The sequence below is a fragment of the Dufourea novaeangliae genome, unplaced genomic scaffold, assembly GCF_001272555.1.
Source record: "Dufourea novaeangliae isolate 0120121106 unplaced genomic scaffold, ASM127255v1 scaffold1, whole genome shotgun sequence".
NCBI classification, from domain to species: domain Eukaryota; kingdom Metazoa; phylum Arthropoda; class Insecta; order Hymenoptera; family Halictidae; genus Dufourea; species Dufourea novaeangliae.
In genome coordinates, this window is record NW_015373885.1 from 670798 (window position 1) to 741945 (window position 71148).

At 38.7% G+C, this 71148-nt stretch overlaps 7 protein-coding genes and 1 long non-coding RNA gene across 9 annotated transcripts; 5 read left to right on the forward strand and 3 right to left on the reverse strand.

The window, feature by feature from the left end:
* The first annotated feature begins 2690 nt into the window (after positions 1–2690).
* Positions 2691–3415, forward strand: LOC107193845. The gene is made up of 3 exons (XR_001516333.1): positions 2691–2792; positions 2869–2997; positions 3362–3415. It is a non-coding gene; the product is annotated as an uncharacterized LOC107193845 (long non-coding RNA).
* A 2030-nt stretch (positions 3416–5445) lies between these two features.
* Positions 5446–10107, forward strand: LOC107192374 (glycine receptor subunit alpha-3). Its single transcript, XM_015581638.1, has 9 exons — positions 5446–5450; positions 5670–5740; positions 7591–7690; positions 7887–8041; positions 8474–8629; positions 8783–8923; positions 8994–9223; positions 9465–9605; positions 9853–10107. The coding sequence occupies exons 1-9, from the start codon at positions 5446–5448 to the stop codon at positions 10105–10107; spliced, it is 1254 nt and encodes a 417-aa protein (XP_015437124.1).
* Positions 10108–10514: 407 nt separating this feature from the next.
* On the reverse strand, positions 10515–14828 carry LOC107193663 (periodic tryptophan protein 2 homolog). The gene is made up of 15 exons (XM_015583155.1): positions 14811–14828; positions 14418–14530; positions 14244–14338; positions 14040–14168; positions 13691–13961; positions 13434–13618; positions 12999–13239; positions 12389–12893; positions 11978–12315; positions 11728–11875; positions 11414–11591; positions 11185–11328; positions 11032–11106; positions 10739–10958; positions 10515–10662 (listed from the first exon to the last, which is right to left on the reverse strand). Exons 1-15 carry the CDS (start codon positions 14826–14828, stop codon positions 10515–10517), a joined length of 2808 nt encoding a protein of 935 aa, XP_015438641.1.
* Positions 14829–15783: 955 nt separating this feature from the next.
* On the forward strand, positions 15784–19454 carry LOC107193929 (V-type proton ATPase 16 kDa proteolipid subunit). Its single transcript, XM_015583472.1, has 3 exons — positions 15784–16091; positions 18573–18762; positions 19223–19454. Exons 1-3 carry the CDS (start codon positions 16010–16012, stop codon positions 19425–19427), a joined length of 477 nt encoding a protein of 158 aa, XP_015438958.1. The 5' UTR covers positions 15784–16009; the 3' UTR covers positions 19428–19454.
* Positions 19455–29264: 9810 nt separating this feature from the next.
* On the forward strand, positions 29265–31816 carry LOC107192452. Its single transcript, XM_015581750.1, has 4 exons — positions 29265–29650; positions 30043–30405; positions 30507–30796; positions 31149–31816. Exons 1-4 carry the CDS (start codon positions 29265–29267, stop codon positions 31814–31816), a joined length of 1707 nt encoding a protein of 568 aa, XP_015437236.1.
* Positions 31817–33453: 1637 nt separating this feature from the next.
* On the reverse strand, positions 33454–38139 carry LOC107194077 (eukaryotic translation initiation factor 4 gamma 2). 2 transcript variants are annotated; one of them, XM_015583652.1, is made up of 7 exons: positions 38057–38139; positions 37707–37923; positions 36679–37621; positions 36422–36559; positions 35320–36209; positions 34720–35022; positions 33454–34262 (listed from the first exon to the last, which is right to left on the reverse strand). In XM_015583652.1, exons 3-7 carry the CDS (start codon positions 37580–37582, stop codon positions 34155–34157), a joined length of 2343 nt encoding a protein of 780 aa, XP_015439138.1. In that variant the 5' UTR covers positions 37583–37621; positions 37707–37923; positions 38057–38139; the 3' UTR covers positions 33454–34154. The 2 variants fall into 2 exon arrangements, with proteins under 2 accessions (XP_015439138.1, XP_015439131.1); XM_015583645.1 differs by lacking the exon at positions 38057–38139 and having other exon boundaries at positions 35320–36197; positions 37707–37930.
* Positions 38140–45290: 7151 nt separating this feature from the next.
* LOC107193684 (syntaxin-12) lies at positions 45291–48600 on the forward strand. The gene is made up of 6 exons (XM_015583178.1): positions 45291–45381; positions 46584–46787; positions 46874–47039; positions 47284–47408; positions 47829–47962; positions 48141–48600. The coding sequence occupies exons 2-6, from the start codon at positions 46585–46587 to the stop codon at positions 48314–48316; spliced, it is 804 nt and encodes a 267-aa protein (XP_015438664.1). The 5' UTR covers positions 45291–45381; position 46584; the 3' UTR covers positions 48317–48600.
* A 3349-nt stretch (positions 48601–51949) lies between these two features.
* Positions 51950–63063, reverse strand: LOC107193641 (ankyrin repeat and BTB/POZ domain-containing protein BTBD11). The gene is made up of 13 exons (XM_015583133.1): positions 62369–63063; positions 58070–58274; positions 57386–57631; positions 56323–56802; positions 55444–55774; positions 54975–55213; positions 54682–54884; positions 53680–54414; positions 53333–53601; positions 53040–53245; positions 52655–52948; positions 52379–52561; positions 51950–52156 (listed from the first exon to the last, which is right to left on the reverse strand). The coding sequence occupies exons 1-13, from the start codon at positions 63061–63063 to the stop codon at positions 51950–51952; spliced, it is 4293 nt and encodes a 1430-aa protein (XP_015438619.1).
* Positions 63064–71148: the final 8085 nt, after the last annotated feature.

A 71148-nucleotide genomic window follows, 5' to 3' on the forward strand; every position in this document is an offset into this window, starting at 1 on the left:
TGCAGCCACGCCGAGGATCCACAACGAGATTTTCGCCATTTTTACGGCTGGACACGATTGAATTTCAAAGTTACATGTACTTCGTATCGGCTCCTTATTCGCATTTACAGAATCTATAAAAATTCGTTTACAGATTTACGTAATAACTAACAAAAGACTTCCACCTGATTATTCGAAGGTTAATTAAACCAGAAAATATATTAATGAATTATACGAATCTATAATTAAATTAACATCTTTTTTCCAGTAAAAGAGAAGTTCAATTTTCTGTTTTTTTTTTTTTGCTTTATATCAAAAATGTGTTGGAGTTGCTGTACTCGTAGGTAAAAGAAATCTCGAAGTGCAAAGGGATAAAATGTACACCTCGTCGATAAGTTCCGCGAGAAGCAAGCGTCGAAACATTCGCCACCGTAGCCGTCTGGTCGCAGCCTGGCGAGTTTCACTGATTTTCACGATCGCGTCGTTTCTTGCCGAGGTGTGCGATGTGCACCGAGAAAAGCCCCGAGTCGCGCCACTTTTTACGAGGCACTATAATTAACGGTATACATATACACATAGGTAGGCCAGCTGTGCGTAAGAAAACCGAGATCGGTGTCCTGAAAACCGATCCGTTCCACCACGGAACGTATATTGTCGTTGAGGTAACTTCGAATCGAGTTTTGCCTGTGCTCTTTTATTCATAAAAATATTTACAATTGCGATAATTTTACCATTTACATACAGCGACGTTACTGATCTTCTGACTCTGACTGTCTCATCCCCTACTTGGGAGCAGTATTTAAAGTGATTCCGATTGGAGGGGTGGACGCTAAGGTAGAGCGAATGGGTTAAAGAACTTGGGACAGTGCTATCTGAGAAATCGAGATGTATCGTGGAAAGCTATGGTCGACGTCACTCGGAATTTGGGTGAAAGTTTCCCAGCGAACGATCGAATTCTCGAGGCGATTCATTATCGCCGGACCAACACATGGGAAACCAGTTCGAGTATCGGAGGGTTGGTTGGCGTCTACTAATATAAACGGGTTCGATTCGACTCGTGGTATTCGTAACAATTATTCCAGTAAATCGAATGTGGTTATGATTTCATTATCTCGAGTGAATCTTTGATAGTGAAAGTAAACTAAGGGTTACAAATAGATCCCAAGATTGAATTCGTTTTTCCACCTTAGAGAATGTTTCAGGAATTATGTACATATTTTGTACGGGATCTGGATTTTCTTGAAAAGATTTCGTTTCAAGTTTCGTAAGTTATTCTATGGATATTGATTCGACCGAATCACGAAGTTACATCGCTGGTTATGTTCGTTTCCATTGATATCTTCGTGCTGTAATTACGTTCTTACGAACGCGTTACGCAAGTGAAAATACGCCTTCGAGTATGACTTCCGGTCGGCAGGGCCGAATTACGAAGCGAAGACCGATGTTATTGAAATGTACACATTTGCACAGCACCAGAAATCAGCACTGACTGTTACATTACGAAGAAAGTTCGTTAATGACACCGTTACTTGCTTTTCCCCGCGTCCAGTGGCATGTGAATATCGTAACCTTAAGCCGCGTTCCCACATATACAACTCGTGTCACTTAGAAGACAGAAATCACTTCTCCATAAAATATACTTCGTAGAATACACATCTATTTATATGTCAAACTACAATAGCACGAAAACATATTATAATTAGAAATTAAGTTCAATTCTTCCATTACAGTACAGTGAATCATCGATGAATGTTCGAAGGCTTCCCGACACTCAGTGTTCAGACGTCATCCCCACCACTGGACGCTGAACTGGTTCCACAGGGGACACCACCTGGTGGGTATTCTTCGAACACTCATCGATAATTTACTTTATCACATGGAATTAACCCTCACCTTCCATTTACAGAAAATAACAATAACCAATATTCAATTATTACCTGCTTAAGTTCTTACGAAATCCTGTTGAAACAAAAATAAAATCCGAACATAAAGTGATCAAGCAACTTCGTAAAGACGATCCAGGCACGTGGGAACGCGGCTTAACGTCTCCCTCAGCCGGACGGTTTCCCTTATCGATGAAGCAGTATTATAGCCTGTCGAACATTGTAGAAACCGCAGCACGATGTCGCTGAAAAACAAACTCGCCAGGAACGCCGTGGTAACAAAGTGGCCACGGAACCTCCGGGTGGATTGCAACCGGCAAGAAATTCTTGCGGAGGAACCGATTTCACCGTGTTACCGATAAACCAATAACATTTCCGGTTTCTACGCGTCACACTAAAAGTCTGGATACTACCAGCCAGCGGCGTTATTTCCATAAGGCAAAAAAAAAAAAAAAAAGAGGCGTGTGCACGTTCAAACCACTCGCCTTTTACGTCCGCCGCGGGAAGAGGTTAAATAGGACAGACCGAGGCGGCTACATACAGGTGACTTTCTATCCGTCAGCCGAGCTTTTTTCGTTGAACCGGTCGAGTACGGTTTATTCTTCCACCTACGCGATCGCGTAAATGTTACGGTGTTAGTAGCCGATTTTACTATTGCTCGCAGGATTAGACCGTTAGTCTCTGCGTTATTTTGTCGGCTTGGCCGTCACGGAGTGTGAAACTGTTGCCATTTAGGATGTTCCATTTACGATGTAATGTTTACACATTCCATTTAGGATGGACAAGATGTGTGATGATAATCATGGTAGAACCGAACGTGGAGACTACGAAAAATACACATTATACGTGCAAAAATCAGAAGCGTAGAATGGATAATATATCGATGTAGTCGAGCCACCGTTTGTACTAGCGTATATGTAGGAATTCATAGTAATTATGTTTTCATAGTAACTACAAAAGTAGAAACTTCAGAATTCTGTAACCTCAATTTTGTTTCACGAAACAGGTTAACTGCTGGTTCAAATTATTTTTGGTAAAAATTTATTAATCGGTACTTGCACGATGATTTGACTGAAAGCATCGAGTAAACGACACCACTCACCAATCATAATCACCATCACGAACGTCACAACACGTAAGTATCAATCACTATTTTCGAATTGATAAAAATTCCCAAGTATCCATTAAACTTGGCTTCGCCGCAAATCATCTTAACGAGATCGACGGGGAATCGGCTGTTAGAGGCGTGCTAACAATTTCCTAGCTTGTGCCAATTTGAGAAACATAGAATCTCACCTGACATTACGCACCATTATGATATTCATTGGATCGAAACGGACTTTTACAATCGTCGAATGTCTAACTGAAACATATGAACCTACAAATAGATCTTTCAATTTCGACAACAGCTGGACTCCTTGTGGGTTTTTATGGATTCCATCGAACGTTCACACGTTTGTTCGCGCGTCTGTCTGTGTGTGACCGTGACCGATTTGCAGCCATCTCGCCTAAGAGGACACAAATGGAACGTGGTACGGGAGAAGGACTCATCGAGGTCGCCGATCGGGGTCAACTTTTAGACTAGTGTGACGTCTAATCGCGGTGCATGTCAGTGATGCTGGTACCGTTGTCCTCTCATAAGGGTCAAATCATGGGGAAGGGGCACGAAGCAGAAAAGCGTATCTGCATATACAGAGTGTCACAAAGTGAAACGATCAAATTGTAATAGAAGAAAAAGAAAACAATACTGTGAAACATGGCCGTAGAAAGAAGGATTAATATTAACAGCCTTCGGCGACAATGAGTTAGTTTTAATATTTAAACCCCATACCTCGTTAGTTGTCGTGATTCGATCCTGGACCAACGACATTTAGCGAGGTAATACCGTAATTGGTCAAAATTGGACCAAATGTCACCCTTATATCTTCCTTTATTGAGGAATGTATTTAGAATTAAGCATTTCTGACTCGATACTTATTGCTATTCCAAGCCTGCGACAACTAACGAGGTAACCCTGCAATTAATCTATATTTTCAATAACAGTGATTAAATTTCAAAGTTAAAGCCCATATGCTTCAAATTTCCCTCTCATACCTTCGAACCGAAGACAAGGTTTGAATACTCGACTTTTCCAAGAAATAAAGGCTACGTTTAAGAAACTATTTGTCTATGAAAACAACAGTTGTCTTGTGTAAACACGATGCCTGCATGTCAAGCTCAGAATCTGAGACTCACGGTCGGGTACAACTGCTTAGAGACGCTTCTTCCAGCCGAGAAGGATAAGGCCCTCACTCTCTCTCTCTAATTTTTCTCTTCCTCCTTTCGATACTTAGTCACTGTTACATGACATTAACCGGAAGAACGGTGTCGTTATCGAGTCCAAGAATCTTTCGATGAATGAATCGACTCCGTTTCGATCCGTTTCTCCTCTCACGATCTAGGAAAACAGACATTCTTGTTTTTACATTATTTTACACTGATAGACTCAATCACTTACAAAGTATGCACGTAAAAAGGCATTTTCCTTTTCTACATTATTAACGATGTTCGCATATGTATTAAGTTGAGTAGAAACTTTCCTAATTCTCTTCTTCTTACATATAATTCCACGTTTACAGAAATTTAATCGTTTATTTGGTATTCTATTCTTCATTTCAGGATCCTATCGATCCCTTTATTAGAAAGGTTTTGTTACTTAAACTTGAAATGCGATTGTCCAAACCAATATGGAGACTTCTGGTCGGATAATTGATCCAGGAGAGTCAAAGTTTCATGTATATTATAACATTTTTTTACAAATTCTTCTCTTCTATGATTTTTCACGTTTCTCTTGGTCGAAATTCCAAAAAAGTTTCGCTCGTCACGGTGCACCTTCGACCGTCAGAATTATCCACGCAACAACCGGGCCCGAAGATATTCGACGATATTTGCAATTGAAATAGATTGCGTGTAACTGCCACGTAATAGATTAATTGGCACCGGCCGAACCCGGCAGTAAGGTTGCACCGAACGGATCGTGCAGTTGTCGAAATCTTGATGATGAAGAACGCGATCCCGGTGGCGCTTTGTTACTCGTTGCTAAACCTTTTCACCGGTGTGCGTTCCAACGCGAGGTAAACCTTTACGATTGCTCCAACCACTTGATACTTTAAATTAACGTTGATCATCTGTACGTGCTTACTAAAACAAATATAACGACTTTTTTTTATTGCTAGCGCCAGTCACCAATAGTGCCTTCCGATTCTGAAAGTTGGCATAGAGTCGTTTATTTACCAAAGTGATTAACTCCGCTAAAAGTATCAAGTTAATAGCAAAAGAGATAGAAGGGAACCTAATTTTAAAAACTAACTGTACTTTCTTGAATGTTTTTTAATTATAGCGGTAGAGCACTTGATTGGTGCGTAACTCTTCGTATTTAAAATGCATGCGTTGTTGTGCGAATCGTGTGCTTTAGCGTTGTAATTTGAAAAACATTCAGAAAATGGAGTTAGTCACTTTGGCCTGTGAATGGCTAAAAGTAAGTTCCCTTCTATTTTCCAGACAAATACAGATTCTCTGATATTTCTGAGAAATCATTTGAAAGATGAAGTAATTTCTTTAGGCAATTCTAAAATATAACAGAAGGTAGTCATTATAAGTACAGTTTCGAAAGAAACGTAATATTCGACATGATACTGGGGAGGGACAATACCGAATTGATTCGCGTAGAGTTTATCGCCTACTTATAATACATTTCGGATTATCGAATATTTACTCGAACAAAAGATCGCGGAAGATTTTATCTGGATCCTTTCTGTCTTCTTGCAGTTCGTTGCACGATGATGCGAAGAATTCCACGATAAAGACCGGGATTGTCCTGCCGGAACATTACGTGAAAGGTTTGTACAATCTGATCCAACGAAATTCTTAACCTTCATCCGGATAGAAGAGCCTTTGAGGCTCCTTTATTACTTCATAATGAATAATATAATAATATCTACAAACAATATGTATTATAATCAATAATAAAAAAATTAATGTCAATGTATTTACTAAGTAAATAAACTAAATTAAAAGAAGTCAAATATTTTAGAATTATTAATTTTAGCTGTTCTGTACTGAGAGTCTCTGAGGCTCTTCTCCATTCTATCCTGATGAAGGTTAAACCCTATTATGTAATACCTTCAAGGGAATAAACTGCATTTTCTATTGCACATACAAGACAGTAGTTATCAATTGTAACAGTGTAAGAGGTGGGATCGACGGTATCGGGATTAACTTGTGAGGATTAAGATTAAGACGTGAAGTTGATTGATAATGTGGCTGATCTATCTACTTGCACAGCAGGTTCGCTGATCAGGGGATCTCTAAACGCCCGATTTTCCTCGTTTGCGACTTCTATCGCTCCACGAGGTAATCATTATTTGCAGATCACGGATTTCATGCCTGTGTAGATATTCTTATCTTAATTCGAACTTAATACAACCTATGATCAATTAAACGAACAAACAACCACGGTCTGATTATTCGACGTGTTGATATCTGATCGGCCATTTTGTATGAATTTAATGCACCGCTCAAAACGGAGTGAACAGGCAAAATATAATTAACATTAATAGTGTTAATCTTGTACAGAAACGATATCTATTTAGCAAACGTATACATTCCAGTTCACAAGTATTAGGACACTTATTGAATATGCAGTAAATCTTATCAGGCATTATGAAATTGCTGAGAGTCTGAAACCAATGTTGTTTAGGGGATATGAAAGTTCGATGGATAACGCTTATTCTACTAGGAAGTAATAAACTTCACCTAAAAAATGTAATTCTTCCAAAATATCACATTTTCTTCAAACAGACCAGATGTGCTAATATGTATGAACAGTAGTGTAGCCTATAAAAACCTTGATTCGTTTTTTATTCCGCTCAGCAATCCCCAAATTCTTCTGATCAGGTTTTAACACTTATTCTTACGAAAATAAGCTTATGCCACTAGAAACAATGTCTATTGGGTATTCTCCGGTACATCTGGGCCGTTTCGGTTGGACCAAAACATTCTTTACCACATTTGCAACCCGGTTTTATTTCTAATCTAGCCATGGATAGACTATCCTCTTCTAAGCGATGTTAATTTATCTACTTGCCTCTCCAAAAAAAAAAAAACGTGAATGTTTTCGATCTAGAAACCGAGTCTTCAAAACGTCCACAAATCATTCGACTTTCTAAATTCGGACGAAACTCCTCGACAATGTTCGCAGCCCAGATCGACTTTTAACGTGGCTACATCTGTAAATCATGAAAAACCGCGGGGAGAAGCTAGTCGTAACGATAACAGAGTTCCGTAAGGTTTTCCTGCAAAACGCCGTGGCGTTCGCGATGAACGACGCAGTGGAGATTTACGATCCGGTCTAGTTTTAATCCAGGGCGTCGTTGCTGCGATCTCCATCGCGAAATTCTTAGAGTAACGTTTCACACACATACACACATACGCAACCAGGTTAACCCTTGGAAGGCGAATGATCTGGGCGGGACACGGCAGACGGATGCAGAGTCATTTTGACTCGTAGTAAAATTAGGCGCAGATTTCAAGAAGAAATGATTCATCAAATTTTGTGTATATCTATTTTCAAGTTCATATACTACATTTACATATAATTACAAAAAATAAAGGCAATAGCTTCAGATGGGTCAAAATGGCACTGTGTTCGCTGTACGAGGGTTAATATGCAAATAAATGTTTCGAGCAGAAATCAGACCACCGTCGAAGCAAGGTATGCCAGTGTTGGTGGACTTCAACATCTTCGTCGCGGACATCAATTCGATAAACGTCGAGGACATGGACTTCCGGTGAGTCTCGAACGAGATCTATCCGCGATTTGACCCTCGTCCATCCCTCCGTTTGCCAACTGAATTTTTCCCGCGGTGTCAAATTGACAGAATGATAAAAAATTAGTTTAATGAAATGATGAACAGTTAAATTTACACATTCTTTGTACCAATTATATTAGTCAATCTTTCTGACGGAAATTGTTCGTCGATATAGTGTGGACATGTTCGTCCGCGAGAGTTGGATAGAGTCTCGATTAGACATGCCAGACGATATTTTCGAGGAGGGTGACGACTATGTGACCCTACCTCCCGATTTCTTCGACAGTCTCTGGCAGCCGGATCTTTACTTTTTGAACGCCAAAGTCTCCGGTAAGTTTTACGGTAAATATTCGATTCCCATACTAATTCTCACAAAACAGAAGAAACATTGATCGTCCTTTATCATGGGTATAACCAGGTTATCATTCGGGGGGGGGATGCAAACATTTATCTTAAAATAAATTTTTATAATATTACTGTAAATGGATTTTAGATTTACATTTACATACAAAATATTAGTTAATATAATGTAATATTTTTTCCTCTGGGGGGATCTAGAGTATGGCAAAGGCCACTTTGTCTCCCTAGAGGGGCAAATGCTCCCCAGCTACGCCCATGTCCTTCATTTCCTTTTATCGTCAACACGCTCAGTTCTTGATCATCGTCTCCTGTTAGTTCAGAGGTACTTTCTTCTTCGACGCGTTGCAACTTCACCTGTCCACCGCGACAGATCCCCCAAACATTAACATTCTCCTTTCCCAGAGATTGCGGCGTTGAACCATAAATTCTCCTCGGTGACCCTCTACAGAAACAAAACGGTCAAGTATTCGGCGCGAATGCACGCGATCATCGCCTGCCAAATGGAATTTCAGCTCTACCCGATGGACATTCAGATATGCCCGATCTACATAGAAAGTTGTAAGTCGAACGACCAACGGATATGCACGTTCATCCACGATAGACGTTACGTATAGTTTACCACCATCGGCTTCCATTCATGCCTGCATCAAACAAGAACCAAGTATACCAGACTCTCCACGTTAATGCGGAATAACGCCTCGATCCCGATAGTTTCCTATCACGAGCAGAAGCTACGCTTGAGATGGGGACCAGGAAGTGTCACGGTGAACCCGGAGCTGAAGCTGTTGCAATACGACATTGGGAAACCGATTGTGTCCGAGGAAACCGTCGACTACATGCTCGAGAAAAGCGGTATAACCATCGTTCTGAATTCCGATAGCTCAGGAACCCTATGAAAAGCAGTTCTCTTCTGATACTACAGGGAATTACTCGCGATTGGTGGTCTACTTCCGGTTCGAAAGGCAAATCGGACACCATCTGATACAGACGTTCGCGCCGTCGATGTTGGTGGTGATGCTCTCGTGGTTCAGCTTCTGGTTGGGCCTGGACGCTATCCCTGGAAGGGTCGCTCTGTTGGTCACCAGCATGCTCACCCTGGTCACGATGTTCACCGGTTTGAAAAGCGACATTCCTCCAGTCGCTTACGTGAAAGTACGTTTTCACTGCGTGGCCTTTACATTGAGGGTTCACGGCTGTTTCCGGATATCGCTAATTAAATTCAGCGATTCTAGCGTTAATGTTGGCTCCTGGCGCTTGGTATTACTTCGTGTGCAAGACATTCTGGAATTGTTTGTCGAAAATTTACCGGATTATCATAGAAATACACTAGTAGAAATATTGGATATATGTTACTGTCGATGCCTTTAATGGTCTTAGTCATTTTGTTGCTTAGGCTCTGGACGTTTGGATGGCAGGCTGTATGATGTTCGTGTTCGCCGCCCTCGGTGAATTCGTGGTGGTCAAAGTGCTCGACTTACAGTACCAGCTGGAGTACGATCTACAGACATCAGTAATGTCCCGGCATTACCCAATAGTTTGTATAATAGTTGTTTAACTATTAGCAACGAATCGCGTCCCATGCACCGAGTACCGATATCAGAACGTGCCTGTTCATCGATTACCATCATAAACGCGTGTATCAGTTTGCTAGCTATTCGAATAAGTATGTGTCACCGACAGTCATCTGTGCATCCTTAGGTTCTGGTTCTAATTATATTTAGCATTATAATATAATATATATTGTATTTAGATAATATTTGATGTTACTATGTTGCTTTCAGCGAATGATTGCCATGGGTAAATGCCAAAGGATTTGGGACTATGACACACCTTACGTGTCGAAAACGAGAAACAAAAGAGCCGGTAGTAAACATCTTCTGCAGACCTCGTGGCTTGATCCCGAGTATCAAATGATACGAGTATGCAAATCGAGGTCCCAACAAATTGATACTTACAGTAGAATAGGTTTTCCCACACTGTTTATGTTATTTATGATTTTGTACTGGCCGATATTGTTGCTTAAGAAAGCCACGTAAGATCTTGCCTAATACTAACACATAATGATAGGTAGGCGCTGGAAATTACCACCACGAAAATCTATGACCTCAATTGAAATCCGTTCATTGCATGGTATACATTATTATTATCTGTTTTAAGCAGTATTTCGTAAATCGTATACTTTGACGAAACCTAATGTACAAAAATATTGCATAGTTGAATCAAATAATTAATAAATGTTAAAACGTTAATTCAAGATCGTAAGCGATGACATAATTGTGTGAGCAAGAAACCTCTTCACAGTAATGAAATTTATCTTCTTATAGAATAGTTGATAAATTTATTACAAATTTTCACTTAGTACAAAAGACTTATATATACTTTATACAAATATGTGAAACATCATCATTCGATGCTTAACAATGAAATCATACGTGTTTATAGTTTAGTCAATTTCCATTTCGTCGGCTAAAGATGATTGATCAGATTCCTCCTCTACCGTTTCTGCTTCTTCCTTATTAGAATCAGATGTTCGAGCTTTGTATTCTCCCACCTTCTTGAAGTAACTCATCGTGTACTGATTAAAATCGCATCTGCAATTATAAGAGTATTAATTTGTTGCTCCTTATTAGATAACTAACTACTACATAAAATCACATAGAAACGAACATTTTACTCAAGTCGTCGTATTTCTTTTGCATATTTTTCTGTAGCATTAGTAATATCGGCATTTGCAACGCAGAATTTATTTTCGGTCCATGCGTAGTCAATATAGATTCTATCCAAAGGAGATAAAAATGTATGTGCCTGGTTAATTCTAATTCCGATGCGATGAATTGCAATACCTTTTCCACATAGATGTCAGGTAAACTCGAGACAATTAAATCGACTGAAAGAAATTTCACCGTGAATACATACAAACTGAATAAATGATAACCATCTACAGATTATTATCAACTTACTGTTTGCACACGGAATATTTTCTATGACGCGTTTTATTAGCAGCTTTTCATTCAATTTCAAAGACATCAGCAATGCTAAACATATTTGTCATTAGTAGAAATTAATATTAATTAATCATTTGCTCAGAGTGAAAGGAATAACGCGTTACACACCTTTGGTGTACTCTGTTTCGTTTAAAGTCGTTTTAACTGTTTCTGGTGTAATCCCTATTTCCAATTCAAATGGATCAAATACCATGCCAACATCCAAGGCGTATATTAGTAGACCTTCGGTGGTAGCTGCAGCCCATGCTTGTCCTAGGTAATAATAATAATAGGTGGAACATATAACCTTATTGGAAATTATTCCTTAAAAATTCTATACAGACGTTACAAATTTTACCTGTTGGGGAGAACTGCAGACTGTACACCCTCACTTCCGGTTTCATACGTCTACTTGCCATATCACCACTTCTAACACCTGGCAATCGCAACATCACGTTTCCCCCTTCATTTTCTTCGCGTTCTTCTACTAACGCTAAATTTCCGAATTCCGATAAATTCCGCCTGCTTATAATGTCCTGCACGAAAACAAATTTGCAATATAATACTAATTGCCCGACATGTATATTTTTTAAGTTAGGGTCATTAATACGTTTCTACCTTAAAATTATTTCATTCGAATCATTAATCGTTTAAAATAGTATTGCTACTCACATCAACTGCATCTAACGACCTGTTTTGAGTCACAACAAATTTTTTAATGAGCAAACATTCTTGAACGTTATAAATACATATATTTTTGGACATTCCACCAGCTAGTATAGATGTTCCATCAGCTGAATAACATAAAGTGGTAAAAGCTCTGAAAGCACCCATTGTGTTAGATTGATTATACATTCAATTGGAAATTTCTTAATTCGCGCATAAACTGCTGCTTATATTTTATCTTTATATGAATACTAACTTGCCCTGCAGACTCTTCTTCGCCGTTATCAAATCAGTCTCAGATCTTCCACTACCCAAATCGTTCCTTCCTTCGATGCTCCCGATTTGTACCGCCGTTTTACAATTAAAAAATGAAATCTGCCCATCCAGGGTAGCAACTGCTACGTCTTCGCCGTTCGGTTTATAAGTAACATACAAGCCATCCGCGGTTAACTGCAACGTTTCATGGCTGGAACCGCTTTCAATTGCATTCCATATTTTCAACGTTTTATCCCATGATACGGATACCATTTCTGTGCTAGCAGGATTTGGATTAAATGCTAAACCGACTACTGGACCTTCGTGTCCACTCATTATCTATTTAGTAAACGTGCGTGTGACAGTTATTAGAATTTTAAAGCAATCTTAAAATCATTATACGAACATATACCTCTAAAAGGGTGCCCAGTTTAACGCTCCACAGATAAATCTCGAAGAAATCTTGGCCCCCCGCTGCAAGAAACTCGTCGCTTGAGTCTAACGCCACGCAGGAAAACTGCACCGGCCGTGGTGAAGTAAGAGTTCGAAAATTCCTGTACCTTGCTAAATCATAAGCTCTGACCGTTCCATCGAGCGAGGCAGAAACGATAAATTTCCTATTATGACTGAACAAGACACTTCTTACCGTGCTCGTGTGTTCGTGAAATGTAACGGAACAAAATCCGTTGATCGTATTCCATAATTTCACTTTTCCATCATCACCACCGGTAACAATATACTGACCGTCTGGGCTGTATGCCAGACTGTTCATGTTATTACTATGACCCTGTTGTTTCATTGCATAAGTTTCACTCTGCCACTCCCATACTAATAACTGTCCAGCCGTAGAACATCCTAGGGCTATCCAATCTCCAGTTGAATTGATCGCAATCGATGAAATGTACTGATTTGATATACTAAAAAGGAAGGATAAGTCATGTGGCAGTCATCAATGACCTTCACGGCAGTCAACGTGTTAACGAATATTTTATAATATTGTTAACGATGAAAGTGATTAATACCTAAGAGAATGAATCATATTGACATCAGGCATTTCATATAAATAAAATGAACCATTACTAAATCCTACTACTAAAATACAGGTCCCCTGGTGATATGCAGCTGCAGTGAGTCTGATTTGTTCGTTTTGTTTCTTTTCAACGTTATTATTTAAATAATGGCGACATAATTTCGCATAACGAAACTTCTTGATTTTAGAATTCACTTCGGTGTCGTCGTCCGCATCTGTGTCGGGGAGATCTCCTAAAATATATACCGTACTATGTATTTACATGTATTACATATACATCATAGCCAGGATCTCAGAAAGCTGAAAAGTTTAAACTTAAATGATTGCAAAAAGAGGTAAATCCTCGACGATTGATAAAAACTATCATGCTTTCAGAAATAAACCTTTCAGCTCCTTTCAGTACATCTAGTTCAGGAAACAAAATTACGTGATTGTTGCATGTTGCGCTCGTAAGCTTTAGCCTGCTTATCCGTTTTCTCTATAGCTTTCTCCAGATCGACATCATCTTCTGTGTCACTATCTTTTTGTTTCTTCTTCTTTTTAAGAGAAGGTTCCCATGGTACTAAATCATTAGCATCAATTGTACATTCCCAAATACAGAGTTGTCCGTTTCTGAGAAATGAATATGAATTCTTTTAAGTTATAGTAAAACATTTTCAAATATGTTATATTCGAAGTACTTACCTGCTAATTGTAGTTAAATCGTAATTCTTTTTCTCAAAGAAACATGCTACGATAGCATCAGAATGACTACCTAGATTAATATACCTAAAATTTGCATATTTCTGTAAGCTGTATATTTTGGTAGCATTATCTTTAGAGCCAACAGCAATTATTTTTGAATCATAAGACCAATTAATAAACGTCGTTTCATCCATAGCACCATGAAATATACGTTCCATAACAAATGGATTATATTCTCCAGTTTGTAAACCAGGTGCATTAAAAATGAACACTAAAGAAATGATTGAACATAAAACATTTGTACAAATATTCCAGATTATTCAATTATGTAATTAGACTGGAACATTACCATTGTTTTCTTTGCACACTGCAAAGTGTTTACCATCTGGAGAAAACTTTACACATCTAATACGTCTTTTGAATTTATATGTATGTATTATCATTTTACTGACCATGCTGATAACATGAGCATCACCCTCTACAGAAAAAGTTGGAGAATTACAATAAGATCTTGAACATAAGTTAATGTGCATAACAATACAAATAAATGTACCTTCATTGACTGCAATTAACAAAGCTCCATTAGGGGATAGATCGATAGATGTATAATTGTATCTACTCTCCACAGGTAATGTACTTGATTTATTACTAAAATTGAGTATTATATGAGTCAGTTCAACATTTAAGCGCACCTTTACAAATATAACATCATTTTTGTAGTACTTACTTCTTTAGATCATATATAGTTATTCGATTTCCCACAGGGCAGATAACAGTTGATCCATCCGGAGAAAATATTATATCTCCCTTATGATAAACTGTGCCAAGCAAGTTAGAGAACTACGAAAAACATATAACATACATTTGTAAAAGTAAACATTCAAATACATAGTGCTTAAAATAACTTTTACAATAACTTTTGTAATTGTATTAGAATACGTGATTTATTTTTGATGATATCATTTGTATCGAATTTATACGTTAACAATCATAATGTATTAAATATAAATACACAGTACATTGTAGGATTAGGTTAGAAATATAATGCAAACAAAATGTGTATTATCAAAATAAAACTTAGAATGGTTTACTTCGAAAATTCTTTATTGGGAATATCTACCTTATACGCGAACCTCATGGTTTCTTAATATATATATATATATATATACACACAATTTTTCCTAACAATATTTCTTGATATCAGTGAACACGTTTAACATGACATTTAAATCGAGCATGCTGCAGCCGCTGTGTTGCAGTTTCCGGTTATCCGCGTGCCCGATCACGTGTTTGAAATGAAGGTGTTGGCTCAAACTACTGAAAACTCTAAATTGAATTTGTTTAACATAATTTAAGATAACAGCATCATTTCTAAAACAACAAACATTAAATACTATCACAAAACATCTAAGAGGGGCGTGTACATTTATGTAGGGCAATCATTGATTTCATAACACATCTAACTATCTAAAAAATTATGGTAAAAGTAATTGTTCTGCATTCAATTTAAATGCAACGCATCAAGTAATAAATAATTCGGTATTTATTGGCATTACAGTTACAGCCTAAGCTGTACAATATAATTTAAAGCAAAACAATAACAGAATAAGTGTCTTGTATGAATAGAAAACATCCTTGATTATACAATCCATAACAAGGATCATAAAAACATTGAAATTTATAAATAATAGACAATTTTATTAAGGAAGAATCAAATACAAATTAATTCTTTCTATCAGGAATATTTTCCCTCGGGTAGATTTGAATCCAGTCACGTGTTCTCACACGTTCCACGGAAATAACCTCAAAGTATGATACCGCCGTGATATAAAACTTTCAAGCAATAAATATCATTTTCATAGGAATATTTACTATAATCATAGTGAAGCTGAAGGAATAAAAATTTCGGTGAAACAGGAAAAAGAACAGGAAACGCGTGTCACGCGCTTCGAGGTACAAGAGGCTGCGCGGCTCGTATGCGCGACGCACCCCTAGGGAGCCTATAGTGAGGCTTGACGTCAGATATAAAAGATGAGACGCTCGACAGGATTCGCTTTCGTCGGTGTAGCCCGCAGTCGCGAACCAATAGCAAGCGAATAGACATACCCGAGGCACGGCAGTCTCTTCTTCTCTCGCTCGTCACTCGTCACATGACCCGCACTACTGTACGGTAGGCCATATTTGACAGTGGCACTAGTTTAGCGAAGTGAGCGTGAGTGAAGATCGCTCCTGTTCCGGACCGTCGTCGTATTTCGACAACCTGTAAATACTCGTGTACAATTCGTTCGACGGCGTGAGATCTCGAATAAACACGTAACAATGAGCGAACTATCAGAAGAAAAGCCTGTTTACGCGCCCTTCTTCGGTGTGATGGGCGCCGCCTCGGCCATCATATTTTCTGGTGAGTTTCAGTTGTTCGACTGTAGCCTGCTACGAGCGTGACGATTCTTATACCCGATAGAGAGAAAGAAAAATAATAAAATTCATACGATCATAAATAGGGAATCATGATTCTTGAAACGCGTGTAACATTAATGACTCTTCTGTACGAGCACGCCATTTTCTTCGCTAAGGGCGACTTTAAAGTGTCGAAAACTTGGTGAACCACGGAGATTAAATCGACTATTTGTCCCGTGATATTGTACGCGTAGAAAACCAAGTCGGTTCGGTTAGGAGATATTATTGTTATGCTTTTGTCTGATCGCCGATAAGCGGTGTGAGGATCAATCGACAATAATAAACTACTACCTTCGACGACTGTATATAATATGATCTTGTTCTTTTTCTTGCCTCTCTTGTACTCTATTGTCGTTGTCATGTCTTCTGTCAGGCATTAATATATACGTAATGTCGACGCGGCGTTACGGGGCACGTTCTAATACGAACGAATTGTCGAAGGTGTCAAGGATACGGATTCAATTTCGAAGCGCCATTTTTCTAGGCACGTAGATCTGGGATTTCGTAATGTTCCGTAAACGCGGTCCAACCAACCGAGCTTAATTTTACATTACGAGAGAAACGCGTTCGCGGCGATTCGGCCTGGCCACCGTTATTTCGTAATGCTGACCTCGTTGACTGCTTTTCAATGAAAGGGTTCCTCGCGGTATCGCCGCCCGGAGAGAACAATCGCAGGATTAAACAGGCCGCCAGTGGAAGATTCCGATGGATAACCGATGTGTATCGGTCGCGCTGTTGGTTTAATTGATTCACGGAAACAGTCGGCTCGAAGGGGAAAAAAAGGGAAAAGAATGGAATTCCGAGAACGCGCGTAGTTAAAGTTTTCAAGCATCTCTGTCCCTATCAAGGAAATCAATACGAATCTCCCTTTTCCCGTGTGCGCCAGTCTTGAATGGACGGAGGCACACGAGGAAGATTGACCCAACGGCATGAGGATTCCCGGAATGCATCGAAGATCTTGATCCTGGGCCAACTGAATGATCTTGTCCAGAAATCTAATCTGGCACTGATCATCCACGCGGCTTACCCGCCTGTAAAATATTCGAAAGGTTTTTTTTTTCCTTAATCCTATCACGTCTTGCATAATTTCTTGATAGTGGATGAATGAAATGGAAAATGGAAAGACATAAAGCACCATCGTCCCGTGCTTGTGCCACGCCCCCCTACTCACGGGATGGGACTTACATGATTATCATGTGACTGCCAACGTGAGAATCATGTGACTGCGATTTCCAGCCCAGCCGGGATAATTTGCCATGACTAGATCATGGATACATTTGTTTCTCTAGATCCAGTCCGAGATACAATGGGAAATACTAACGAAAATGGTTACAGAGCTAAATACCAACGGCGAAATCGGGTCCGCGACCTCGCTGTTGGGATCAATATTAAACGAGATCGATAGCTCTTAACGGGCCGCTATTTGGGGGGGTATTCCCGGTTAGACTGTTAAAAAAAAGGTTCTCCTGTTCATTAAAATTCAGTGATCCTCTTGGAATACACTATTTCGAAAATGGATTTGTAAAATGACGGACTTAAACGAATTGACAGGTGTTTTACGTAGTCGCCGTATCTCGAGAATGAATTAAGACTGGTTTTAAGCCTTGAATATAATTGAGCAGATAGCTTCAAAACTTTATCTTTAAATAGTTTTGCAATACAAGAAAAATTATTGTAGAGTGACGTTTCTTCTTATGAAACTGGAGCCTTGTGTTGTACACTGGTATAGATAGTATTATGTAGATCAAGGTTTATTTTACTTTCTTGATGATTATGCACAAATGTGTATTTGTAATTCTATAAAATAACAGCAGGCAATTTGTAATTTTTAGATTTATTTTAAATGTTATGAATGGTTTAAGACAGTTGCATCTCAATTAAGGAACACCTTCCTATTGTTTCTGGTAAATTATTAAGGGCATGTTTAATTTTGTACAAGATAATATTTGTTGATAATAATTTAAAGAAGATCTAATATTAATATATACTGTTATTGATGTTTTTACTTACTTTAATAAACACCTATAGAAAAAGAAATATGCTTTTATTGTTTTAACATGTATTACAATATATTACTAAGAATACTATAGTGAATAAATAAGGTACATTCTATAATACATGAGACAGCAAATGTATACAATATCTCACAAATAGTGTCTCTGGTATATTTCTATATAATCATTGCTTTTAATAGTTAACTGTTATTTAATATCTTAATCAGTAATAATAAAAAAGTAGAACTATTCATAGAATGTAGATGAATAAACACTGTAGCCTTATGGGAACAAGTTTGTGAGTCATTATATAAGGTGGATATTATTGTTCCAGCTGTTGCCAATCTAATTGTAACACTATGTAGTAAATATTTTGTCGCATGACAACCACGAATAAAACAAATACAATGTCATGCCTATTTTACTTACAGCTCTGGGCGCAGCATATGGCACGGCAAAATCAGGCACAGGAATTGCAGCCATGTCTGTGATGAGGCCAGAACTTATCATGAAATCCATCATTCCTGTTGTTATGGCGGGTATCATTGCCATTTATGGTCTTGTAGTAGCAGTCCTCATCGCTGGTGATTTAGACGAACCTGCTAAATATAGTCTTTTCAAGTATGTTACAATTTTCTTAATTGGTGTAACTTAAACATAATTTATTTTAATAATATTACAATACAGTCTAATAGAGAAGAATCTGCAATTACTTTTATCTTAACATTGTAGAATATATAAGATAAGGTATTTTGTCTAAGTAGCACCAGGCCTTTTAAACATTTGCGTTAACACTGAAAACATGGATAACTTCAAAGATACTTTGAATAATGACTCTGTTGCATTGTATATTCGTTCAGGTTTCACAAATTAAAAAATACTTACGTAGACTGTTATAAATGTAACTTATGTGCCGTAAACAGTCTAGCAACGCTTTTTTATTAATGTTCTCCTTCATTAGACTTGGGGCTTAACTAGTTCTAATTTCTATTGCTTTATTTAACGTTACATTTGTATATAATCGACTATTACTTTCTTCTCACATAGCGTTAACAAGGAAATTTTTTGGTCTTTTTACTAGGGGTTTTGTTCATCTGGGTGCAGGCTTAGCCGTAGGTTTTTCTGGTCTAGCTGCTGGATTTGCCATTGGTATTGTTGGTGATGCAGGTGTAAGAGGTACCGCTCAGCAACCTCGCCTGTTTGTCGGTATGATCTTGATTCTAATCTTCGCGGAAGTATTGGGTCTCTACGGTCTCATCGTTGCCATCTACTTGTACGCCAAGTAAACACGAATGTTAGTGGCAGGAATGACGACTTGTTTCGACATTTTACTTAAAACACATTTTTTCCATGCATACTCACATCGAGTCATCTAAGCATCCTTCTGTAATTCTGTATTGAGGTTGAGATATTATTAGAGTCCGAGCATTTAAAAAACCACATCTTCATTGCATAAAACAATACAAACCGTCTGAAATCACTGCAAGCGAGTTAATAACAAGAGTGTGCTGAGACCCTTAAAATCGTTCGATCAAATCTTTGAAAGTCAAGAGAGACAAAAAACAAACCAATTCAGTCTTGCAGGAAGAGGGTGTGTGTACAGAAGATAATGAAAAGCGACAGGCGACAGGGAGTTTACACTGAGGAGAAAGACCCCCGTTATCCCATGCCGAACATTTCTCTTTCACTGTATAGTAATCATTTGTAGCGTAGTTTGACATTGAATTATCAATTAAGATAATCGGCTCTACAGAGTGTATAAAGGAAAAAAAAATGTTATTGATAAAAGAATATTTAGCACAATTATGTATTAAAATGCAATTGAATCAGCAGTATACAGATTGCAGATGAATGTCTCCACGACGAAGTCCAAGGAAATGGAATTAGAGATAATCCGAGTTGGGAAAAATGGCGAAGAGGGACACGCAGGTTGCGTGCGTGTGGAATATACAAGCATAATACGCGAGGATTGTACAAAAACTGTAACTTTAAACAGTAACAAAAAATGGAAAAAAAGGAAAACCACAGATATTGTACGATCGAAGCTACATATACAAGACACAAAGTATAGTATGTGGGATGAAGTTTTAGAAAAGAATAAAAAAAAAAAATGAATGTGAGTAGACAATGGACAGATACATGATAGTATTAAGTCAATTCAGTGGCTGCTGGACGTATCGAGAAATCGTTACAATGAGCAACAGTGTACATGGTTCACGCGAACCATTTTGGATGACCGCAAAGGCCGGCGGTGATTCTTCTCTCTGTGCTGAACATACTGGGTTCCGCGTGTCATTGGAGATATATATATATATAAAAAAAAATGAAGCGACAAGTATGCGAGGCAGTGAAAACCGATTCCGTGCGTTCCAGCAGATGTGTATGACTACCTAAGAAAAGGAGTTACGAGATAATGTGGTAAAAAAAAAAATAATTTGTACATTCCATAATAAGTTTGTTCAGTGCAGGCGAGCGGGCGCTTGTAACGACGCGAGAAGAATAAACCGGATTTTTTTTTCTTTAAAGAGATAAAATTCAGGTTCGTTCGCCAGTTCGTATTCTGCGTGACGTATTCAATGATTCATTAAAGGGGATAGCTATGGAAAAAGTTGCATACGCAATCTTCTTGAAGGGTTTGCTATCATGGGAGCTGATAGCGAACCTGTTAAATGGCCTTTCCATCGGCCACCACCACTCCCCGTATCAGAACAAATCGTCACGATCGAGGACACAAGGATCGGTTGCGTCCGCTTGCCAGAGTTTATTGACTGCGCAGTATTTTCTATCTAAAGAAAACAACAAAGCTCAACGTGTAGGCGCATTTCCGGGAGAGAGAAACATAATATGAAACACGTACACTGGGACATATATATGTTACAAAACAACGTTCAGTGCAAAATAACGCGCATCAGCAGGTGGGTACGCTGTTTCGATACCAACATCCGTGAAAACAGAAAGAAATAACAAAGAACAGCTTTCTTGGTACCCCCTCTGTTTGTTGATCGCCGGTAGACCTCGCTTGAAAATGCCCATTCGAATTCTGAACAACGACAATTTAAAAAGTAAAAACCGAAATGAAATAAATGCTATATAACCAATGGCGTAACGGAAATGGAAGAGAAGTCAAGAGCTTTTTGAGGGGGAAATAAAGAACTCTCGTAACCTAGCGTGACCAGCGAAACGCGAAAATCGAGCCGGGGAGCGGTGGTGGTGGCTTTCTGCAATGAAAAAGAGAGAGAGAGAGAGAGAGAGAGAGAGAGAGAGAGAGAGGGTGTGAACGATGTTCACTTGAAAGCCATATTCGACAAGACGCAAAAACACGAATATACTATATGCCAATTGCCTATCTTCCTTACCTCCCTCCACAACCACCCCACCTTCCGATCAGTAATAACGATAATTAAACATCTGCTATCTAATCATGAATTGAGCGCGTGTAATGTATATATCACCCGCCATGCTTTACACTTGTACGATTAAAAAAATGTTTAGGCTAGATTAGGTAAGGTATTATTGCGTACCAAAACCTTGTGTAGCTGAAAGAAAGTATAATCACACAATGTGCAGAAGATGTGCGCGTGTGGTGTGTGTATGTATGTGTGTCAAAGAAGAGAGAGCAAGAGAAATTTGTATGCGGAGAACGAGTACACATATGAATGAAAGACAAAAAACGGGAACACAGAAGCACTGGCAGATATAGAGATCGCTGTTACCGCCACCGCCGCCCCCACGTACTATCTTCCAGTGTTACTAAAAAGAAAAAAATAGACTCATTGTTGAGCGCAAAAAAGTGATACTGATCAATAATAAGAATGATTATTTATGTTATAATTCGTCCTCGATGTTACAGAAAAGAACCGTGTTTAATAAAAATTTAATTTGGACAAACGAAGTATCAGTACTCACTTTTATCATCGACGTCAACCTAGCTGTATTACACGCATACACATATATACACACACACGTACAGGTAGCGGTAAGAATACATAAGGGGTAGTCCTACTGTAAAAGAATTGAAAAAAGGAATCCAGCTTTTTATTGCATCCTTTTAAGGTATAACATTTCCAGGATATGTTAAAAAAATTCGATGAAGTTTCGATATTGAAACTGGTAAGGTCCAGTCTTAAAATATGGGAAAATTTAAGAAACAAATTGAACGTGAACGTTTTAAGTATGTACTAAATTAGGAAGGCCCCATGAAACGCATGAAGTTCATTAATTTTTATCACTGCCATTCAATTTAATGAGAAAAAAACCATATGCTTTCTATACACATCATCAGCATTAGAGATTTAGATACAGAAATAGCTGAAACAGAGCCAGTAACAACCTTAAAGAGAACTCGAACTTCCATCGATTCGCCCCTCGACTTTCAAAAGCAAGATATCAGTATCATCTGTTCGATTACGAATCACTCGTTCCTCGCCTGTGAATGTACGGTTATTGTTTGCGTAACGTTTTCGGACAACATTGATGATCGAATTTGCATTCTAACGACGCGATTTTTTCTTTTTTTTTAAATGATTGCACGTAACGGAAATGCACGCTCCGTTATGTAATCGACTCATTGTACGGAAAAGTTACACACGCGGTACGTGTCAGATGGAAACTCTAACTTGTGCTTCAAAGAGGAAATCACATTATGTCCCTTACGTTACGATTTCGAAGATACATTATCATTGTCAGTCGGGTTACTTGTGGACGATTCAAGAAGCATTAGGTGACGTGGCGTGTATCGGTCGACTAGCAATTATTTCGAATTATCACGATCTTACGTGGTCTGTAAATACTTGGGGAAATATATACATATATAATATCAAGATGGTCTGTGATTAGTTTATTTTATATTTGTATTTCAGCGATGATCAGTGTTCAGTTATTACAAATCGCAAGGTTCGATTATAAAATTAGTTTAATACGTTAGACTGCTGGTCAGCTTCTTGTTTTTTTCTTTTCTTCTTGTAGATATGAGTCAGAGATTATAAAAAACATATACGTACACATATAAATATAATATAATCGTGTTATTCGTGTATTATAATACATATATAGTCGCAACGTTTTCCGAACCGTGAGTAGTTTAGTACATAGACGAAAAACGACGTAACAACAGTCGATGGCGCGCAAGAAGACTCGCTCGTTATCGCGTACGGCGTTGTTTGAAAACACACATATCTCGATTATCTTTCGTCTGGCTGCGTATTTGCATCGTGTGTAGGGCACGGTTTGGAAAGCGCTGGTATTCTCGTCGGCAAACATATAACATGATGGTAAACTAGATTTAAATCAGTCACTCAAAGCCCTCCCCTCCAACGTCTACAGATGCAGCAGGACTCTAGGGCTGTACATTCTCGGTGAAATCAGAGATAGGTAAAATTTTTGTTTCTCTGAATACTGTCACGACGTAACGAATAAAAGCTGACAAACCTTTTGTCCGTTGTATCGCCAATAAAGGTAACAACTCGAATCATTAAAATAACAGTATGTCACTTTGTACGAATAAAATAATTGTCTTAAGAAATATTGTAAAGCGCCAGGAAACATTTTCAAATCCGTCAGTCACGGCCCTGAATCGGTGGTGAGGCACTTGAAATACGCCATTTTGTCCCCTTACGTCTCTCCGTTGATCTTACTGTCTTAACACCTACAGGATGATTATTCCATCAACCCAATAACTTTATAGTTACTAGCCTCCGGATTTTATGCGTTTGTAACATGTACGAATTTGTAAAATAAGTTTGTGTGAAATTTAATGAATTGATGTTCGATTTGCGAGCTCGCAAAAAATTTTGGAAGTTAAACGATCAGGCTATATCGTTTCCGTTGAGAGTACTTAAATTATATTACATTCGCTGTAACACACTTAACGGTCGGAGTTATCATTTCACGAGTCGGTTGAAGCTGTATTACGATGCCCTCGATCAACATAACGGGGGGACTCTCGCACACACAAGAGACGAAATATCTGGCAACGCGATACCGTTTCGGGCGCCTCCCATAGGTACGCATCGTTCATTTTTTTTCTGTTCTCACGGTGAAAGTCTGTCGTAGAATGGGATCAGTAACGAAAACGAATAAGAAGGTAAGATTATAAACATTTCGCGTATACGGAGAAACTTTTTACGATACGAAGAGAGAGAGTAATTATGTATATCGCTTATTTAGATAAACACTAATGGCAGTTGGTAATGTATTACATCTATCAATGTGAAATGTTATATATGTATAGTAAGAGCAGAAGAAAAATGTTCGTAGAGAGAGAGTGAGAGACAGAGAGATTCGCTGAAATACGCTCGCGTATTTAGAATTATATTAGTTGACTATATACTTTGTCCACATGTACGCAGTTGTGTTTTTAAAAAAGGCTCTATACGTACGCTAAATAAACACTGTTTATTAGAGCCAGACACGTGTAATTATCGCGACACAGTTAAATACTGCGCTAAACATTTTTGCCTTAGCTCTCAACTTCCATAACGTGATCGTTTGTTTGTTATTATTCATTTAAAACGAACTTATCAATTTTCGAGTAATCTCAGAATATTTTCAATTTTTCATATAGATCGTGAAATTTTGGTAGTGTTTTTGTTTATTGCATTTATAGAACTTCATGAGTAACATTTTGTTTATCTTATACTAACGAACGAATCGACGTTGGAAAAAATGAATTCCATTTGCTCGTCTGTTCGGATGCTCGTTGCTTATCGTCGAGAAGAAAAGGGTAAGTATATTCTTAAAAAGAAAAAGTAGGTTCTGCGATTATTATTTTCTATCCACCGGAATTATGCGGCTCCTCGAGGTCGGTTCTCTTAGATCAAATTATCCAAGGCGTGCGTGGCTGTGTGCGTAAAAGTTGAATCGAGTCTCTCGATTAATTCCTCGTAAAACGCGTTGTGTATAATGAAAATTTATAAAAAGGCGTCGTGACTCACGTCTCGCGAAACAGGTCGTGCATCACGCGTAGTTCCGAAATCAGAACTCATGAAACTATCGTCGGAGAATAGTCGTTGAATTGCTTCCTTATCGCGCAAATGGGAACGATAAACGTTCGGCGCATTGTTTTCGTCGTGCTGCTTAAAGTGAAAAACGACACTTTTAACGGACGATTGATCCGTCATCGACGGATGCAAATTCCTCGATTGTAAATCATCTGTAAGCCAGATTAGACGAAGCTCTCTAACTACATACACTACGTGCATCGTGTTTCGGCCATGCTCCTTTTGTTTCGTATTATCTAGATTATATAAAATTATAGACATCGACGAGCAATTTAATAACGCGTCGTTGTTATGTATACATACATACACGGTTGAACAAAATAGTTGTTCACCTCTTATTTTTACCTATCGAAAGAGCAGCATTCACGTCTATTACCAAACAATGTTTTGTGGTACAGTCGAAACGCATGTGTGACGTTTTATCAATAATAAACTCTTTTAAAGCGCCAAAATCCGTTTCGTAGGATCCAGCTTGTCAAGGATCTATTTTACGACCATGCTGTATAATATTCCTACTTCGTTTAGAAAGTATTGTGTACACAGCGGTCCGAATGTCGATTTTGGGTAGGTGTTCAAATACATGGTCCTCGATTTACGTTGCAAACGATCGAATGCTTCCAATGATATTACATTAATTTATATTTAACCGATCGTCGTTGACGTGTACACGTATATATCGGGTGACTCATTAATAACTGCTGCCTGAAATAACAGTTCCGGATAACTTCGAACAACAATTTTAGGATGTATGTATATACTTTAAGTTCGAAAAGTCGTATTGGATACAAAGTTCGATTGTTCTTAAAACTTGTATTTTTAATATTTTCCTTTACTGTAACAATATTGCATTTAGTTAATTTTTTTGTTAATAGATTTCGTATGTTTTCTTAGTTAAAATTTATTCGTTAATAGAAAATTGAAATCGATGATATCTAAATCTGACTTGGACGTCAGAAAGAAAATTGTTCGAAGCGAAACGTCACCACTTACTGTACCGAACATTATCGCGCCGTAACAATAAGTATCGCAGATAGCGACCGATTACCTGTTCTCGTGTTCTCAAAACGGATGTGTCACTTCAGAGTCACAATCCCGAGGTCGTTTCTCACCTATCATGACTCTGAAGCAATGATCAAATGTAAAATCGTCGAAACGTTTCGTATGTCTGTTTTCATATCTTTTTTCTCCTAAAATATCAACAGGAAATTCTATACATATACCTTGGCAGTTTTTAATGATTCACCCTGTACACGAAGACAGCTTGCACGTACAACGAAGTGTTACTTCGATAATAATAAACTGAATTCTCTTATACTAGTAAAAGAGGACACGTATACGTCCTTTATAATTATATATATTATGTTATTTATACTTGTAACAATTCTAATTTAGAAGAAAAAAAAACTAGAGGATAATACGAAGTGATTAGATGCATACTGACATTTTACAAGGTAAAATGAAGTTAAGTAATAACGAACGTGAGATAGGGTAAGGTGAGGAGGAGACAGATGTTTCCGAAAGTGTCAGGAGGCCCATATACACATCTTATCGAGGCCACACGAAGCGCCAATATTTCGAGGTGTACAATATGCATACAGAGTGAATCATTTTTGTATGTAAATGAACTTCCCGGTATATTCCTTTTCGTAAAGTAGCCTACGAAATATGAATCGGCGTAGTTCTATACTCTGGTCACTTATAAAACGGATAGTTGGAACATTTTAAAAACTCCACTGTAAACTTAATACTTTGGTTACTCAGTGTATAATACTTGTTTCCGTACAAAATATGTGGGTTTTTCATTGAAAAAAAAAAAGAACTAAAGGTTCATTTTCAAAACTTGGTACGTAAACATTGCAAAAAGAAATAGCGTTATTCTTTTAATTTTTAGTTAAGTTAAGTAATTCGTGTTATATTTCAGAAGATAGGTATAATATTAGTTACTCGTCTATTGACTTACAAAATTTCATTACAAATACAGCGCTTCGTGCAGTCTTCTCAATGAAGTAAAGAAGAATTTTCGATCGATTCACCGCCGCCTCTCCTTATCAAAGGTGACTGCGGCGGTGAACACCGAGAGAATAAAGCAATGACAAGACACAAAATCGTAACGATGATAAATCCTAGGAACAAAATTTTTATTGATAAAGATAAAAGATATTTTCTTGTTATATCAGCTTTAATGTCTACGATGAATTAAAAACGATTATAATGTAGTCCGTTACGTGAGAAATAATACTGACGATATCATACATGATTCGTAAATTCGATTTGCTTTTCCATTGTTTCGACTGAATTTTCTTTTTGTTTCTTTCTTTTTATAATTAATACACATGAGAAAAATAAATTAATAAAGTTGAAGTACAATATCGCATGTGTATAGGTGTGTTTGTGTGTGTGTGTGTGTGTGCATGTGTATGTAAGATTGCGGATTAAAAGATTGGAATATTGATCGACGATTATTCGTTTCACTACACAATAACCACCCGCGGGTTAAATGATCGTTTCACGTATTATTATTATTATTGTTTGTTTTTGTTCGTTTTCTATAATAAAAAGGTAACGAGCAAAACACGTAAGTTAATACCACAAATACCCATTAAATATTACACTAATTGTCGCTATAAATTCCCACGTACAAAGAATATTATTTTGAAATTAATATTAATTAAATTCTCCGCAGCGGGATCAGGTCATTACTTTCGAGAGTAAGATAAAACAACGAGATTACGCATAACACTATCGGATACACATGATTCGACTTATCAAATTCGCCAACTCGATAAAGAGAAAACGGTTTCCACTCCTCCATTTTTGTTTCGTTCTCGAAACACCGCGGTCGATTATTTTTTTCTTTTTTTTTTTTTTTTAATTTTTTCTTCACGAATTACGCGTATCGAACGGCGAGAATGTGTGTATTCCAGAAAGAAATAGATCTAATAATGATCATTATTTGGACATAAATGCTGGGATCGTCGACGCTCTGATTGCAAACCACCGTCATATTGTATCGCAGGGAGGGAAAAAAAAAGAGAAAAATGCAGTCTAATTCCGACAACAAATCTTAAAAAGTGGTGTATCTGTGTGGGATCGGGAACTCCATACCCAACAATGGAGCAAATAACATCTTGGGAAAATAGGAGGGTTCCGTGGAATAATGGGTAGAGCTCTGCTTTCGGTGCCGGGGGTCGTGAATTCGAATCCCGCTTGGGCCCTCTCATTTTTCCAACGCTCCTACATTTGGGGGCTCGTCCGGGATAGAGGCGACGACGATGGCGATACGAAGAGAGTGGGCACATCTCCCAAAAAGTTGAATAGTGGGTGTTGATTTTGAAATAGCTCCAAACTATGCGCATGTGTGGTCTGCGGTTACTTTGAGGCCAAAGCCGTGCAAAACCTAGAAAAATGCGCGGGGCATGGTCGGATGGGCGTTATTCAGCTAACCTAGCTTCATTAACGAGGGAGTCAGTCGAACGTCACACAGGGATGAGTGCACCGGCGTAAAGTGCAATTTGCTGACCGAGTGCCAGGCGTGAATTTTGACTCCTATATAACGGAGCCAATTGTAAAACAATTCAGCAGGCTGTATACCCAAACGGACGCAACATGGGAGGATATCTATTGACAGTTCGTGTTTATATGGAATATGCTACAAATACAAGAGGGTGTCTCGTTGACGTGGATCATAGAACAGACCACAAATAACAATGTCACCTGTCTTACGACAATTGCTGATGTGGTCACAAAGTTGCAGTATTTTGACATAGATCTCTTGCTTAGACGTGGACTTCTTAGTTCAAGCCCGGGATCTTCTTAGGAATACCTTTTGCTCACTCGTCCGCCCCACCGTGAACATCAGGCAATACGCGGATCTTGCATTCCTTTGAACTTATGTCAAGCGTGAGTTGCTTAGGGATCAGGCCTTCGTCGGTTACAGAGGACAGGCGGGCACGATGTGTGTCCTCAATGCTGCCGACTTACGTCAGCTGGGGCAAATAATGTTCGACATTTCGCAAGACAAAATAAATGCTGACGTAAACATAATTGATTTTTATAAGTTGGCGACGCCCGATGCTGAAGGTTTCATTCGAGAAATTGGTGGTGAAATGTTTATCATACCAAATAATGCACCTGTACACCAAGCCGTTGACCCTGCAGATCTTAATGCAGAAGATAGACGAGAATTTCGTAATGCAGAACGTGAGCGTGTGCGGGTCCTCAGAGCCACGCCAGGCTCGTGACCTACCAGACGAAAGAGCAAAAAAGCAATCAACACCACAAACTTCAACGGATGGAAAACGATGCTTTAATTGCGGTGCAAAGGATCACGTAGGTGTAAGCTGCCCTTTCAAAAATAAAGGCACCAAATTCTGTCCTGAAAACGACGGCACGAAGAAGAGAAGCTGTAACGCGACGCAAGCAGGCGAGAAGAGGTACCATAAAGAAGTCGAGATAGAAGATCAAAAAGTAGTTGCGCTCATCTATACGGGAAGTGATCTCAGTCTTATCAGGTCAGAACAGTATATTCAAATAGGAGCGCCTAAATTATCTAAACGAACAATTAAATTCCGCGGCGTAGGCTCTAACGATAATTTTACTTTAGGCGAAACGCACGTTAACATTGTAATAGATGGTGGGTCTCACGATGTAACATTGCATGTAGTGTCCGATTCTCTGATGTAACAAAGACTAATACTTGGTTCCGATTTTCTAAACACCGTAGAAGTCCATTTAAAAGGGGGAAATATTACAATTTCTAAACTAGAAGCAAACGTGCCGGATATTTACAAAATAGATTACATTGAAGATAACGAAACGATTGATCTAACACATATAAAAACATTGATCTAACACATATAAAGGAACCCGAAAATAAAACCGCGATAAAAGATATCGTAAATAGTTATCAGCCGAATAAAGTCCGTGAAGTAGGTGTTAAAATGCGTATTACTTTAAAAGACGATATACCGGTGCATCAAAGACCACGGAGACTCTCACTAAAAGAAACAGCCGAAATAGACAAACATATACAAACATGGCTCGACGACGGTATAATACGACCATCAAATTCAGATTATGCTAGTCCAGTAGTGCTTGTACAGAAAAAGGACGGGGCGACGAGACTTTGTATAGATTACCGCAAACTAAACGAGAGAATTATTAAAGACCGGTACCCATTACCCGTGATCGAAGACCAGATAGACAAATTACAAGGTGCCAAAGTTTATAGTCTCATAGATTTGCAAAACGGATTTCTCCATATTATGTTAGAAGAAGTCCAAATGGCCAATATGAATTCCAACGCATGCCTTTCGGGTTGTGCAACGCACCCTCGGTATTTCAAAAATTTATTAACGCCGTATTCAGAGAACATATTAAAGATGGTACCGTGTTGACTTATTTGGATAACTTAATTATACCGTCGATGAATCATGAAGATGGTTTGAGCAGACTGAAAAGTGTTTTACACACGGCGAGCGAACATGGATTATTATTAAATATAAAGAAATGTAAATTCTTGCAAGCAAGAATATTGTATTTAGGCTATATAGTAGAGAATGGAACTATTATGCCGTCGAACGAAAAAACAATTGCCGTAGAAAGATTCCCGCAGCCTGATAGCGTTAAATGTGTGCGTAGTTTTTTAGGATTAACAGGTTATTTTAGGAGATTTATACCGCGTTATGCGCTGATAGCTCGACCGTTGACTGACTTATTGAAAAGTGGTGTCAAGTTCACTTTCGGCGAGGATTAAACACGAGCGTTCGATCAGTTAAAGTCAATGTTAATAAGTGGGCCCGTTTTAAAGTTGTATAGGGCTAATGCAGAGACAGAGCTACATACTGACGCGTCTATGTACGGTTACGGAGCGATACTTATGCAAAAAGATAACGAAGATTGTTCGTTCCACCCTATTTATTACGCAAGTGGTAAAACCACGTCGGCTGCAGAGCGGTATACGAGTTACGAATTCGAAGTTTTGGCGATATTTTTCGATTATTTTCGTAGTTGTAGATGCATTTTCTAAGTTTTCGTGGTTTTATCCAACCAAATCGACGGGTACAGCAGAGGTTATCGATAGGCTCAAGAAACAGTCGGTAATATTCGGCAATCCAAGGAGAATAATTTCTGACCGGGGCGCCGCGTTCACTTCCCATGGTTTTAAGGACTATTCCAACGAAGAAGGTATACAACATACTGCCATAATCACCGGCGTACCACGAGGGAACGGACAAGTCGAAAGAGTTAACAGGGTGTTGATCCCTCTTCTTACGAAACTATCGGCTCCTAAGCCCGAAGAATGGTTTAAGCATGTGCCCTCAGCAAAACAATATTTAAATAATATTCCGAGTAGGAGTACAGGCGTCTCTCCATTTTTCATACTCACGGGGACGAGAATGAGAATCAAGGACGATCCTCACATTAGAGAACTATTGGAGACCGAGGTTATTGCTGCATATAACGAACGACGAGACGACTTGCGGCAGCAGGCAAAGGAAAATATCGCCAAAATACAAGCCGAGAATAAGAAGCAATTTAACAAGCGTCGGAAGGAAGCAAAGACCTATCAAGATGGCGATTTTGTTGCGATAAAGAGGACTCAGTTTGGAACAGGACTTAAATTTCATTTCGAAATTTTTCGGCCCTTATCGCATTACAAAAGTATTACGTCATGACCGCTACGTGGTACAGAAGATTGGTGAAGGTGAAGGACCGCAGAGAACATCAACATCCGCAGATTACATGAAACCATGGCCAACAAGCATAAATGGTGATATCAGTGAGTGAAAGTGAAAAGTATAAGTGATAACCATCTAAGGACAGATGTTTCGCGAGGATGGCCGAGTGTAGTGGTAGGAATCATCGGGCAAGCGCGATGATTTGTGTGTGTGTATGTGTGTGCTTGGATGCTTGCGATATAGAAACAAAAGACGGTGTGAGAGCCCCCAAAATACGGCGCGTGGTCGACGAAGACGGTCTGAGACAGGCCTGTCCAACTTCTGGCCCGCGGGCCAAAATCGATAATCGCCCCTACCGGCTTGCTCTTTCAGCCGAGGGGAATGACCCCCCTCCATATCCACAAGAAGCCCGACGTATAGAGAAAAGAAAGCGTGTGTACATGCTCTGACTGTCCCCACTTCTGACGCTCCAGAAATTCCTACCCGCACGTACCTCTTGCCTCACGATCGCATCGCAGGCAAGCGAGTAGTGGGGTATGGACTGAGTGATGGTGGGGATCGCGTCGTCTGGCGAAATGACCCGCGGGCCAGAAGTTGGACAGGCCTGGTCTGAGAGAAGATACACGACGACGACGATCCGTCAATGTAACGCACGACGCACGATTATATATTTCCCATTGTTACATTTTATATCTTTTAAATAAACCATACTTTTATTAGTTCAACCTTACATCTGTGCTCTGTGTGTAACGATCGCAATAATAAATATGTACATCATTCTGAGGGGAGAGCTGATTATTCGCAAACGATGAAAAAAATAGATCTATCCAAATTCTTATGTTCAGTGTATACATACATAATAACATGATACGTTACATGCTTAACAAAAATTCATTAATTGAAAATCTACGAAAGTGAGAAATGTACACGAAGAACGGATGATTAAAGTTTCTCCGAATTAGAAGAAGGAAAAAAAGAAACCATGAGAATAAAGATAAGGAAGAGAGTTCTTCTACCGATCACGAGAGTTGCGATATTGCACTAAACTTCTCCCTCTAGGCAGTAACATTTACGGTATCGTGTCGGTCTGAAGGTTTCGCTTCATTGATTAAAAAATAAAAAGAATGATCATGTAGATGCGTAGAATTCTAGAGGAAAGCTACAGGCGGGAGATATGAAGGTAAAGGTGGTTGGTCATCGACAGAACAACCAGGGGGCCATTTGTAATAGATTACACCAAGGTATGTTTATTCCTTTTTTTTTCTTTTTTAGACTCGATTTAGTCGTGTCGCGAATTTCTATTCTCGTTACTTATTGATGTGAACGTTTTTGTTTTTCTTTTTTGTTGTGATGTAGGCTGCTGGTTGTTAATCAACGTCAACTGATTAATTACTTATGTTAAGAATTAATGGAGCATCAAGTGGATACACATTGGCAAAAATGGTGTTTTTGGTTGTTTGGCGTTATAAGAGCTTTGACTCAGCATTATTTTTCTTTTTTTTTTTTTCATTTCCAAGATCTACAAATTCATTTTAGCTTCAAAGTGAATAATGCGATAATCACACGCTTCGCATATTATTATTATTATATTTATATATTTATATATATATATATATATATATAGTATACTGCTGAGTCCTGTTTTTTTTTATGATCGACTCGTTTTTTTTCTTTTTCCCCTTTTTCTTTCAAGAAGGTAAGATGTATTTCGATTGTTGGTGATCAATTATATAATAGTAATAATAATAATAATAGTTAATAATAATAGATAATAATAATTCCTCATAATAAATGTAAAAGCTGGTACACAGAGATAACAAGCGACTCACTGGTGCCGCAGACAAAAAGACTTACAAAAACGTGACACATGCACAATACTAGACAAAAACTTTGACAACACAGATCACCAGACTAAATTTTTTTTTCTAGTTTCTTTTTGCACCGATGTTCATACAGCGGCGTGTGTGTGTTTGTGTGTGTATGTATGTATGTATATGTTGATATCTGCTGGCCCAATATGATTATAAATCATATGAATATTCAATTATCTAAAAACATTCTAAAACTTCTTGCTTTAATAAAAGTCTGTTGCAAACCACCCGATGGTTGCGAAACAAAAATCAAATAATCTCCTCTCTTCTCTCTGTCGGACAATGATTGTGTAAAGTCCTCTTCTCGTTTGTTTGTGCGAGGGTTTGACACAGACTAACAAGACGTTTGTGGTATTGGATGGAGAGACAACTCAATTAGTAAACTGAAACCACCTGGTTTAGTGATATCGATAGTAAAACCTTATTCCAAATTATAGATAGTAACCTGAAGAGCGTATTCCTTCTCAGAGCTTTTGCATTCTGTAGTTCTTGTTGTTATCGTCGTCGTCGTTATGATCATCACTTTCTTCTTCTGTGGACGCGTTATCTAACCACGTTAACCAACCGTTCACCTACACCATTCAATTTGGAAAAATTAACCGTCTATTTTCATTTTCGCTTCTTGATGTTGTCAATGGAACAAATATAGTGACTTTCGTAAGTCTTGTTCAAATAATATCCGTTTAGTGGTATAAGATACCACTCAACAACTAAAGCTCAAAAAGGGTCGATGCAAATCCATTCTTGAAATATAAATATCAAATACTCAAATGAACTATCGTTCAGTGCCTGATAATATTTTACAAAATCATTATAGTTGTTCCATCTATAATACATGCAATAGCCCAATATGTTAGAAAAAATATGTGACACTCCTTGAGGGTCTTCTCTAACTTTGTTGGGCTATAATAGTATACATATTACATGTATTCGTTAAAATAAATATAAATAACAAAAATTACTCTTAACACATCTATATGAATTTGTCGATAGAAGTTTTTCATTATTAAGTATATTAACTTTATTTACCTCAAATAATGCTTTGCCCTTGCCCGGATAAGCCTCGGTGACGAACTCCTTCCATTTGAAGTAGGCATCTTCTTCGATCACTTCTAGTCGGTAAAGCCCGTCGAACCATCGCAGTAGCATCCCTTTTGGGCAACTGTGCGAGTACCAAAATGTTTGAAGCGCATGGAGAGCTGTCACCTGCGACTCTGTATCGATAAAGAGGGAGCGCATCAAGGGTGCATATTTCTCCAGTAATGCCTTTTCCTTATCTACCACTGTTTTGCCTACGTTAGATGGATCAACGCCAGGTGCCAGTATTGTTTCCTGTTATTATAAATACAAAAAATTTTGGTTATTAAAAGGTAAAAAAAACATACTTCACAAGAGGGTTTCAATGTTTCTAGTTCAAGCGTGTTCACATCTAGAATATCAAAAAATAATAAAATTTAGGTGCAAACATTTATATACTTAATTTAGGGTAAAATTATTTTCATAAAAACTATTGGGTGTGATCACTCTCAATTTTTTTAAATCACAGATAAAAGTACCTTTGAAATCGTTAAATGAGTACTTCTACAAAACTAAAAAAAAAAGAAATAGAATATACGTAATTAGACGAACCTGCGTAATATATTTAAGAAGAACGTTCATCAAAGCGTTGATGAACTCTGAATCAGTATGATGCGACGGTTCTAGCTTTTCTTTGATCCATTTGTAAAGAGTATTCGGATTCGGGTCGTATTCTAGTTGACGCCAGATGTCTCCCTCGATCTTAAGAAGCGGATAAAGGAAGGTTAACTCTCTGTCCTCCAAAATCTCCGCCAGTCTTTCCTTCGTCTTGTCGGCCTCTGGGAGCTGACTGATAAGATTCACTTTGCTCTCGTTGAAGATCTGCGTGAGCCTTGCTTTGCCTTGGGTTTTGTGCAACTGCTGGAGAGTGAGCAAGAACAACGGATGGTGTTGGCCGTTTTCCGTCACACCGACAAGATTGGTTAATTGTATTGAATTGTCGGTAATAGCTTTGGCTGTCAAGAAGGCAACGTGAGACGCTACACAAGGCACGGTACTCTCTTTTTCTGGTATATTGGATACTAGTTCTTTCCACCCCTCATGTATCTGCTGCATAGTAATCACGTCTGCTTTCTCCAATTCCACTATCATCTTGGTTGCGAGTTCGCGCTCAGAGTCACCACGGTCTAATGTGTTAGAGTACAACGTATAAACGGCATGACGTAAAAATCGTTCGGGTATCTTAAGATCTTGGAAAGCTGTTATTGCATCCTGTATGTTCATATGCGAGACAAGGTCGTCCATCAGCGCGTTCACTTTCTTCAGTATTTCTTCTCTAGAAGTACCTTTATCCTTTCTGTCCCTGGCTTTCTCTCGTTTGTCTACTGGACCTTGTTTTATCACGATTGCTGGCGGCAATTCCTTGTGCAATAGTGGCGAATTATGTATCAGAGTGTTAGTACGTAACAGAGGTAATTCTGATGCTCGTCCTGGGAACAGATCTATAATTTTAATGATAAAGCATGGTTATTGCGTAATGACGTTACTAAAGCAATGTTAATTCAATTAGGCCAGAAACTACCGACTCGGTTGATCCATATTCTTTTTATAACATTTGTTCAACCAAATCATACATATATAGCTACTGATATTTTAAAGATTAATAACAATATGTACGAGGTAATGAGATATTATATTTTGACGAAGTACTTACCACTGTTGAGAGGTAGGTTGGGATTAATGTTGGTCTGTTTGAACATCATAGAATTAGCTGACGGTCTAAGTGACACTTCTTCTGGGTGTCCAATCAACATTTTATTCTTATTAAAGCGTAATTGTTCTTTATTGCTACCTGTAATTCATTAGAATCCATTGATTAATAAAAATTCCATTATTTTCTTCAGCTTAAGTTTCACAACATGATTGATTCTAAGGCTATTGGATTAGTTCGTAAATATACGGTATACGTACTGTTGTTGAAGTTCTGCTGTGAGTTATGTTGCTGTTGATTATGTTTCCCTTGATAATTATTCTGGTGACGAGTCTGATTCTGATAGTAACCAGACTGGTTACGTTGATTGTGGCGGCCATAACCAACCCCGGAACTCCCCGAGAATCCATTTGGGCTGAATGGAGATGGCATGCCAAACGACGGGGAAGTCAGTGGAATACTTCCCATCATGTCCATGTCTAATCCGCCGCGTCCCATCTTCCTTAAGAACTCAGCTCCGAGGCGATCCTCACGTCTATGGAAGCCATTACCCCTCGAAGACTCATCATTATCACTGCGGATCTGATTGATAGGCATTGGACCTTCAGTGCTAGTTGCTTTGCGTGGTACCCAGCCATCACGGCGTAGTTCAATGACATCACGCAGCATAAACTTGATGCGTAGAGGAAGATCGCTGCTCTCTGCCAGTGACTTCATACGTCGAAAATATTGATCCATGAGTGCGCGACCTTTATCCGAGTCAAGGATACGGCCGCAGGTACGCATGATCTGGCAGAGACACTCGATATCCTCGGCGGTGTCCCCCCTGGATCCCCTTCGCCTTTTCTTCTCCAGTAATTGCTGGATGCAGCGATGTAAAATCGGTTCCGAGACGATACCAAGCTTTCCCAGTTCTCCGATGAATTTAATGTTCCCAAGCATCTTCCGCTTGGCCACCTGTCGGCGTTCTTCTTCCTCTGGACCGAGTTCATCTTGATTCTCGAATGCTTCACTTGCTTTCGAACGATTCTCAAATTCGTCTTTGCACTTATTAAGAAGGAGAAGTGTGAACGTGCTTTGGCCTTTTTGACTTTCAATGAGAGTTTTTCGGGGTTCAAAGTTTGCAGCTTCGTCAGACAGCCGTTTGCACAGCTGTGCGTACATAGAACTGTACTTGGGTTCATCAAGTGCTTTTTCGAAGATCTGAAAAAGTAACGGGATAATATTAATCGTTTCTACCGAAGACATTAAATATACATAGAGGATTGTTGAGTAATCGAGGACTTACCAAGAAAATGACACCTCTAAGAATCACATCAGAATTGAGCTCAACGTTGAGCAGGTCGTTGCTCAGCTTTGCGAACTTTTCCGGCGTAAGCTTATTAAGGATGCCCCGCACCTTTCTGAAGATGAGATCATTTCTGCTTTCTGGGGTGAGTGCATCGCGTCTAACAGTTGAAGGAGGGATCCAGCGTTGCTCAGTGGATAGGGAGCGAATATCGTCCCTGGAAGGCATCGAATATTCTTAGTGTCAGTGTGGACAGTGTTACACCGTAACACAGAGGTTCGTGTGAGGGTGTAAAAAGACGCGGCTCGCGGTATGACTGTTTATAGTCAATATAACTGTTAAACCCTGACCTTCCTCCCGAGACACGAGAAGCACCCCCCTGTCCTGTGGGGTTGTCCGTTGTTGCGCGTGTTTCGGCCCCTTGAGTGATAAATCACAGCACACAGATCTTCCTATAGGAAGCTGAAACAAAAAGAAGATTACAATAAGCATACTTGTCAATCTGTTGCCAATTGGTTGCTTACACGCATGCTACTCCTTCCATGTTTCATTATTAATATTGCAGCCTTTGTACCTGATGATATAGAAATATAATATATTAACAATTATTGACAACCATGCATTACATTTTCTTTTCATAAATACAGTTACTATTGTAATGTTTCTGTAAGGTCTGATCATCTTATTATGTCGTACAACATTGTTCTTTGCAAAATACATTTTATTAACACTTATTTGCCCCTTCTCCTATTATCTAAAATTTAATTTACTATCTTACATTGAAATTGCTCCCTCTATACCCTGTCATATTTCATAAGTTCAATATTTTAGGTATACTAGAAAAAGTGACCTGGAAAACATATATTTCTGCATCTGTAAAAATACAAACCACTTGCAATAACACTCCCTTATATTACAGTACACCGAATACACAAAACACTCATGCAAATTAGAAGATACAAATTTATTTCCAGAGATAAATAAGATCCATAAATATATACAACATATTAGTGTATTTCATTACTTTTCAATATTACAATAACTAAGCCACCCATAATTATTTCTGAAATATCATCGTGCAAAACAAACAGCAATCAACATACAATTCCACAATAACAACTATGATGACAATTCGTATCACTGTGAGAACAACAATGCAAACAATGCTTTTAATACTCAGAATATCATTTGAGCTTCTCGATAAGTATCCAGAACAAAGAGTTTATCATTCGAATGATAGTTTCAATGTACAAAAATTACTCTTGCTCCATATAGATGGCATAATGTGAATGAGAACAAAAACCATCAATTCTCTTTCAGTATTATAAAAAATTCTAATTCCAGCACCAAGAGGCACTGGTTAACGTGTGCGGCTTTATTGCGCTCACAGGTGAAGGTCTTCAGCGGGCAGGACGAGGACCTTCTCCAGAGGAATGGCTTTGATCTTGAGGTATCGGTTACGAGCAAAACAACCAAAAGCCGTAGACGATGAACGCGGAGAGGAGCGTATGTGGGGCGCGGCTCATGGTCAGACGGTCAATGAACCTTTCGTCGTCTCGCCTCGACCGATCTCGGCTCCTATCGTCAGCCTGATCGGGCGAGGTCGGACAGCTTCGCCCGCGGTTCGACTAAGGTCGTCTTTTGACCACCTCCACTGAACGTCCCCGTGCACTTGGGATCGCGGCCTGGGAAAGCTTTGGTCCGTTTTCAACCACAGCCGACAGGAAAATGGCTGTCTCAAGGACGACAATTTCAATGTCACTTATCCTTTAAAAATATTTCTGTGTTTTCGCTGATAAACAGTTTAACGACAGTAAGATTATCAAGAATTGAGCTAAACTGATTAAGTCCATGTAATCAAAAAGAACGAAAATTAACGATATTTACACTAATCTGGACATTTAGTTTCACTGATATCTGGTCATTTAATTAAAAGAATGTAACTTTGAATTAAAGTACGGATAATCGGTACAACTCGGTTTAAAATTTGAAGAACTGTTTACGACTGGAGCTGTTTATCAAAGTCTATAAATACTATTCAGATATTTTTTTAATAAAGATCTACATAAATAAGGAAAATATTTTTTTTCACGAGTAATGTATGTTTGCTGAATAAATATAGTTGAAATCAGTTTAGAATGTATGCACTAATTGCAGAAGTGAATCAAACAAGCATGAAGTAATTTATGACAACAGCGTATTATCCATGCTTATGTATATTAGATTTGTATAATAAACGATGAGTTCTGTCGTATGTAGTAAACGCATCGGTAAGCTTCCCAGTTCGATTGGAATAAAAGAGCTGCGAGGTGTCGCGTAAATATAGAAATTTTCAAATAACAGGTGGGAATCACACGAAGTTTTTTTAATCTATTTTAAACAAAGTAAAAATGCTTTAAAAATAACGCAGGGTAGAATAATATTTGGATATAATTCTCAAATTCAATATAATTCGCAAATATATAAAATTGCATTTTATCTCAGTCTACTTGATAATGGTTAAGGACTTGAAGTTATTATTTATTACTGTTATTTACTGAAAATAAAAATTTGCCGAACTTTGTGTCGATGCGACAGAGAAATACGAGGCTGCCCCCAACGGGCAAAGCGGAAGCTATATTTACGAGCGAAATTCCGTTGATATACCGGCACACCGACGCGTATGCCTCGAGTGGCGTTACTCTAAGGTTGCACGACCGAAGGTCGTCGCCTGAAACACACTTCGACATTGAAAATGTTCTTCGGTGCATTAAACCGGTATTCGATCTCGTTTCCTTATAAATTTATATTACCTTCGGCGCAGGAGGCTCGAACGAAGGCCTCCCCGAAGGCGACCGCTCAACTAGTTGAATTACCAAAATAACGATCGAAATTGCTTCGCGTATCTAAATTTACCTGCTAAGAATTTAAATATCTATCGAACGTATCACAATCCGATACATAGAACAAAACTCTCGCGTGTAAATATTTTCGTGACGTTTCTAACTGTTCCACAATCAACATTATATTTACCGTTTCCGATAACTTCGATAATATTTTCGTTCCTTTTTTTCTTTGTAACGTTAATAACACTGTGGGCAACTTGCAGATAAAATTACGTACCGCGGCGCACGTTGTGGAAGATAACGTGCCTCGCGATTCAGATTATGGAATCCTGGAATTCTGGGATCATGACTCCGGAAATGTGAGATTCCACGGAAACAGTTACAGTTAATCTGTCATTTCTGTTAAACAGGTAATGCAGTGTATATCAATCTTGGTATTCCATAATTACAGTATTTACGAATATAGTAGTTCGAGCTAGCAAAGTATCAATATGAGTAACAGTATTTTATAAATAATTACGGCTGAACTACTTTCGAATGGCTGAACGTATACTAGAAAAGAGAAATTCGTGTTGTCAAGTTAACGCGTAAGCTAGAAATAATCATGGTAAAATAAAAATATTAGTACGGTCTACGTGTTAATACTAACGGAACGAAACTTCTAATATCGAAAATAAATTACTGTCTAATTTGCAGAAACATCCGCGGTCTAGTCAGAATTGAGAACAAGAAGCTATATCCCAAATTAAAAGTTGGAAAAGATGTCACTATGGCTGAGACGATAAACGTTTAATTTTGTCATTACTAATTTTCGTAAGACAAGGCACGAAATAGAAACGCGTGACGGCAGTAAACAAAGAGATAGCAAAGAAATGACGTAAAACGAATTGTCGCTATCCTTCCCCGAGCAACTTCGAAACACTCCATTACTGTTTCCCCGTGACACGTCACAGATGCGCTGTGACGGTTGCTCTCGGCGAGTTAGAACAAGGCTGCCAACTTCTGAAGGCCGATAACGCGTCAGATTAGCGGAGATTGTAGAAACACGATGATGGAATAACTTTAACTGCAATGTGTCCACTATACAGTGAAATGTAGAGTAGATATAAAATGAAAGTTGGTTAAGCAAACCGAAATCAAACTTCAACAAAAAAATACTACTAAACAAGAGAAAACCTATGTAGATATAGACACTGACCAACTGAAAAACGTACTCTTCAACGGTTAGTCTCTATGTATTAGCACAAAAAGTGAACCATGAAATAAAATTGTTGTTTTGCTACGTACTCTATATTCGCATATGCCATAAAGACATACATACAATCCACAGTTTAAGTCATCGATATTTTTTAATACACAAGAACGCCGTTCGAACAAGAGGCTCATTGTCATGCAATCATTCTTTGTGCTGCCGCGTACAAATCATCTTTATTCATAGGATGCATTTACGTAGTAATGTATACCTTTCAACAATCAATCTCTTTAGAAGAGGGAATTTAGGTTTTATCCAGTGAGTGTAACTAGAGTAGATCGTGTATTTTTTCCGTCGCACACATTTATAATGTCAATAATAATAGCAGCTAATTGTCACTGTTTTATCATGCAGCCAATAGGACGCAATCACACAGTGATATAAACAAATGCATGTAGCAAAGCATCACTGGAATCCCCCAAAAGCAAAATTGATCAAAACAGTACAACTACATTATCGGAAACGTACCTCGGATATATAACATGCAAAATACTTCAAAATGGAATTAATAAAATTAATAAACGGAGGACTCATTGAGGTATGTATGCCTGAAATTTAATGGGAATTCTTGGCGATCTAGACTATTTTAATATGTCACAGTTACGTGGCAAGGTGCAAACCAGACCCCAACAAAGTGGACAGCTGAAAGGAAATCAGTACGTCTATTCATAGCTCGATAAGCGTTCAAGTCTGCCCCTGTAACAAAGAGGCCGCATACGGCTGTCACACTTTCGATGTAGGAACAGTCATATGGGCGAGCATTTAAAGGCGCACCAAGCGAATGCGTTCACCGACGACCGCCTGCGCGTGTGGAAACCCAAGCATTAAACGTTTCGAGGCTGTAATCGTTAGAACACGCACGGACCGTTGATATACCGGCACAGAAACTAGACCGACGAAAACTTTTTTTTCCTTCCTTTGAATTGTGTGTACAGACGAAATTAAACTCGTTAACTCGGACAATACACCACGCTTTGTTTGCGTACACGCCTTGAGAAAAATCACAATTGCTCGAACGTTCTGAAATGAACTGAACTCGTTTTGAAATTATAAATTCCTTTCAGCATGAAACTGTTTCTATATTCTAAATGAGAAAGAAATATCGTTTTACATTAAAAGAAAAATAAATACATAATTTAAGAATAAAATAAAAAAGACGGGTTGCACATGTATGTCCATGCAAGTGTTACGTTTTTCTGAGTCAAGCAAAAATTTCAAGCTTGTTTGATCATTAAATATTTCTACATCGTTGAATAGTATAATACAGAAAATATTTTTACCGTCAATTTCGCTGTAAAAATGAATATGCATTATAAAAAAAAAAAGAGTACGGAATGCAGTTGCTTTAAAAGTTAAACGTTTAGTGTGTCACTAGGTACCTCGAATTTAAAATCGATTCACGATAATCGCCTTTCGACCAAGAAATTCTGTGGAAATGTCAGAAACATGACAGTACGCGGCTGGTGGCTGGGTTTCGTTGCACGGCTATGTGCGTGTGCGTGCGTGCACATCGATCGAGAGAAGAGGAGACGCACACGTATATGCACCGTTTGCACACGCATGTTTACGAGACGGAGTCTGTCGAACATCCGTAGCAAAATGAATGCCGTGGAACGTTGAAATTAAACTTGGAACGATTTAAGTATAAGCGAATAAGAAGAGAGAAATGGAAGAAAAATGTTCAAAATTCAAAAATGGACGGAACAGTATGGGGGGCTGTCCTACGGAAATGACGAAGAAGAACGGTTTGGCGTGAGCGACATCTAGAACTGAACTAGCTCCGCGTCGAAGAAACAATCAAAGTCAAAAATGGAACCTAAATACCGACTTCCAGAAAACAAGGGCTGCTTCAAGAGCTGTTTGACGCGAGCGACGTCCAGAACCGAACAAGCTCTGTGTCCAACAAACAGTCGAAATCGAAAACAGAAAATAAGGGAATGTATTCTACTAATTTCTATAGGAAGGATAAAGATGAAAAAATATTCGAAATTCGAAAGTAGACAATATAGCAGTAACTGTTCTATTGAAACAACGACGAACTATTTGACACGATTATTGTTTATTTAGAACCAAACTAAGCTGTACGTCCAAGCAGCAAACGAAGTTGAAAAGAGAATGTACCGATTTCCGAATTCTTAGAAAAAAGGAAGCCTCTTTATACAACGCCGTCACGAGGATTACCGTAAACGACGACGAGCTTATGCTTTCGTTAGGTACTATAGGCACAACGCGTTTTGCGTGGATGTATGATTATTCGAAGCGAGTAAAAAGCGTGCAAGAAGCCATAGAGGATCAACCTACTTCAAAAGTCACACCGATTAAAATGTCAAAAGTAGGTGTTGCGTAGGTGCCCGCAAACAACGCTCGATTACCATTCTCGCGTATATATCGTATGCTTCTTTTTTTTCTTGTAATATCGAGGAACGAGAGTTACTTTAGTAGGAGAAACGATTGTGGTTAGATTGGAGATAGGTTGACGGAATGCGGACAGATAACCGAGCAACGGAAGATGCGTTCGAAGCCGACATGACGCACGACCTATGTACGTGCAGCATTGACTGCTTTGAAGCAACCCTCGAGAAAATTCTATCAGATTTTTATGGGTTTTTGAGTAGGTTCTCGCTGAAAATAATTAGCGTTACGTGGTAATCGAACGTCAGATTTCCCGATGGCGACGATTATGCGACGGGAAAACGATTATTTTAACAAGTAAAACGATGAGAAATCACAATAGCGTTTACTTACGGCCGACGGTTGTTGTTTCTGAAGGCTTTCGCAATATATCGGTCGTACTCGGGAACTTCCGTGCGGTACGTGTTGTCAAGCCAGCGTCCGCCATGCGACTAACCTCTGGTTATAGTAGAAGCTGGCTCCTAGACGATGTAACTTGTCGAATGAAAAAATTTTCTTATTATTTTTTCGTGGTTTTAATGATATAGACGCATGAAACTTTATTGAAATGAATTTATCGTTAAGTTTATTTTTGAGTCTAGCGGTAGGAACATATTAGACGGTGTTTCAGACAGATTTACATGAGTTTACAAAAATTCATTCCTTACTAGACTGTCGTGCCTTTTGAGAATTCAGAATTTTATGAAATTTTGTGGAAAAAATATTAAACCTTTTCGTTGAACTACTTTTAATACAATTGTGTTTCAATAAAGCGTAACAAAGAGATTCAGGTGTTAGTCTGAATCACGTAGTATCGACGTTGCAGTAGACACATCGTACTATATATAAAATCGTCTCGTAATTCAATTTGATTTGAAATACTCGAAATACATATATGCTAAGATATCAAACATTTATTACATTAAGGTATCTATACGTTCATTTCACGTAAATGGAAATGTGTAATTGTATTAGTTGTTAAATTGAAGCTTAAAAAATGTTGTAGGTCGGTAATACAGGAATTTGTTAACATCCTCAGTCGAGAATACAAAGAGACTATTGTCACATGGGCGGTGGATTAGATCGTTTAGGCAACTGTCAGTTTGTGAGATTCGACACACAAAAATAGTTTCTTTGGTTTTTAAATGTGAATCAATAAAGCAATTTTTATTTAGATATTAAGAACATTTGTGATAAAACAAATCAGGTTTGTTGCACGATCGACAACGTCTCACATCTTCATTAGCTTTAACGTTCTGAGTATATTGTATTCGTTGTACACCATTAGATCCAAATACTCGCCGAGCTGCTTATAATCATAGAATCGTTTTAAGGAACTTGAGAAATTACAATTATTGCATGCCTTGTCAAATGACAATGCGATAGTTGTCTTTGTACGAGTGTTCTTTGTATGACAATCACGGAAACATGTATGCGATATTTACACATCGTTTTCCCAAATTTACGAAAGATTCAGTTCATTAACAATATAATTATTGGCACTAGATATAAAAGCGTTAACGTAGTCGATGACTAGACTGCGGATTGCATGCACTTATAGCATGTATGATTATCTAAATTTTAGCATAGAAAGATGTTCAGTTATGTTTAATAAGGTTCTTACTAGGCTGCTATATAAGTTCTGTTAATTTTCCCTTAGATAAAAAGACATGAATCACTCTGAATCATCCTGAGAAAGTGTCATTACAAACACAGTGTATAAAGCATAAAGACCAACAGACAAAGAGACAATGTAATTCTGAACTCATACTTTTCTTCTCGTGAAACTAAATTTGTATCTAATGTGTTTTTAATGTGTGCTAGAACCTTTGTAGCCATTTAACATTTCACGTGCAATCTGATAAAACCCTTAATAGAACAATTACAATTTGGGCTCATTTTATTTTTCATACTATGAGATATATCTCAAAGTACAGTAATATATGACAAAAAAAAGATCAGATATGCAGTATAGAAATATTTCATTTGCATACTGACTTCATTATAATTTTAAGCACCTGTAATTTTTACATATGTTATATACGCAGTGACTATAAAAACTATTTGCAAGTATTCATTTTTCTCAGATAATCTTTTAAGTTTTTAGTTTATGTTAAAATTAAACTTATTGAATTTTAATGAATTTTTAAGCGATGTGCTTTTTACTACTCTATTTTTTTTACCCTATCAATATATTTAACACACTGTTACATATTGTTAACATTTTATGATTTCATTATGTATCTATGACAGAATTTGCATTTTGTATGTAAAAGAATCATTGTATTAATGTTATAGATATACTTTTTGTAATATTTGAGGACTCATATACTCATTTGTGTTTTTTATGTTTTCATATATTTTTCATACTTTACAAACAATTTTTAGAATAATTTCCTTTATTTGTAGAATGGCTCATAGTTCTCAAACATACGGGTCCACGGATCAAAGGACAGATGTACCTGATGTGGGATTTAGCCCTACTGAACTTTATAGTCTCAGCGAGAATATTACTACTAACATATATACAATTAACACAAGTTGGAGGACACTCGAACATGCATATAAAAATATTGGAACCAATAAAGATAATGAGGGTCTAAGGGATAAGGTGTAAGTACTTATATATATTTTACACAGTGTATAGTACTTTTCGAAAGACACTTATAGTACTTGTATCTATTTTTGTATCCGTTTAGGAATGTAACACAGTTAAGCACAAATCAAGTAGTAGCTCAAACCAGTAAAGATATCGCAAGACTGACAGTGCTAATGAGGAGAGGGGATAAGCAACAGAAATTGCAAATTGAAAAACTGACCACTGACTTTAAAGATGCTGTGGAAAGATATTCTGAGATGCAGAAGGTATATAATATCCCATTGCAATTGCCATTGGGTTGTTGCATACTTTATCGTACTATGTTTTTATATATGAAAATTATCAGTATAGGTCACTAGTTTTTTTCTTCTGTTGTAATATGTTTTTCATTACCTATGAAGCACTAATTGATTTAATCTATTATGATTAGTAAAATTTGTTCAGAGTTACATAAAGTATTACTAAAAGATGTATTATGGTATAACATTTCATAAAAACAAACTCTTTCAGTCAATTGCTGAAAAAATGAAGAGACGTATTTTGCCTACGCTTAGTATAGAAAGTCCAATGGATGCGGATGAGGAGGAACAACAACATCTGCTACAAACTCAAGATGAACACGGAGCGATACAAAGGTTCGAAAATACAATTTCCATTAATTTTTCCGACTATTGTAAATGTATTTACCCATTCGAGAGTAGTGAAGAAAATTCAACTAATTCTCACAGTTTGCGCGCGAGTGATGGGTTCAGAGATGGCTGATGTAATTAATCTCGTTAAGAAATTAAAATTCAATAGGGTTTCTTCCCTAATGATTTTTCTAAGACAAACAAGTAGTTCGTGGATTTTATAGTATAGGTATCCTAATTTAAACTTAAAATTTCATTGAAATGATTAAATAAATGCCACATGTATTATTAATATAGAGAACTTGTAAAATGCACTTGAGTGTATGGTAAGTCTGCTTCTTTGTATATTGATGGAAACGCAAAAATAATAATTTGCTGGTTATTACGAAATAGTCCACAAATCATTGTTTTCCATGCAATGCCTAGGAGTCTTGAATTTCAACAAGGATTACTGTTGGAGAGGGAAGATAGGATAAAACGGACTGAAGGGGAAATTTTGGATGTGAATCAAATTATGCGTGAACTTGCAGCATTGGTACACCAACAAGCGGACACAATCAGTAAGTACTCGGTACTGATGTACAGAAAAATATTGATTAACTACGAAAATTATATCGATAATGAATAAACGTATCGAAAGTAGTTGCTACGTTCTGTTACTCAGAATTGATAAGATATTTAAGTTCATCCAGTAATTTAAAGCCCATTATAGAATTTCATGATACTTTTGTGTTATAGACACGATAGACAACAACATAGAAAATGTACACGCAAACGTTGAGATGGGTGCACAAGAGTTAATCAAGGGAAGTAATTACCAAAGTAAATATCGGCGAAAAGTTTATATCCTGTTGTTACTTGCAATCATAGTCGTTGTTATATTAATTATTATTCTAGTCACTAAATTAAGTTAGCGCTCCTAATCGTTGTAGATGTCGCGGGTGAACGAAAAGGGTTGTCTCAATCTATCTTGTATCGATTTTGTAGAAATAATTGTTGTGGGAACGAATATATTTCGCCAGTTTGTGTATGGACACGCAATACGGGGAGAGCATAGACTTATTTTGTATTCGTTTGTAAATTGATCGATGTATAGTCGGAGCGTATTCTTGTTTCCTGTTTAAACTCACGAAATACATTTTATACTGTTCTCATTGCATGCCTACCCCCCCCCCCTTGTGCACTTATTCAGAGTCAATATAACCCAAAACGAATAATTGATTTTCAATAATTTTTTTGCACTAAAAATTGTGTAAGTAAATTCTACACGCATAATTTATGCATAATACTATCTAGATATAAAATAATATATTCTGTAATTTCCGTGAAAGAAGTACTGAAACGGTACACAAGGGCTATATATTTACATATTTGTAGTCTTTTTTTAGTTTTCAATTTTTGGGTAATTTAAGTTATTAAATTCAGATTCAAATAAAATATAACAAAGGTATATTCATACCTGCATTACTCTCGTTGCACCAGGCTTGTAGCAATGGCAGAAAGAAATTTTATTTCAGTTCTTTGAGACAATTGGCACAGTGTTGAATAGGGTATATCAATAATTGTCACTTTCGTTGTATCTGCTAGTTAATATTTCACAAGGAAATTTGATAAATACTTTTAATTATCCTGTACATACAAATATATATATTATTTTTTCAATGAATTATATAGCATTGTAAATGCAATAAGAGTTTAAATAATAAAGTTAAAGCGAAATTGTTAATGTTATTTTGTAACTTTAAATTCTATGGCAATGTATATTATTTGTTGAGGATGCATGTTAAAATTGTATACTTTACTGATCAGCTATAATCTGTCATCTATTTTTAATATTTATATCTACAAGATAATAATTTACAGTTACTTACTCTGAGGAACAAATTCATTCACTTAATCATTTTGAAAGATTTAAATTTATTCTATATGTAGTTTGTGCATATTATTTAATCTATGAAATAACTTCAAAAGATATCAAAATATGAATGTATCTCCAAAATAATACAGAGTGGTACTAAAACTTAATCGATGTTATATCAATAGTACAATTTATAGGTAATGTAATTTTTTATCTCGATCTGTACTCACTAACGTAATAATTTTTTATTGCATGTATTTTGTTACTTACGCATATGTTACAACACGTGCGTTGTTTAATTTGTATCAAAACAACAATTACAATGTGTAAAACTATTATTAAAAGTTGCGGAGTGTTTTGCAAATTCATACTCTTATTATATCGAAATTTTTTGCATACTGTTGATATAGAAGAAAAAAAGTCAGTTTGTATTGTTGAACAAAAGCATGACCTAGGAGCGTTAATCATTATACGCTTTGTTTGTAATAACAATATTACGTAATATGAAATAGTTATTTCCTTATTCTCTTATTTATTTATACATACGAACTCTTTTGAATTATAGTTGTTTTCTATTTTTTTGCAAATCTTACAATTTGTGTATATGTGAATACTAACTACCTGGACTTACTACACATGTATGCAGTTGTTTTATATTCACTGTTAAGTGTTCAAATCACAGACTTTCCTTTTCTCTTATTGAGTTTTCTTTTTTACGTAAAATACGTGTTTAAGAATAGTAGAATAATTTACATTTTGTGTGTTTGTTAAACTTCATTTACTTGCCTTTTGTGCAGTCAGGTACTAAGAAAATGAATTTTACTGTTCGTGTCATAGAATACAAAGGTTGCCTACTGTAAAGAAAATCTTTAAAAAATTATTGAATTGCGTCTTCGCTACAGGTTTAACATTATTGCGATTCCTATTGGCTTAAAAATGATATCGAAAGGGAACATCTACGAACGTATATACAATTAGGGGAAAAATGATCTTTTTCTACAACGTATAATCAAATCATGTATATGATATATATATATATATAATTTTTATAATTATCTTTCATTGGAATTGTATCATTTAATACGAATTTTTCTTACGCCCGTTGAAACTTGCAACTTTAAACAGGTCAGAGACAACCGTCAGATTGAGACAGCCATTTTCTGAGGATCAGTTCGACTCTTGTAATGATTACTAGGCATTCCAAAATTGAAAAAAGTCCAGTGATTACATTATCATTAAGGTTATAAACTTGACTATTGTATATACAACTAACCATTGACATTCTAAATAAATCACATTATATATAATATACTAACATTGTTACGTCGTTAACGTACTCGAATGTATCAGCGGCAATAGGTTTGTTACAAACGATAACAAACAGTTTGTTGCAAATTAGTATTAAGCAATATCATTTATGTTTTTATTCATTTCTCCCTTTTTTGTCATGTCGCGCGTTATTTGTGCAATTTTTCTTACGAGCTTTATTTATTCGATTCAACTGAATCAAATGAAAATAAAAGGAGCAATATCTAGTACAAAGAGTTGACAGTCATTGAATAGTATACAGGATATCGCGATTAATATGATCTCTAGAAATATCTCCAGTACTTGTAACAATATAGGAAAATACTTCGTTTGAAATTCGAGAAAGTACAGTATAATTTTTTCCTTTTGTTATTCTCTGATATCATAAAAGACAAAAGACAGTTTGTTGAATCGTATAGCCAATCGAGATATCTTGTACATAGTCTGATGCTTCATTTTGTGAATAAATATTTATCATCACGTTGTAGTTTCTCTTAGTGAATTGTTACAAGCAAAATACGATTGTGATACAAAATTTTAAGAGGCAGTAATTATGCGCAAGGAGATGTGTGATAAAAAATACAAATACTTTTTATTAAGCTTCGGAAAGTAGAATAATCGTTGTTTGAAATTTTTATTGTCACAATATTTATAAATTTTTTTGTCTGCAATTGTGATGTACAAATTATGTTATATTATCACGATACAATACACGAGAACATTAATATTTTGCATCGCCCTTCTTTATATGTCGAGCATAAACTGCTGTGCCTATATTATATACAAAATGTATGTTCACTTGTTTATGTATATATATTAATAGTTTTCTATTGAAAGATACTTATTGCGCATATCATGCTGCATATTTTGTGATAATGCATACAGATTTTGTATTTACATAATTATTTGAAAATTCTTCAAAGATATTCATTTCTTAATGGGCATACTTCTTAATTACTATATCGCATGAGATTCATTTACAAGAATATACGAACTTGTATAGTTTGAACACTAATATACATTTATATACTATATCTTATAGTTTATAAAAAATATATATATATATAAAAATACTATACAACGAGGATGAAACAAATACATATTTCATTTACGTAGAAGCATAATTTCTATGTCCTATTATATGTATTCCACGGATAATTAAAATATCTGATTCGAAATACGAGGAAACGTATACTTCAATATTCGATACGATTTTATAAACAAATCATTGAACATTCAGTCTTAATTGAGTTATGTATAATTTTTTCTCATTAGCAATGACACTGAACATGTTTGAATATACTATCAATTACTGGCATGGAAGTGAAAAGAACAGAATAATGTTAATATCTTTATATTGTTAGTGGAATCTATTATACCTCTAAGTCTTTATCTTATTCTGTTGCTGAGATCGCCTAGCCTTTATTCTTGCTTGTAAAGTGAGAAGGAGGCCCGCGAGAACGTCATGATTCGGCAACTTTTTAGCAAAGAGTAGACGTTTCACCGAGTCGTCATAAGTCAGCAATGCTACCATGTTTTGCAACAGAAATCCTTGACAATATTCCAGGAGCTGTGTTGCATTATATACCTAGAACATTTTAATGAAGTTCGGGTTACATAAACGACTTCCTCGTGAAAAAGTAAGACGCAAGGTATATCACGAGTATGAGATATAAGCAATATCGCCATATCTATACAGAATTGATGATATAAAACAAATACATGAGAAAAATATCCCGTCGTTGTAAAAGATATTTAAGAAATATAATTTGCTTAACCGCGCAACAAATATTTGAGAAAACAGATGTACCTTTGCATGAATGTACATGGTGACAATGTTGTCGAGATCGACCATCGAAGAACACTGTGCCTCGCAATATCTAAGCAAGCCATCCAATTGGAAGAAATTTGCTGCCGCCATCAGCTCTAATACATCACTTTGATTGACCTCTAATGTGGCGCATCCGCCATGGTACAAAAATTCCATGACCATCTAAGGAATAAAATAAAATTGTAATTCTTACAAGAGAAACTAATGTCAATCATAAGATTGTTTTCAATCCATTTATACTAAAAGTCTTCATACCTGAAAGATATGGTATCGAATGTCATTAATTTGTACAATGGGTGGATTCCCTTCACACAATTTCGAACTTAACATATTTCTAAATCTTGGAGACGATGTGACCAGAACGATTTTGTGGCCGTAAAAAACTCTGCCTTCTACTCGAAATTGTACATCGCTCAGTTCTGGATTATTTACAAATTTCGGATCGATCCTTGATCCACTTGAAAGTGTGGTGTCTCTAATGGGTTTTATCGGTTCCCATCCAAAACACGTACAGAAGATATCAGCAAGAAGAAGCGTTGTCCCTTCCTTCTATACAAAAAACAAAGATAATAGCAGATTCGTCATAAATTTTTAATTAATATATGTTAAGAATGTATTCGTGATTTAAGGGACGACTTACCTTACTGTACCTAAAGATATTGAATAACAGAGGAAGACATTCTTGAACGAATTGCGTTGAGTAGTCATCTGGACACACTTGAAGGAAATCTTGAAGCAACTGATCTATCACCGAATCCAATCTCATTTCATGAGCAGTTGCAAGACTGTGCATCCAACAGTGTAACGTCCAACCCACTTTTAGTCCACGAAGTTCCATTGTGATGTCTGCGAAACGAATTTACATTGCAAACAGCCTTTCGCGGTGAAAAAGTTTATTGCATTCGGAATAATGCAAATATTAACTTGCATTACCTAAATGGTTACTTTCAGCACTGTGGTACATAGCTTCCTGCAAGGCTTTAGTCTGCACCTTGTTAAAAACAGGCTCTTTACCCTCCCTTCGATTTCCTCTTGCATCAACAGTCTGCTGCTGTGGACTAGAAACTGCGCTTCCTTCGGCAAGTATTTCCTCCAAGGACAATACTTCCTTTTCTCCTCGTTTCGCCGAGAAATTCAGCGGATGAGACAACAACTGGTGAAGGCAACTTCTCTGTCCGTGCGCTGTAGCTACCGATATCGCACTACACACGATACGAAGAGATTAATTATATATTTTTTACCCATGCTACAACATATGGTCAGCCCTGTATTTGACTTGCCTGTAACAGCCACGTTGAGCAGAACCAGAATACGAAAATGAATCTTTGATCAAAGTCGACAAGAATGGTTGCGCGCCATGGGCCAAAAGTAGTGCCACCATTTCATTGTTACCAGAAGCTGTGGCTGCTTGCAATGGTGTGACTGTACATTTGTCTTCGCTGAGTTTAGCACCACCTTCGACTGCAGCACTTCTCTCTAACAATATTCTCGCGATGTTGCAATGTCCCAACAGGGCTGTGTAAGTTAAAGCAGTCCAATGTTGGGTCTCAGCGTTGAATCCAGTTTGATTGCAGTACACGTTACTGGAAGCATTGCTGGAAGACCCTGGCGATCCAGATAATGAATTTGGTGTTTGCATATTTTTTACTGGGGACATCATTGCAGATGGCGTCACTGGGTTTCTGGTATTTGACACGGCCGGTGTTATTGGAATCTTGGAGGGTGTGTTCGCCGATTGACCAGTCGGCGGAGGTGGACTCTCAATGTTCAAATCCGCTCCAGCATCTAGTAAAGCTAGCACAGCTGTTTCATCCCCACTGATACATGCTATCATCAGAGCAGTGAAGCCATTGTCATTCACAGTGTTGATTTTCGTCGAAGGTAAAAGAGGCATAGCTTGGGCGATAAGATCGGTCCGTCCACTGATCAACATCTTAAAGGCCATGTCCATAGTGAGAAGACGCACGTACTCGGAATCATCGATACGTTTCGAACAGACGGCGACTTCTTCGAAGCTGTTAGGAAAACATTTCATAAATAAAAGAAAATCTAATATTACGGTTGGAACAAAATCAAGTGACACTTGAGGCTTTCATTGCTGACCATTCTACAGTTATCACCGTCGAAGTTTTTATGTATTTTTCTTCAAGAATAAATTGTGGTCCGCTAGACCTCAAGATGTCAAATAAATCAGAAAACATACACGTGTACACTCAGGTGTAATAGTGCTCTAGAAGCCTTGAATATCTTAAAGATACGATATAAATGCTAGTATGTTTTACCATATCGGTCTAACGGGGCAGTCTACGCCGGGCAACAACAATCTGGCAGCTTGATTAATATCGTCTTGATCTACAACGAGTCCGTGCCTATGTTCTGCATGAGCAGTCGCGACACGAAGCCATTCAACCAGTGGAGGAAGAACAACGTACGCTCGCTCGTACGCGAGTTCTTGTATGCCGGAACCCCGTTCTCCGTGCTCCAGCTACAGAAATATTATTACTTTGACGAGTTATAATAAAAAAAAAAAACCCGATGGTATTTATCCATACAATCAATTGTCTAGTGATCAAACCTGTGAACACCTCATATAATAGAACAAGGCGTTCAGTGCCTTGCCGGTTAGAGGAATGGGCGAACGTCCCGCTTGGGCTACTTTCGAGATTAGATCTATTAATTCCGACATTGATCCTACGCAGGTGGTTAGCAGTGATGGTTCCAACGCAGAGCCTGCTGCGTCTCTTCCACTGCGGGACGACGACGACGACGAGTTCAAGGAACTTACGCTGGCCCAACGAGGCATCGCCAGAGCACCTAGATATACATATTTGGAACTTGTGTTACTCCAGGAAGCCTGTATTCTTATCGTACTTAACAGTTACGGTTAAACATCAGAATCTTTCGGAACACTTTTTTTTTTTCTAATTGCAAGTTATTCGAGAGTTGTTGCTTGATATTGTACAAAGAAGAAATTTTGTCAAGAAGAAGTACTTGGAGTATCTTATAGAAGTATTTATAGAATACTTGATGGAAAATAATTCTACCTGATGCTGTTCGACCAGCATTAAGATGCGCGTACGGCTGAAGAAGACCCCATAAATCACCGCTGTTTGCTATAGCATGCTCCAACATGGTTGCCGTTAAGGTTGTGTGCGGATCAGTTGGTATGGATTGCAACAGTATTTCTTCAAGAAGATTTTCAATCCCCGCGGTCAAATATATCGCCGCGTACTCGTGTATCATTCTTCCTAATCGTACGTCGGACATCCAGCGGAGAAATCGTCCCACTGGTAATTGCAGTCCCGATCGGGACGCCTTAGATTGCTTCAATTGGTCACCGGAGACGGCGAACATTGCAGCGGCTCGTAAGCAGGCCTATTAAAAGAAGAAATTTAAGAAATACGAACCAGGTGACTGGTGGCTATCACCTTCATTTCACGACTTCAACAGAAACAGTGTTTTCAACTTGATTCGTGCTCCACAATTACAAATTGCACGTTTTTAAAATTCTGTAGTGTATACAATATATCTGTATAATCCTACTGATTAGGATCAATGCTTAATTTTTCTTAATTCATCTTTCCTATAAATATAGGAAGTGTATAAAAGTAGTGAACAGTATATATTGTTACCTGCTCAGTATACTTCACTACACGCAAGACATTAAAAAGACATAGATATAAGACAATATTAATAGTATACATAAAACAAACGGATGGTTGCTAGCGTACAGTGTTATTATAGTAACTGACTCTAAAGTTAGGTGTCATTAGATTCAGACTATTGTATTAACAATGGTCACAGGTTATGATATAACAGTATATAACTAGAACCTGTAAACTCGTACTAATTCGATTGGTAACATTCCATCGGTATTGCGTTATTATGCATTGTATTAATTTCTAACGATCTTCACCACGTACCTTGGTGCAAGAATCAGCCAAGGCGGGGCAAAGCACAATCTTAAACGCGCTGTAAACCTCGTGTTTGCTGCAAAGGCCAACAGGCTTGGCCAGTCGCTGCGTTTCACGACCAATTCTGACCAAGGCCCGTTGCAACAGATACGACAAACGCGGTATAGTCTCCATAGAGACTTGCTCCATGTGCTCCCTGGTACGGCCGTTCTGCAACACTCTCAGTACATCGTGATGCGTCCAGGGCAACTGTTGCAGCTCCACCAGCCGATTGTGCGAGTCCACCCAGACAAATTCATCGGCGCTGGTCACGTTGGTGTTGATAGTCTCCAGGCTGGAATGCCGCATCAGCCTCCTTACGGCCGGCTCCGAGCTCTCGGAGCCGCTCAAGGAGGAGTAAGTGGACGATGACTTATGGGAACGCATCGTGAGCTGCTGGATCGCCAGTTTGATGTCTTCTAAACCGGATCCTGACCACGGCACCTGCAGCTACCGCCGAAATTTTTACGTTTGAGCAGAATGAAAAATCAGGAATAATTTAGAAATAACAGTGAATTATTCGATACAGGTGGTCTTCGTTCAGATCACTGAACAAACGAACTCCAGAAAACACAACTTATCCTTTTCAACTGAATTCGAATAACGTTAAAGTAATATTTGGAAATGTTTTTCTATCAACGATACTTTAATACTGTTTAAGAGGTTGGTAATATACGAGAGTGATAAAATTACCAGAATCATATACAGCAACTGTATCTTCTACAAGTACAGTTAATGTGATAATTCAGGTTGAACCACCATTCCTACAACTGTTGTTATTCAAGGACTGTTTACAATATAATTACACGTTATTCATTACGTGTTAACAATAAATAGAGGAGTTATTGTTTAAAAGACAGAGGCTTAATTGCTTGGCAAAAAGGTGCCACGTTAAAACTCTGAAATTTATTGTAGAATAGTTCTCGAAGATACCGTTAAGCTTATTAATTTTCCTGATACGGTCAGAAGATGAAATATTATTCTCACGGTTAATGGGTGGAAAATATGTATTTAAAAAATAAAAAAAAAACACCTTGGCAGGTGTGGCCCTGTGTCTGTTACGGTTTTGTCCGGATCTACTTCGGCCATTTCTCTGGGTGACCGAGGCCGACAAACGATCGTCCTCGGGCACAGAGTTCAATTGCTGAGGACTGTGCGACCTGTGGTGACGATGGGGCGGCGAGCTGCTGCTCGTGTGACCGCCTGTGTCCGACATGCTCGCGTGTCCGGACGATCGATTCTCATCCGACGAGCTGTTACCGGTGCATTCTGGTCGCCTCTGCAACAAAGAAAGTTACCGTTTCTCCGTTTTGCAACAACCGAAACATAAATTTCACCTAAGCAACTGAAGTGGACTTTCGATCCTAGTCCCTGATAACAAGTTGTGTACAAATTCCGAGCAAATTACCAGCAAATAATGACAAAAGTTTTCTAAAAAACCATAGCCATTTGTTTTCGCATTTGGCTTGGATTTTGCAGTCTTGCTACACGACACTGCGTCAAATTGGGGGCAAAAAGGGAACAGAGTCTGCGCGAGCCAATTTGTTGCCAATGTTTATGGAAAATCTTGCATAAACCTGTAGCCATAATTTTATAACAAGTATTGGACAAAATTTAGTTTTGCAGGTTTGACTTGGGTGTTTACTTGAAACGGTTTCACGTGTGTTTTACGTTGGGGTCATACATTTGGGAATTGTTAAACGGGATTCGGTTATACCTGAAGCGCTCTGATCTCGTGCAGGCTGAGATGATGGTGTTGAGAGTGATGGGGGTGTTGAGGGGTTGGCGTCGGAGCCACGCTGTCCGTGTCCCGTTCGGCCACCATGTGCACCGTATTGTGGACGCCATTTTTCGGCGAACCCTCCGTGAAGTCTTTCGTGTACGGGGGACAATAGAGATCGCGGCCATTGCTACCCCCTGGCCTGGAAACCGAACAATGTACCACAATTAACGTGTTCTTTTTTCACTGGTCTAAAAGAAACATTTTTTTTATGAATCCACCCATTGCACTCCGAGACTCTTTCATTCTAAGTGACTATAGGTGACTGTAAGATCGAGTAAGAATCGAATAACTTGTGTTTTCCTACTGAAGATTTTTATTCCGTTTAATTTGAATTGAATCAATAAGACGTCGATTTTAGGGTGAGTGCAAAGTGGAGCGCAAAGGGTGAAGTGTATAAAAAAAAAAAAAAAGAATCGTATCCCCCTCATGTGAAACAGGGAACGACTAGAGCAGAGAATTTATCCGAAAATTTTGTTAATCGTATATAAAATCCATGAGGTTCTGAAAAGTGGTATAGTTCGATCGTGCGTGTAAACAGAAATGATGTCAACATTTTATTCGTCCGCCGGCGAAAATGTCAAACGTAAGAACTGATACACAATTTTGATAACTGGTCCGGGACGGTCGGTTTCACGTTAATTGCCTGCCAAATAATTCCACCGCCGACTCGCTTTCGATTCTTCTTTTTGACCGTCGCCTCGTCTCGTGAAAGCGAGCACATAATAAGAATCCGTTCCCAAGGCGATCCCGTGTATGTATGCATTCCGTTAGAACGCCGTCACGGAGGAAAGTTATGCCTGGGCAGGCGGTGGACTCGTAATCCATCGGGTGGAGGAGTGGGGGGCAAGGGGGGCGCAACAAAAAATTTAATCCCTTCATCGGAGATGCCAGAGATAAATATAGGGTTGTGGACGATTTGTACGAAATATGATAATTCACGCGAGCCCGATGCTTCGACGCGATACACACACCGGGGGCATCGTTCTTCGTCTGTTTTGTATTCTCTTTGCTCGGGCCCCTGGAAGATAACCTTCCTTTTTTTTTTATTGTTTTTGGAAAAGTTAACGTTCCCGTGGCCGGGTCTGCGGCGACCCGTCGATCTTAACAATATAATTTGTAATTATATTGTTCATTTAAGATATTTGTAAAGCAATTTGACATTGACAATTTAAAAACAATGGTAAACAATAGTATAATTGTTATCCATCAAGTATAAAGCTGAGTTGTGCCTAGAATACTTGGAAGCAAATCATTCTTAACCGAATTTCGTAGTGAAAATTTCCTTAATTCGATATTAGCTTGGACCATGTTTCATTCAAGGAATAATAATGCAAGTTTTCATCGAATAAGGGTTGAAAGCGACAATGTAGATGTAAATAGAGGGGTGGAATAGTTTGAACACGCGAAGAATAAACCCAACCTATTTTTGAAGGTTCTAATGAAATAAATACTTCTCCCCGCTTTCTTAAATGGAAACATCTGTGCATACCCTTTTTACAGCGAGAGTGAATCATCAGTCTCTTACTAATCCAGTCTCCCATCGCTACAAACATCTGTCCTCGCTGTCTATGAGACTTTTTCGAGATACATTAGTAGTCTTTGAATTATCCTTTCGTTCGTAAATATTTAGACCAGTTGTCAAATACGAGATAGATGTATGTATGAGGCACTACCGAAATTGTTGAAGGTTTCTAAGTAATATACATCGTTTGGGGGGGAGGGTGGGGGTGTTAAAGCTTGACGGACAAAATTTCCGTTAACGTAAAGTAATAAAAGTGGCCCAAAATATTAGCTGGTACCGGTAATTCACAATTTTCTTTAATTATTCCCATGCTTATGAAAGTGACGTAAGTCGTGTACTTTCTTTTTTTTAAATTATCTCATGATATTGGAATAAAAATCGATGTAATAGGAAATAAAAAAGTTCAATTTTTGTTGGTTATTTAACTTACACCAATTTCATAATCCCCGGTACAATTAGAAAGTTAACCAATAATGATCTACTTATCAGTTGTCTACATGGGCGTAGTCAAGGTTATCAGTCGAGGGGTGGGAGATTTATCTTGAGGTAAACTTTATAATATTATTTTCCTCCTCTAAGGGGGGCACAAAATCCAATGTTTTCCTCTCTAGGGTAAAGAAAATGGCACTTTCTTCCCTCTAGGCCGGGTTGTTACTATCCCTCTCTGGCTACGCCCATGCACCTAATATACAATTTGTCTTAGAATCAACTGTTCCAAGTCCCAATACGCATGAACGTGTACACTCGCCTAACCAAGAGTTTTCATTATTCACGCTTCAGAGATCGATTCAGGAACACCGTTGTTTGTACGTTTAATTTAGAAACCGCGATTTCTACCGTACGATTTACAATTCGCCGTTTTCTAACGCGCGAAAACCACCGACCGATCAAGTAAAACTCTCCCTTGTATCTAACAACGAAATCTCCATCGAGCCCGTGTTTTTCTAACGTATCGTGCACGTTACAAAGCACAATTTAGAAATTGCTTCGCGGCCGTGTTGTCCGAGACACGTCGAAATTCGCCTAATGTATCGCTTTCCAAACAAGGGGCGAACAACGATCGTGGCGATCGGTGGGTATATCGCGGCGAAAAATCGCTCCTGGGGGGCCCCGACGGTTTCTCCCGTATCCTTTAATTTTCCAGAACCTGTGCCCCCCCCCCCCATTACATAACACACTTGAGGGACTGGCGTGCAAATTAACAGTAGGCGTACGAAATGTAATGAGATTCAGGTGATCGATAACACGTCCGGGGTAGGGGAAGGCGATCGTGATCCACGTGTGTGCCGCCGACCCCGTGGATCTTGATCGGAGGCCCCCTTTGTTTTCCGGCGCGCGCGCGCGAGTTTTGTTGCCTTTCGTTTTTCTTCGAGTAAATTTCGATGAGATGGAGATGATCGTGATTTGGACCTCGAGATCGATTCAGTGTGGGCTAAAGGGTCAACTGGATATCTATAAATTATCGAATTATATCTAGCTTTGCAGGTTTAGTGAATTATTTGTAACTTTTACTGAGCATTGTATTGCAAGCTAGAAATGTTGGGGTTACTTAAATGGCAATTATGCTGTATTTGGAACTGTATGAAAGTGATCCAGGTGGGCCTCGTTTGTTCCTTCGGTCCATTGGAAGACTTTCAAAGACTTTGGTTGGTTGTTGAACTCTAGTAAACGATTTTTAAGGGTAGTTCGATCCAATGGAGGTTCTTAAAGGACCTCGTTGGTCCTATGGGGACTTACTAAAGACCCTTGAAGAGTCTCGTTGGTTCTATGAAGACTACTGAAAACCCTTGAAAGGACTTGTTGGTCCTGTGAGTTCTACTGAATATCCTCGAGAACTACTTGAATACCTCCAAGGATGATTTTGAAAAGTGTACCTCATCTACAATTGCATTCGATGCATTTGAGAAGTTAATTGTACTTTTTTTCTTAGAGTCGTAGTTTCACACTATTCCCCCTAGGCTGAAGCATTTTACATGGTCCCATACTTTCAGCTAGCCTACATTTAGACCAGGCGTCGGCAACCTATGACCCGCTGGGTCAATGTTAATCTATTATTTATATTTTGCTCAAAGTGTTTCATGTTTACATTTTATAATTTATATTTATATATTACACTTCATTTGCGGAACTCAAGCGGGTCATTTGAAATTATATAATGGGTCATGGATGGCCGACACCTGATTTAGACCCTATCTTCTATTTCGACCATCTCGTCTAATAATGGGAAATTCTAACCTAATCAACTCAAATTATTTGTTGGATGACCAATCCAGGTATCTAATGTCTTCGATTCAACCTATATATAACCAAGAAAAAATATGAATATTTCGAAACAGTAGTGCCAAAAATCGCAACTAACCCATCCGACCGTATCGGTACACTTACGGTAATATCGGTGGTTTAACAACGTTCCACAATATCGACACGGAAAAACGGAGTTTCGCGCTCAACGGAACCGTTCTGCCCGAACTATTCCGAACTATTTCGATACCGATCTCCTATGCCACTCTAATTATTTTCCAAGCCGTCTAGCGTACTCGTGGCCGATCCCAAAGCAAGACCGGTCACGCTGGTCGCGAAAATCCGCACGGAGAGTTCTCCGTTCCCCGCGCTACCGTAAGAATCCAGCGAGTCCCCGGTGGCTAACGCTCATTTTTCATCGACACACGGCTAACCTACACACACACATGAATACAGCGGCGTGGATTTACCCCCTCAGGCGCCATTGCTGTACAAAGCTCCAGTCCGCCTTGAACCCGGTGTTGTCCCCCGGCAAGGACCAATAGTCCTCGACCTGGCTCTCGTCCTCCTCGATCCTCAGCACGTCTTCCCTACTCGGGCTGACGTTCACCACGATTTCGTGCGTGACCTTCGGATCCTCGTTCTCCACAAGACTGACCGTCGAGCGTTGCCTTTCGACGGGACTGGCGAAACGTTTCTCGTCCTCCAGGCAATCTGGATCGTCCTCCTGGTCCCTCCTCGAGTCGAACACACCGGAATCCTCCTTGGTCTGCGTGATATCTTTCGGACATAATTTGTTCTCCTTCTGACGTTGATTCGAGTCACCGAAGTAAATCACCGTCTTATGAGCGACGTCTTTGTCCGGTCGCCGTGGCCCATTACCGACCACCTGTGTCATCGACTTCTTCGTTTCCGGCCCGCGACTCTTCTCCTCCAACGTCGTTCTGTCCTCGTAGCCTGTGAAGCTAGGATCATCCGTCTCCAGCCATTCTTTCGATGGGGTTCTGTTGCTGAACGGTAAACCCCTGCGAAGAATGAAATTAACACCGCCACGACGGGACTGCGGGCTTCCCAGGCTTGCGGCCATCATCTGGCAGTCTGTTAGCTCACGACACAAGATGCAGGAGCAGTCGTCGATGCATGATCCTCGATCGATCGACGGCATGTCATCCGGCGACGATCATGTTTTTATCTGACCTGTGGTTGTTTCCCAGGAATGAGTTTGGTGATTCACTGAACAATCGCGACCGGAAAAACCAGAGTCAGACGTTTCGTTGAACTGTATCTGATGGTGCTTCCGCTGAGTACTCGCCTTTATCTTCGATTCAGGGAATTTTTTGGTTCTTGTTAACCAGGAAGGCGTGACTCTTTTGTTGATTTCAGAGTATTAACAGTTTCATAGAGCAAGACACTCTGAAGTAGTGCTGAGTATTCTTAGGTACACAGTTTTTTCCAATAATTTTAATATGTCATCAGTGGTATTCTCTAATTTTTCTTCCCCAAATCACGAAACGAAATTTGAAAACATCTCACGACCAATACTCGCGATTCAATAATCTCGCAAACAGTTCAGTACTCTCGAAAGTAGTTGTAACTTTCATAAATTTCCAAACTCCCGGACTTTTACATCCTCGACTGTTCTCAATCTTCACGTCGATACTCCACTTATTCACAGTTTCATCGCGATCGAACCGACACACCACCTCGAGTCACGCGTGTAGAAATTATAGATCGTTCTAGCTGTTCGGATCGCGTTTTCGCCGTGCTCGCAGCGGGCACGCGACTGAAACAACGTCTCCCAGGCCCGACGGTGATCCGTGGATCAGCAGGTGAAACGTGCACTTCCTCCGCAGACCGCAAGCAAGCGTCGACGAATAGAAGACCGCTCCAGTATCACTTTCCTTTCGTTGCCTCTCTTTTTCCTTCCCCCGCTAGCCGGGCGTCGTTGCCCCGTATCGCGAAAACGGCTTATCGTCGCGAGGGCGATATATACGTCGCGTGAGAATCCACCTTTTTTTTATCTCCTTCCGCCCGACGGTCCCACCTGTCTTCCTTGAATGTCACCGTGCAATCGCCACTGAACACGTAACAAATCGAAGAAAGTTGTTTTTGAGACTTTGGTTAGAATCAGAGACCACTTATATCTTCTTTTTTAAATACAGTTGCACTCGATTTCTAGGACAATTTCGGAAGCAATTCGATTCGGATAATAGAATGTTTCACGCTAATTCTACCTTCCAATAGTGTTTATCTGTTTAGATCGTAAAGATTGGACAGTCAAATTACTGACATGGATTCATCCAGTTTGGCCCTTTATGGTTTCGACGTATTTTAACGAAATGATGATGAATTGGTCTTTATTAATATATTAACACTTTATAATATCAGAGATATGGATGATTAAAAGTAATAGCAAATCAATTTCTGAACAACAAGAAACATATTTTCAAGTTCGAAGAATATTTGATATTCCATTACGCATTGGTACCCCTAATCCAAGCTTGTATAGGTCTCCGTATACTCGTAGCACGGAGTTCGAGTACGCACCATTTTCAGAACCACGGAAATATAACGTGTTCCCTGTAACGACCGCGAGAACCGCGCGAAATAATTCGTGCATTCAATTCGCACACGGGTTCCAAAGATAGAACACGGGGGAGGGCAATTACGCGCGCTCGCGGAGGCGAGTTTGCGCGCGACTTTCACCGTTCCGGTCTGCGCAAAATTGATTCCAAAACAAGTATCTCCGATTTCTGCCAACGTCCTCCACCGTCACCGCGTCGAATCGACGCTCGATAACATCCTCCACAAACACAAACACGATTTGTACAATCCCATACGGAACACTTCACGAAACATGAAAACAATGCCTTAAGGAATTCCCGTTCCATGCATACCGGTCATTCGACACGAACTACGAGTTTGGAAGCCCACAACTTTCACACGTTTACTCGACCAAAAGTGGTTCCACAAAACAACGAGTGATCAAGGGATGTATAGTATTTTATTCTCGTCTTTATCAGAGCAGAACGGCGAAAAGGAATAACAACAAGGCGCAGCGAGAAATCGCGAAATCAGAGTCCTCTCCTCAGTGTCGCGAAGATGTAATGCCGTGCGTCACCCTGACGTTGTTCTACTTTGAATTTCGCGTACATGCGGGTATCACACGCACTTCTAGCCGCGTCACGTAAGATCGAGTTAAGTGGTGGCTGCCACTCCGTGGACTGTTATGGCCGTTTTCACCGAACGTGGAGAGGAAAGCCGGCCAGGAAACGGGGAGTGCAAATGTGCGCCTTTAGCAGCCCCACCAGTGCGACCGCGTTATTCGGGGGAGGAACTTCCGGCGACCCATCCTACTTCCTACGGCCGTGTGCTCGAATCCTATCGTCGTCGCCCTAACCACGGCTCCGTGACGATTCTCGGACACTGTTTCGTTCTTCGTTTTTCTTCCTCGATCGTTTCAACAGAGATTTCCCTTTCTATGCAAACCCGCTCCGGTACGTTTTTATCTTGATCGAAGGGCGTGAACCGCTAACAGGGGGATTGGGAAATACGCGTTGGCCGGACGAGGTTATCAACCCACTGGGTGCCCCCCTCCCCGAGTTACTGTAATAAATTCTGTCGTGTTGCGGTCGTTTTGACCGAACTTCGTCCTTAGATATCCGTGATAACTACGAATATAACTAATTTCGTACGAATTGTAAATACAACAGGGGCCTTTGTGGTTATAGCAGGTATAATGTGTGTACGCGCGATATTACCGACAGGGTGTCAATTATCGACTATAAGAAGGTTGGGTTTTGAACGGTATCACAGTCTCGTCTGTACGACACAGAGAGTGTGCATGTATGGTGTGGTGTGCGACGAATGGATGCTGGAAACTATTGTATTGTTTGGTTTTCATGCAATTACAATTGGAAGCGTGTATACCTTCATTTTCAACCACGGACCCACAGTGCCTCGATAGACGAATTGTTGTGCGTGTAGTTAATTATGTGTATTCCACGGAACAGTGATTCTTAACCTAAAAGTCAACTAACAACTTTATCACTTTCCTATAGTGTATAAAATTCGGTAACATTTACGTTTCACGTACTAAAGCTGTATGATTTCAATCCGCAAATTTCCAAATTAATTGTTACTAAAAAACATCTATTGATACATTCTATCACCGGTGAATACACATCTACGGAAAGTTTTCTCCGGGAATGTCGCTACGTGACGCCTGACTATCCAAGTAGGAACACACCGGTGTTATTGTAAAGTCGCTCGGACAAGAATAATGACGCGTTAACGAGCCTATCGCGAAGGTACGGAAAAAAACAATTTGTACATACACACAGGGGGGGGGGGGCAGGAAAAAGAGGGAAAGAAAGCAAGCGGTGTCACTGTTTTCCGGTACACCTTCCACAAAGGCGAAGAAGATTCTCATGGCGTTTTCTATCCGTAATTAACGTCGATGGCGCAGGGTGCACAATGCGGAAGGCAGACACAATTAACTAGGCCAGGAGCCGTTCCTAACGCTGCCATTAAAAACGGTCGTTCGGCTAAAACACACACACACACACGTATATACACACATACACTGAAGGCGATAAATCCCGCGCGCGCCCCGATACAAATGATACCCGGGAGGGACCGTTCTAATTGATCACGAACGAACCGACCAACGTACTTTTCATTGAAACCAACACCGTGTATTGATAAATTCGCGCGAAAGTCATAGATAATTTTTGCTCCATAGACAAACCGGTCGTGGCCATATTTGTTTCTTTTTCGTCTCCTATTTTTCCATGCCTCTCGAGGCGTTGCGTTCGGTACGCGGGACACAAACGGCCGCCTAACATTATGATTATCGTTTGTTAATGGTGATTTTATGTCCGGAGATTGTGTTCACGATGCTGGCCTTCAATTACAGGTACATATTTCAATTTTCACGACAACTTCTTCGTGGTTTTTTTCTTTTGTTTCTCAACACTTCGACGGGGATTTATACGGAGTCCGGCACGATGTTACGGTGTATCAGGATATGTTTTAATTGATTTATACATCGTGTGTTGTGATTCATCGGGGCCGAAGTTAAAACGATCCGAGGATATCGGAACGTGTTCGCCGCGGAGGAAGTCTCTTGGTTCGCGGTGACGTTCAGACCGCAGGAATTGATACTTACTAATTACTATAATAGATTTCGGTCATTTTTTTACGGAATAACGAGCGATTTGTGTCTACGGAAGGTATTGTCGAGTTTATCGAGTGGTTTATTGCATCGTAATTACTTGGAACTATCTGTTTTTTTATTGTTGATTAATCACTCGTTACTGGGTCGTTTATATATTTTTCTAGGTCAACCTTTTTAGGTTAAAGTGAGTCGCAGGTCCAGTGAATCAGTGATTATGTGTTCGAACTATTATTACACAAAATATAAGTGTCTTAGACAGTGAATGACTCGACGATTTAATAACTTAATGATTCAGTGGTTTGTCGACTCAACGTTTAAATGTTCAGTGACCTTATGATTCAACAGTTAATGCTCGAACGATTCGACGACGCAACGCCTGGCAATCAATGGTTCGGTTACGCAACGATCTCGACGATTAAACAATTCAACTATATCACTAAACAATGACTCAAACATGGAATTTACATATATATAATAATAACAATATATAATGGTCTTTATAAGTCCTATGAAAATTTGATGATTCAGTATAACGTCTTTTCTCGCGTGTAAAGCATAACACTGCGATTAATAATAATTGTATCACTTCATTCCGAGCAATTTACCTCTTTCCGGTCCCCCAACAACGCGACCATTCTCCTCCATCTGCCACGCAACTAATTAACGGCTAATTAAATTTATCCCGACTCCGGGCAAACGATCGTTACCCTGAATTCTCGTCACGGATAGGGACAGACGGACGCTTGTCTCTTGGCCTCTGCTTGGGCCGATCCCACATACCGAGAAAAAGGACGAGCATCGAACGGAAGCGTTTAATCTATAACATAACACGCGCGCCTCTCTTGCGGAGGGAACGGTTTTGCAAGGAAGAGTTCAAGGCGCGCATTGTCCGTGCTCCGTCTGCCGAGACTCCGGTGTCAAGGGCGAGACAGCTCCTCCTGCCAGCCGGGATATTAAATTAATTACCGAACTGTGTCCCCCTCTGGTCATCCGCCCGATAACATACATTACAATTTCGGGCAACAATCACGGCGTTGCGTCACGGCTTGCGCAAGGAAAGAAAGTGTTATCGAGAGGAAGAATGGAAAAATCCAGCTGAGGACACATTCAAAACACTGTTTTATTATAGATGGATGCATCGATCGGAGCCTCTTGCAATATATCGCACTGTCGGGAGAAAAGTGTCACGGGTAAAAAAATTATTAATTGAAATTTTATTGTCTGAAATATCTTTTTACACATACAGATCCACCATTCGGAAAAATATATGTGGACGCAGTGACTAAATAGTGTAGTTACTGGTGACGTCCAATACTTCAAGCTAGATGGCGCCAGTGTCACTTTTTTTAAATATAAGACATGCTACGTAACCATCCAGTTTCTTTTTGTGCTCCTGAAGAATTACATGTTTTCGACTTGTGATACTTTTCTTGTGGTTCTTAGGTTTAGCAATAAGTAATATACTATTCCTTGTTAAATTGACTAATTATTTGTAACGAAAGTATAATCCTGTGCTGTATTAGTGATACTTGGTAGCATCAACACGTGTTTTAAGGGAAGTTGAAGGCGGATGGTCCATCGCTTATTGAATGTTGGAGAATTTAAGATAGGGTTTCTAGAATGCGTGCGGTTTGGGTTAGATAGTACTTGAAGGAGGGTGCATGAGACTAAACAGACTTGGCGTCACATGGTGGCGGGGTACCACGTTGGGTCCTTTGGTTATCGGTGACGTAGGGGATTGTTTATGTGAAACAGATGAGTGAAAGTTTAAAGATGGCAAGCAGCCCGACGCTGTGTTGCCTTAAAAATAAGGAAATTGTTCCTTATGGTAAATAAGGGAACTGGGAATGGATCGCTTACCCCAGAACCCCGAAGAAGCGTACTTCTTCTAAAAATCAAAAACTTTGGACTAATATTTCTAACATACTTGTCCTTGTTCGTCGAGACCGTTTGCTATTTTTAAGAGGAAACAGGAATCGAAGATAATGCACTTGAAATGTGCTGGTGATGATGAAAATTATGTAAGTTAAAAATCGAAAAAAATTGTGTTTTTTTCTCTTAGTTGATGTTACGTCGATTTACATATGTTTTAATAATGTGAAAGAAATTTTCGAAGCAAGAAATACGTGATTTGTACCATTTTCATAATCACCAGCATAAATTATGACAGGAGTTTATTAGGAGAAACAGGATTATTTACTGACAGGCTGAATAGATTAATCGAGTATATTATATGGAATAAGAAGTAGAGAATATTAATTATGCTATAAATACTGCTGATTGAAGTTTTGTTCGAAATATATGAATAAATAAGTATCCCATAGTTAATTACTTTCCATGCAGTAAAATATGTCAAAAGTACTGACATTGAGAAATATGTATTACGAAAAGGGGTGCCGACTAGTTTGGTATCTGAAATGGTCATTTATTAAATGTAAACTAATCGTTCGAGTCCTATTAAAATGCCATTATCGGATTGATCTGAATAAAAATTGAATAATTTCGATAATACTTACATAATTTTATATAATCGTAGTTCTAAGTAGAGACCTAATTATACGTTGTAACAGATAATTCATGTTCTTATACAGCACACGGTGCACGAAACAACTGAGTTTTCTATAGCAATCGCTATTACTGACCACATGTCGTCCGCAGTAATCGTTTAACATTTAGATATGTAATTAATAGTTACGTTAAAAAAAATATATTTCTGCTTGTCAGAATTTTACCGGATAGCAGCCAGTCGTTTAACACGTGAAATATTACTTAAATAAATTAGAAATCCATTGGAATCTTGTAACGGACGTTTTTGCCGTTCCTCGGAATAGATCTTCACGAAAACTAATCGCATCGCCTAATACACGGTAACACTAATTACACGTTGTATCGTTAAAGATCCCACGGCACTTTCCATTAATCTACGCTGTAGATCACTCGACGTAGCGCAAGGCTAACCAAGAATATACAGATACTTTAGATTGGAAGCCATTCTACAGGGGGAGTTATTGCTCTCTTAAAATCTTCCTCGTCCTGAAGTTCACAAGCCGACGTGTGTACTGGAGCAAGAAACTTCAAGATAGTAGAATGTTTTGTGATCGTCAAAATGTTCCATGGGTACCGGTCAACCGACTACCCCGCGAATTACCGTCGACTTTCCAAGATCCTGTTACGTCGAAACGAACCGTACGTTACAGAAGGATGTCCAGATACGATCCCTTGTAAGCAAATTCTAATAAACTCGATACCTTACTTCACGAGATGCCTCTCGATACTTCTTCGAGGCCTGTACGAAACGAAGCAGCACGGAGGGAAATCCCATTTTCCAGTATTCGTCGAGCACAAAAAGAGATCATTACGCTATTTACCGTTTCCATAAATTAGCCCATAAAAGTCTACACATGCATAAGCATCCGTCTGACGAACAGGAATAAAGAGACCCTCGTATGTGTCACAATTAAAACCAAAAGAAGCGATCAGAAACATGAAAAACGATACCAGGTTTCTTAAAAGAAAACCTTACACGTTATAGGCCAATCAATTGCCTCAGGATCATTCGCTATTAATCTCGATTCACATATACAAAGAAAACACCGCGTGGATGCAAACTAGTTCAATTTCACTGCATCCAGGTCTCGTCATTCAGATTTCCACGGAAGGAACCAAAAGAAAAAAGTCACTGAATACGGATCTAGCGCAAGCAATAACGTCCAGCAACAGCTCGAACTTTCTGTGTTGTTGAAAATTGCTATCAACTAGAGAAACAATGTTCAACCCTCTGAAAGTCGGACGTTTTTAATGATCGTAATATAAACAACAGAGCAGACTTTTTTCTATTTCTGCAACCTGGAATCCTACAACTTTTTGAAATCTAGAGTCAAAAATTCCATTTTCAAGGGTCAATTACCAATCACGATCGACTGAAAACGGCATTCTGGGATATATATAAATAAAACGTACAACAAAAATGGACATCTTGACGCATTCGACAGCCCAATAGCGCGGAAACCATTGTTTGCACAGATCATTGCTCTGGCGGAAATTGGCGTGAAATCACGATTTAGAAGCTAT

Coding starts and splice junctions, on each gene's coding strand:
- LOC107192374 (XM_015581638.1), top strand. Junction 8,042..8,473: donor TTTGAACGCCAAAGTCTCCG/GTAAGTTTTACG, acceptor CTCCTTTCCCAG/AGATTGCGGCGTTGAACCAT. Junction 9,224..9,464: donor CTCCAGTCGCTTACGTGAAA/GTACGTTTTCAC, acceptor TTTGTTGCTTAG/GCTCTGGACGTTTGGATGGC.
- LOC107193663 (XM_015583155.1), bottom strand. Junction 14,169..14,243: donor GTTAATTGCAGTCAATGAAG/GTACATTTATTT, acceptor CTTTTTCTGTAG/AGGGTGATGCTCATGTTATC. Junction 12,316..12,388: donor AACTGGGCACCCTTTTAGAG/GTATATGTTCGT, acceptor TTTACTAAATAG/ATAATGAGTGGACACGAAGG.
- LOC107193929 (XM_015583472.1), top strand. CDS start 16,010: ATGAGCGAACTATCAGAAGAAAAGCCTGTTTACGCGCCCTTCTTCGGT. Junction 16,092..18,572: donor CTCGGCCATCATATTTTCTG/GTGAGTTTCAGT, acceptor TTTTACTTACAG/CTCTGGGCGCAGCATATGGC. Junction 18,763..19,222: donor GCTAAATATAGTCTTTTCAA/GTATGTTACAAT, acceptor TCTTTTTACTAG/GGGTTTTGTTCATCTGGGTG.
- LOC107192452 (XM_015581750.1), top strand. CDS start 29,265: ATGCACCTGTACACCAAGCCGTTGACCCTGCAGATCTTAATGCAGAAG. Junction 29,651..30,042: donor AGTGATCTCAGTCTTATCAG/GTCAGAACAGTA, acceptor TATCGTAAATAG/TTATCAGCCGAATAAAGTCC. Junction 30,406..30,506: donor AACGGATTTCTCCATATTAT/GTTAGAAGAAGT, acceptor CGCCGTATTCAG/AGAACATATTAAAGATGGTA.
- LOC107194077 (XM_015583652.1), bottom strand. CDS start 37,582: ATGTACGCACAGCTGTGCAAACGGCTGTCTGACGAAGCTGCAAACTTT. Junction 36,560..36,678: donor ACAGCAGAACTTCAACAACA/GTACGTATACCG, acceptor AATGAATTACAG/GTAGCAATAAAGAACAATTA. Junction 36,210..36,421: donor CAACCTACCTCTCAACAGTG/GTAAGTACTTCG, acceptor TTAAAATTATAG/ATCTGTTCCCAGGACGAGCA.
- LOC107193684 (XM_015583178.1), top strand. CDS start 46,585: ATGGCTCATAGTTCTCAAACATACGGGTCCACGGATCAAAGGACAGAT. Junction 47,409..47,828: donor GAACACGGAGCGATACAAAG/GTTCGAAAATAC, acceptor TGCAATGCCTAG/GAGTCTTGAATTTCAACAAG. Junction 47,963..48,140: donor CCAACAAGCGGACACAATCA/GTAAGTACTCGG, acceptor TTTGTGTTATAG/ACACGATAGACAACAACATA.
- LOC107193641 (XM_015583133.1), bottom strand. CDS start 63,063: ATGCCGTCGATCGATCGAGGATCATGCATCGACGACTGCTCCTGCATC. Junction 58,275..62,368: donor CAGCAATGGCGCCTGAGGGG/GTAAATCCACGC, acceptor TTCGGTTTCCAG/GCCAGGGGGTAGCAATGGCC. Junction 55,775..56,322: donor TGGCTGATTCTTGCACCAAG/GTACGTGGTGAA, acceptor TTCTTTTAATAG/GCCTGCTTACGAGCCGCTGC.